This window comes from Protobothrops mucrosquamatus, unplaced genomic scaffold (assembly GCF_001527695.2).
Source record: "Protobothrops mucrosquamatus isolate PMUCROS unplaced genomic scaffold, P.Mucros_1.0 scaffold276, whole genome shotgun sequence".
Lineage (NCBI taxonomy): Eukaryota > Metazoa > Chordata > Lepidosauria > Squamata > Viperidae > Protobothrops > Protobothrops mucrosquamatus.
In genome coordinates, this window is record NW_015386620.1 from 1211711 (window position 1) to 1283799 (window position 72089).

The 72089-nt window shown below is 38.0% G+C and overlaps 4 protein-coding genes across 7 annotated transcripts; 1 reads left to right on the forward strand and 3 right to left on the reverse strand.

Moving 5' to 3' along the window:
• Nucleotides 1-3140: 3140 nt before the first annotated feature.
• On the reverse strand, nt 3141-4707 carry NHLRC1 (NHL repeat containing E3 ubiquitin protein ligase 1). Its single transcript, XM_015814706.2, has one exon. The coding sequence runs from the start codon at nt 4705-4707 to the stop codon at nt 3505-3507; it is 1203 nt and encodes a 400-aa protein (XP_015670192.1). The 3' UTR covers nt 3141-3504.
• Nucleotides 4708-9349: 4642 nt separating this feature from the next.
• On the reverse strand, nt 9350-22712 carry TPMT (thiopurine S-methyltransferase). The gene is made up of 9 exons (XM_015814695.1): nt 22599-22712; nt 19780-19962; nt 17661-17753; nt 15940-16072; nt 15183-15235; nt 13705-13779; nt 12270-12355; nt 11360-11404; nt 9350-9817 (listed from the first exon to the last, which is right to left on the reverse strand). The coding sequence occupies exons 2-9, from the start codon at nt 19917-19919 to the stop codon at nt 9696-9698; spliced, it is 747 nt and encodes a 248-aa protein (XP_015670181.1). The 5' UTR covers nt 19920-19962; nt 22599-22712; the 3' UTR covers nt 9350-9695.
• Nucleotides 22713-22836: 124 nt separating this feature from the next.
• Nucleotides 22837-47287, forward strand: KDM1B (lysine demethylase 1B). The gene is made up of 22 exons (XM_015814696.1): nt 22837-22870; nt 23633-23679; nt 25541-25634; nt 27296-27420; nt 29050-29139; nt 30884-30995; nt 31761-31877; nt 32581-32619; nt 33714-33918; nt 34141-34319; nt 35290-35466; nt 36116-36190; nt 36924-37061; nt 37973-38144; nt 39106-39233; nt 39889-40020; nt 40550-40624; nt 42361-42477; nt 43145-43270; nt 43612-43734; nt 44524-44676; nt 46479-47287. The coding sequence occupies exons 3-22, from the start codon at nt 25545-25547 to the stop codon at nt 46560-46562; spliced, it is 2457 nt and encodes an 818-aa protein (XP_015670182.1). The 5' UTR covers nt 22837-22870; nt 23633-23679; nt 25541-25544; the 3' UTR covers nt 46563-47287.
• Nucleotides 47288-51870: 4583 nt separating this feature from the next.
• DEK (DEK proto-oncogene) lies at nt 51871-70356 on the reverse strand. Of its 4 annotated transcripts, XM_015814697.1 has the most exons (11): nt 69540-69692; nt 66697-66830; nt 62111-62212; nt 61598-61707; nt 59430-59524; nt 58362-58482; nt 56749-56946; nt 55771-55906; nt 55029-55177; nt 53734-53802; nt 51871-53326 (listed from the first exon to the last, which is right to left on the reverse strand). In XM_015814697.1, exons 1-11 carry the CDS (start codon nt 69542-69544, stop codon nt 53315-53317), a joined length of 1131 nt encoding a protein of 376 aa, XP_015670183.1. In that variant the 5' UTR covers nt 69545-69692; the 3' UTR covers nt 51871-53314. The 4 variants fall into 4 exon arrangements, with proteins under 4 accessions (XP_015670183.1, XP_015670185.1, XP_029139742.1 ...); XM_015814699.1 differs by lacking the exon at nt 53734-53802; XM_029283909.1 differs by lacking the exons at nt 51871-53326; nt 69540-69692 and adding an exon at nt 70161-70356 and having other exon boundaries at nt 53722-53802.
• Between the last annotated feature and the right edge of the window lie 1733 nt (nt 70357-72089).

Here is a 72089-nt window from a genome sequence, read left to right on the forward strand (position 1 = left end):
AGGTTATAAATCCATCATAGTTACATCTTGCTTAATGATCATATTGCTTTGCAGTAGAGTTGGTGGTCCCAATTGTGATTGTTAAGTGAGGACTACCTGTAATTCCTTTGAGAAAATAACATTTTCCAGAGTTCTTCTATGTTCTCCTTTTGTGGCAAAAAAAAAACCCAAACCAAAACAAAACTAAAGGGGGTGTTGGTGTTGGTGTCAGAAGGGAAGGGAAAGGAAAGGAAGGGAAGGGAAGGAAAGGAAGGAAGGAGATAGGAAAAAGAGAAATAAAATAAGTAAAGGATGGCCTTGCCCATTTCGGTCTTCATTTTTACTCACAATCCAGAGATAACTGGACAGGAAAAGATTCTCCACTCTTATAGAGCATGCGGATGAAAAAGGAAACCCTTGCTGTAATGTTTATGTTAGGAATCTCCTTCCAAAAAGTATAACTTTTTTTTCCAATATGGGAAGGTAGGTGGGGGATATTGTGGCATACAATGGATATCTTAAGCTTTCTCTGTGTTTAAGATTTTTTTTTCTTACCTGCCTACAAATTTTTAAAAAGGGTTAATGTTTTTGGTTCCCCTCTGTTCTGGGGGATTCTGAAAGCCACCAATATAGGAATGCCTGCAAGTTGAATGTGATTCAGGGCTGCTCTTATTCCTGCTTATAGAAGAGATTTTTTGAAATGAAAGACTTCCTGGCAGAAATATGAAAATTAAACCTCATGACTTAAAATGAAAACAACATTCAAGAGATCCAACTCAATTTACTGGCACTACATCTCTTTTGGCCCAGAGCTATTAAATGAATCAAATGCTACTGTGATTATTTATAGGTTATTTTAAAAATAACCTTAATACTTGTTTTGTGGATGTGGGCAATATATATATACTGTATATACACTAATCCAAACTGTGTACAGTACAAACATTTCTTCTGCCTCTTGAAGTCAATTTGTTGACCTTTATTTTACTTTTCAGTGCATGGAACTAGTATTGAAAATACTTCTTAATCCTGTCAGTTTTGGAAGATACTGTAAAGCTTTACTTCTCTAAATGAACATGGAGATACTTTTCTGATGGTATCACGTCTGTGCTGATGTGAAACTTATTTTTTGCCAGAAGTAAGTGTAGGATACTTGACTGCCAACGTTTTCTCCAAAAACCAAGGGGGGAAAAAGTAAACGTTATTTTTATCCTAATTCCATTCCTATTCTAACTACAACATATCAGATGGTAAATTTTGTACAAATCATGGCAAGGATCCAGAATTAGCTTCCGATGAATCAAAATGTTTTCTTCTATTGGCAAAAGGATCCAAGATTTAACAGCAGTTTGCTCTGAGAATAGAGGATGGGGCCCAAATTGCAATAAGTCCTAATTTAGTGCTTCTTTATTCAAGGGAATGTCCCAGCCTTCCAGAGCATAAAGGAGAAGATGGAGAAATGACAAATATTGCCTTCCTTATTCTTCCACTCAGAAGACCTCTGGACGCAATTCAGTCATTTGACTCAGAATTATTTTTCCATGTGTGTTTCCAAGAATATGATGTTTTTATAGCCTCTCATGAGTTTTTCATATGCAACAATTTTAATTTACATAAGGATGCTAGGCAAAGTGTAAAATTCCACCAGATTAACCGATGAACAGTGCACTGCATTTTTTTAAACCCCCAAGAGTGGAAAATAATTTGCTAACACAGATTCTTTAAGTTCATCCCTGTTCTTGTTTAGAAAACAGCAACAACAGTATGTCTTGTGTTGTGAGGAATACATTTGCATTCCTCATGTTGTAAATTCTAGAATCCTAACAACACCAAGACTGAAAAAGCAGGAAGCAGCACCTGCTTAACCATGTGTAACTTTAAAAGCTAAGTAAGATTGGGTCAAGTTGATAATTGGATAGGAGATCACAGAGAATAATCTAGTTGCAGACTAGACTGGAAAACTGAAAAAAACTGAAAGAAAACAATGGCAAACTATTCCCCCATTTTCCATGGGTGCGTTAATGAAGTTAACTAGTTGATTTTGAAGGAAGTTTAAATCTAAGTCAAATATATGTTAGCTGCAACCATGTGTATTTTGGGCTTGTTTTTGTTTTTTAAAAAAGAGCATGTTTTTTGAGACTTTACCTTTTAAAGGAAAAGATGGTGGGGTAAAAATGCTTAAATTCCCCCTCCCACCCCCTGCCAAGTAAAAGTGGGTTTCCAGTGGGTTTCCAACTATATTTTATTCTTTGAAGCTAATTTTATGGATGTTTATTTGGATGAAAGCAACCATGGTAGATAATACTGAGCAGAAAAATAGCTCCAAGGTAAATTGCCAGAATTCCCTTGGTTTTTTGGGAGGGAAGGTTTCAATTTAAATTGAATTTATAGTTCTTAAGACACACTCTCTCTCTCTCTCTCTCTCTCACACACACACACACACACACACACTCACTCACTCACACACATAGTTAATACATTTAGATATATGTTACCTGCATACAAATGCATCAAAAATATCACTATTTATTATATGTTATGTATTTCATTCACACCCATTAAAGAAAGGAATACATGATGTAAAACGTAACTCTGTATATGTACAGTAGTTTATCCCTTACACTGATGAAATGGTTGATTTAAACTATATCTTTTCTTTGACAGATATTCTGTAGCTAGTACAGAATTATCTTAACACTTAACATTAATGCTTAATGTTCTCCACATGCAGGTTTGCACTGGTTTAACTAGCTGCAAGGTGTTTAAAATAAATTAATATAATGATATGGATGTGAGTCATCCTCATGCCTTGACTAGCTGTGAACATGTCACTCCAATACCCTGTTTTGTTCCATTCTAAATTACTTACATGATGACACTGCAAAGTATTTACTGAAACCAACTATTCCCAGAATAACTGACAAATATCATTTTCCCTGGTGTTTCTTGGGTCCGTCTTGGTTATAAACCAGCCTTTCTAAATTTACAAATTTAAATGAAATATCAACTTCCAGAATCCTCAGTCTCATTGGTTAGAAATAATGTGATTGGCATGCTCAACATAACCGGAGGGCATCAGGTTAGAAAAACGAACACAAATCAGAATGATTTAATAATGCAGAAAAGAAAAGAATCCTTTATTTTGTTTTAAGAAACCCTAAGTTTCTGGTGTAAAGAGATCAAATAGACTGGCTTTCTATCATCTATAACCCAAGAGAAACTCATCCTACCCAGAACCGAATACATACAGTTTCAAAGTAGGTCACATCTGGCTTCATATATTTTACTACAGTAATTCTACTAGGGATGGTCATTTGGCAGTGCACTTCTACTCAGAAATAAGTTAACATGACTTCCATTCAGGGAGGGAGATATAAAACTGTAGAGTTAAGTTTGTTTCAACCTGTTTGAACTAAAATCCACTACAGCTAAACCAGAGAACACTCAAACCCACCAGCTGGAGAATTAAGCATTTTGAATAATCTTCCTTGAAATTGTGAGCTGAGATCCCACCCAGACCACTGTTTAGCTGAGAGTATATATTTTTAAAGAATGATCGCCACCATCCAAAACAACTAGAGAATGGTCTGATATGAAAGTTAATGCTAAAGGGTAGGAAAGACCCTGAGTTATCAAAGGTTTACACATAGGGAATTCTTCAGGTTTTCCAAGAGAGAATACGGCTTGGTTATAAGCATCAGTTACTATTACTTGCCCTTCCCTGCTAAAGGTCACAGCACTGGCATGGACTTTGGAAGGGAAGACAAGATTCAGGCCAAAACTGTCCACCTGGCTGATTAGCTGCATGTCTCTGTTGAAGATTTTCAGCCTGGTATTGCCGTAGCAGGGCCCTTTGTCCATCAAATGTTCGATGACTGCGATGGCTCCAGAGACAGGCGAAACAGCCACTTTCCTTGGGTGACACAGGTTAGAGTACAGCTTTTTCACCCCCTTTAATTCTCCCTTTTTAAAGTCAGCCGACAAGCGGTACAGAGCACCTGCCTCCGAATCGGTCATGAGGATGTCATTTTGTGGCATCGTGTCCAGGCCCCACGGCAAGGAAAAGGACTCTGCGATGACCATCTTGCTCCTGCCATCACAATCGAACACTTTGACCGAACGGTCCCCGCTATCGGCGACCACAACGTGACCATCCAAAGTGACCGCGACGTCAGTTGGGTACCTGAGGTCATTTCCCGATTGCCCCTTTTCTCCAAACTGCTGTAGGCAGCTGCCACTGAAGCTAAACAGCTTAATTCTTTTCTTGCCATCATGGGCTACCGCTAAACAGCTCGAGCTCTGACACACGGCCAGCCCCGTGGGGTTGATCAGCGTTCCCCAGCCTCCGAAAGAAAGATGAAACGTGAAGACTTGAGATCCAGGGGCAGCCACAGCCTCCCTTCTCCCCACCGTCCTTCCTGCAACTGGAGTTTGATTGGCTGAAGGACTCAGGATTTCCATCAGGTGCAACAACGGCAAGCAGTCGCTGGTCTCTGAAGACTTGCAAGCCCTGCGACAGAAAGGGCACTCCAGCCTGAAATTCCGAGGGTGGGCCAGAGACATGACACACTCCAGGCACATCACATGCCCGCATGGTAAGTTCTTCGGTCGATGTTTTTTCTCCAGGCTGTATTTTTCAAAGCACACTTTGCATTCAAGCAGATTGTTCTCAGACTGATCTAGCAGCTCTGCCATGATTTCTGTTTGATCAGCAGCTTTGGCAGTCATTAGTACGAGTCTAAGAGGATTGATTGTTGTGCTGCTGAGGGTGGGGTGGGGGAGTGCCGTGCCATCTGGTCACATTGGTGTGGTCACAAGACCCTCTTACCTCAGACGCCTTTATGCAGATTGCTGGGATGGCTGCAGGCCACAATGCAAGCTTGCGTTGGTGTTTGGTGCCCTCTCGAGGAAATTCACAGAAGTTTTTTCCGGGAAGAACATCTGGATGCAAATAATTGATGCATGCTGTTTTTTTTTTTTTTATTAATTATAATGTGAGAGAAAGCAGATAGAGCTATGCACCAGAGTCACTGAAGGATGAATCCTAACAACTGAAATACACTCCATAGAAACATAACTTTCACAATTCATTCCAGTGAGTTTGGGGATGTAAAACTAGCAAGTCTGATTGTATTCACAACTCACATAAGACTAAAGTCCACTAAAATAAATAAAGCAAGGAAGGATGAAAGTTGATTTGGCAGTCTTGGCGTATTAGAACTAACAATATAAGTCATCTTTTTTTTAGTGACAATTGGGACTTGCAATTCAGTTGTTAAGCAAAAACGGTGCAGTACATGAAACTGTGACTATGCTTATGATCTTACTTCAATTTTATTTTTGCTTTACAGACCTGCAAAAGTTGTAAATGTGGGCATTGGTTGCAAAATTACTTTTTCATCATCATTGTACTGTAGCTGCAATTTGTCACTAAGTAAGGCAGTCACTAAGCAAGGACTACCTCTATTCATATTAGCTAAAAAGATTCTTCCCTTAAATGTATTACCTGTAAAGTACTTTGGTAGCTATTTTTTTTTTAAACTAATAAATAAAAATCTGAAAAGCCAGGTGGAAGCACTGATCTTGGCTGATCCCCAAAAAACATTAGTAACATAGGACAACCAGGAAATCCAAGAGCAGTAGCTTAGACTAGGAAATAAAAAATAAAATAAAAGAGATATTGGAAGAAAACAATGGCAAAGTAAGTCCCTGTGCTTTCAATAGCTTAATGTTCATTGTAGTTGTATGGTACCTATAGTGAGAAAAACAAAGTTCCACTTACCAAGATGCCTTATGTTACACAACTTATAAAAAGGGAAGTAGTTTTTTAAAAACAACTTGATTGGCCACCGATCAGATCAGTATCAAAAACAGAATTATAGAAAGTCATTGGGACAAGTTAGCTACCAAAGGAATTACAGCAAACATAAAGGAAATGTTGGCATGTAGAAGGTATTTTAGAATTAGCTGAAACTCTTCCTAAAGACGGCTAGCTCTTCCTAATGTTCATTCTGTGTTAGGAAGCAGTATACATTAAAGAGTAACATCTCTTTGTACCATCTCCCAAGGTCTTTCCCACATACCATTACTTAGAAAGACAGTCTGGTTCCAGGGTCTGGGTTCTGCAGAACCACCTTGATCTGAGAATAAGTGGGCTCAAATTTCCCTATATCAGTCAGCAATGTCAATTTTTCAACCAATTTTCTACCCTTCTAGCTATTTCTGTCTGCTGGATATCTGCTACATAGTCAATTCTGAATCATTATCCTGACCTATGATTAAATGCCATCATGTCCCCATGTAGTGAAGACTTCTAGAAAAAAAAATCTCAAAGACCGAGATCAGTGAAACTGCTGCTCTGGATTCCTTTATGTAACAGATCAGGTAGAAAGACAATTCAGTGAATGAATGTTATCAATATTCTGATATACAGAATAATTGGTTTAATAGTCTTCTTTTGTAAGGACACATTTACAATGCACCCATTGTGCCTTTTAGGGAGAGAGGAACAGGCTAGGAAGCAATAATCTCTCACTGCATTTTAGATTAAAACAGGCAACTATTTTTTTATTCTTGATGGCATAATATTGATTTTCCCATTCTGGTATTTCCAGTGGCTAATTCTAGAGGACAAGAAAGATTTGGCAATGTGCAGCTCAATTTACTATCCATTCAGCATGGCAGGTTGTTGTGGATGTAGTAGACTTACCACTGTAACAGAAGCTGCCATTGTGGTCGTCTCCTGTTACTTGGCTATATTCACCCCTAAGTTGCAATAGATCCCTGAATCTGACATTCCAAGATCTCTTATGGGGACCACATTGGGGCAGAACAGAGTACTATAACCCAGCACCCACCCCACCTTTTGGGCACCAGCGACCAGTTCCGTGGAGAAGATTTTTTCCGCAGATCGAAGGGGGGGGGGGTTTTACATGCTGCCTGCATGCTATGAACGGAGCTTCACTTGTTTGCCTGGCCTGGCGCTAGTCCACAGAATGGGGGTTGGGGACCCCTGCTATAACCAATTACCCGCTATGTATCCGATGACCCGATGTCATAATCAAAGATGCAATAATGATAAGACGGCAGTATATAAGCAAAACCTTTCCTTCTTCTCTGGGTGAAATCCATTCACGATACCTTAACACAAAACCGAGTCTCCATTCCTAATGGAAAAGATGGCAAAGGCCATAGCCGCAGCTAAGTAAGAAGCTGCCTACAGTAGATGCCCCATAAATTGACTAAAGAGGGAAGAACCCCAGCTGTGAAACATCTTCCCCATGCACAAGTGCCTATAACTGGCATGGGCTTATACTGCATTTGTTTTTAATTGAAGATCAGAACATCACTTCTGTGTATTTTTTGTCATTTCTCTATTATTGTTTCCTGAAATAAAGCAAGGGGAGCAAATGTTTCCTAACACTTAAGACTTCAGAGTAAAGATCATATTCATATCCAGTCTAGCAGCATTGTTTTTTAAAAAAAACCCTAACTTTATTATAAGGCATAAAGGTTTTGTGAACTCTACCCGACTTCATCAGATGTGCCAAACGTTTATGCCTTATAACAGTGGTGGCGAACAGAGGTGGCACTTCTCTGAGCTGCTGGTGGTGGGCTGCGGAGCCCCAGAGTGCGCTGGTTGAGGGGCCGGCAGGCTGTGGCTGCTGACAAGACACTGTCGGCCCCCATGCGCTTGCTGGCTTCTGTGTGCGGAGGCCGATGGTGTCGGGCAGCAGCTGCCCTGGCCCCTGCCTCGCCTTGCCCTGTGACAATGGCACCTCCGCCCTGCCTCACCTCACCCCGCAGGACGAGCCTCCTGCTCACCACCCTACCTGCCAGAGACCCCCTGGATCTCCCCCAACCCTGCCCGGCCCCCACAGGCGTCCCTCCCCACGAGCAACATCAAGGTGACCATGCCCACCTTGGCCACACCCACCCAGTCTGCCATGACCACAGCAACGCCCACCCAGTGGGCCACGCCCACCTGGCACTAAATAAGTGGGTTTTGGGTTGCAGTTTGGGCACTCGGGCTCTAAAAGGTTCGCCATCACTGCCTTATAATAAAGATCTGTTTTAAAAGGTACTGTGAGACTCTGATTTGAGGCTACCGTAGAGAATAGGTAGTCCTCTACTTAACGACAGTTGAGCCAAAATTTCCATTGCTAAGCAAGACAGTTAAGTGAGTTCTGCCCCATTTTACAACCTTTCTTGTCACAGTTGTTAAGTGAATCTGGCTTATATCTATCAGAAATATAAAGCAAAAAGGGAAGGCCATAACTGTATTTTCTATTCTACTGCAGTGGAGTCAGAAGTCACTGCTTTTTTTTTCCTTCTTCTTTTCATCTCACACTTCTTTCCCCTTTAATCCTTATTTCCATTTGTATTTTATATTTCAATAATATTTAAGAAAAACCCCAATGCTCACATTTGTTTTCTTCTTTGTATCTCGTATTTGAAAAGTATAAAAATATATACTTTTATATATTTATAAAAATATAAATTTTTTATATCGTGCTTTTCAGATTATAAACAGGTGAGCAGGTCTCATTTGCTGGAAATCTTTCATAAACTAATACTTTTCAAATAAACAATGGGTAAAAAAACAAAACCAAGCCTACATGTTAGCTGTGGACTGTACCCATCACAAATAGAATTGCCCATAAAGTATGACCCAGCTTCTGATATATTGTGCGCTCTTTTTCCAGACAGCTTGGTGTAACTGACAGGCTGATAGTAGCCAAGCAGGATGATATCAGCAGAAGTTACTGGAATTGAATGTCTCCTAAGCCTTGGCAATAATTTATTATTTATCTCTCCCTCACCCAGTTAGTGATTTCTTACCATGGGAAATGACTCATTCTCCTAAACAAGGTCAAACGTTTGGCATGCCTACCGCTGCTTGAAAATATATCAGCAATAGTACTGCCTGCAGGGAAAAAAAACCCCCAATCTGTAGGAACTGGTTAATAATTCAATCATTTTGACTTCTGGAATTTCATGTTGGCACATTCTCTTCCTGCCTCAGATTGCCTGGCTGTACTTGTTCCTCAAAGCAGATGCCAGCACAAAGCTGATCTTTGCTGATCCTTGCGTAAGAGATCACCAAGATCTCCCAATGGTGTTTGAAAAAAAAGAAAAATCTTGAAAAGCCACTGTGCGGAATCTCTTCCATATCCTTGTCACAAAAACTACACATACACAACCATGGAGTCATCCAATTTTAAGCTTGACTTGGGTGAGGTTTTTACCTTATACAGCCTTATATAGAAGTCTTTACCTCATATAAGAGAAAAACTGTGTGCCATACATCAGAGGGTGGACCAAATAGAAATACTACAAAAGGCAGCAAACACACAATGCAACAGAAGGCCTCCAGTAGACATTTTACTAAGCATCCTACAGCCAAGTAACCTTTTCCAGCAAAGTCAATATTGCATAATGTTATGTATTTATTTAGCTCAGGATAATGCTGATTATTAGGATGAACCCAATAGATAGGAAAAATGGGGAGAAAGCACAGGTCCTGATGTAACTCTTGGTATTCCATTTTAACAATGTAGGTTTATTTGCAAAGGCAAATTTCAAGAAAATTATTCTGAGAGATATTGATAATAGAAGAAAGTATCTCAAGAATGATTGATCCTCAGACCAGAAACATTATGGTGTCTGGCAACCAAGTGGTTCTCTCCTCATCCTCTGAGGGGAAGGTCTAGGAGTCATCTCGGTTCTTTCAATGTGACCAAGTATAAAACCTCCCATAAATAATCTAAACCCCACTTCTTATGTCGCTCTTCCAAACCATAGACTTTTTCAAGACATTGAATATCGCAGTCTTTTCCTGGAAGGAAAGAGAAAAAAACTTTCAATGGTTTTGACAACAATCATTACCCTTTGGGTTTTGTGCAAACTATTATTTCCCCTTCCTCTGTTACATATTATAAATGCCTTATATAGGAAAAAAGTGCTTATTTTTTAATATCTCTCAAAAATAGCATCCCTAAGTTTATACGCTGCTATGATAAAATCTGTTTTAATCACTTTAATGTACTCTTATCTGATGCTTTAATGGGGAGGTTGTTGATAGGTTTTGTAATATGGTGTATGATGGTCAAGCTATTTCCTCTGCATGCTTTTGAACTAAAAAAAAAAGACAATGAATGCAGCTAGGCAGCCATAGTAAATAATGGCGGAAGTAAGAATACAATTATGTGCATTTATACTGAGATGTTATTCTTGCAAAAAATTGAACCCAGAGGTAGCCTACCAACAAGGGACAGCCCCTCCATAAGTGGAATGCATTTTCCAATTAAAACAAGAGTATTGCACGAGAAATGAGAATTTAAAAACAATGCTGTGCTTCTCTTAACACTATGCATGCAAAAAACCTGGGCCAGTCTCTCAAAATTCATGCCACAACAAGGACTCGCCCAGTATTTTAACATACACACTAGTAGTAGGAGTTGCACCATCTCAATTAATCAGTGGAATTGCCTTCAGAAGTTGTGGGTGCTCCATCACTGTAGGTTTTTAAGAAGAGACTGGACAGCTACCTATTTGTCTGAAATGGTATAGGGTCTTCTGCCTGAACAGGGGGTTGGACTAGGAGATCTCCAAGGTCCCTTCCAACTCTGTTGTTCCGTTTTGTTCTAATCTCGTATGTACCATGTTTGCTGCCATACGCCCACTTCCAACTTCCCACGTGCTGTTCTCACAAAGCTTTGCTCAATATGTCATGAGGCATATTGTCATAAGGCTAGCAGAAATAAGAGGCATTCTTTATACAGCCTTCTGGAAGCACAAGGCCCTGGCAACAAGAATTCTTTCTACTGGCGTCACTCTAGATCCAACTAGCTTGAAGCAGTGCAGAGAAATGAGTCATTTCCATTGGCACAGCCCAGATAACAGGATACAAATTGAGGCAAAAAGAAAATGTCCCTGTCCTAGATCTGCAAAGTAGATTTTGTCCAAATTAGGAAAGGTGAACACAAAGGATGTTAGATTTATAGTATGACACTGGGATCTAAAAAGAGTCAGAATAAATCCAAGAATCTAGATTGAATTACTAGAACTCAGCATGGAAAGTAACCTTGAACTGGAAGGATATGGTATCCATTTGCTAGATGTTCAGATTCAAGTTTATTTTTTTTTTCTAGCGCAAAAATTTGGCAGAAATAGATTGAGGTCATTGATATTTATCCTCTGCATTTGGATGTAATAGCACCCCCTTCCCCAAGTACCATATTACAGTACTGGTTTGGGGGTCAGCTGACATGGCTCTGCTTCCTCTTAGTTTACAAAAATAAGCATTTTCTTTCCTGAAGAGGCAGGTGCCATGTAAAGTACATTTGGCAAAGGTTAAAGCTTCTTTTCGCTGACTCACCAAATAAACTTTTCACGTCTGAATCAGAAACATAGAACGGTGGACCTACAAAAGAAAAGATGGAAGTTAGAAATTCAGAAAGAAAACCCAGCCAAAGCCCTAAATGTTCCCTTTTAATAAATGAGAATTCAGGGATTTACTTAGTTTAATGTCAGTTCAGTCTGTATCAGTCCATTTATATTTCAAAAAATAGGTGAATGGCAATAGAAATGTGAGGGGAAAAAAGACAGTCACTTGAGAAACCTTATGCAATGGCTTTCTCTTGATATCTAAAACTGTACTCCAGTTTTAGTTCTGAACTGAATGTTATAAAAATTATGGCAGATTCCTAGAATACTGAATAGTAGATTTAAAAAACCTGATTTGCTATTGCCATACTCTAGAGCTGGGCTGTCAAATCCTATCGCATCATGGGCCGTATCGTGACATATCAGGACTTGTTTTGCCTTTGTGGGGCCGGGGTGGGTGTGGCCTGTGTGGGCCGCATCCGGCCCGTGGGCCGCATGTTTGACATGCCTGCCCTAGAGAGTCATGAATATTTTGATTATTCATTATATTATATTCTTATGCATTAATAATCTGGTCTGTTGTAATCATATCTTGCAGTAAATTGTATCTGTAAATAGATTTCTTAAAAATAAATTATCATGGTTGACTAGTTTAAAAGCTAAAGCCATGAAAAAGATGCATATCATTGAATAAATACCATAAAAGCATTGGAAAGTATTAGAAAGGAATTTAATTGATGTTCACTGAAGGACCCTATCTATTTAGACTTGCTGTGCCTGACCTCTAATCATGCCAGACCAATGCCATATTAATCTTAAGAGCTTACTTCCAGTTACAAAGGATGTAAATCATTGTAAGATTTTCCCAATATCCAGCTGAGGCTTTAGTCCCAATATCTTACCTTTGTGTTTCTTTACATCATACAACAAAGTAACTAGAAGACAGCGACACATGCTGTTCATTAGTGATAGTATCAACTGGACATAGCTAAAAGGAAAGGACAAGAAACACATACTGGGGAAAACTGATATTTTATTACAAAGAAGGAATAGAAAAAGTGGAACATGAGAAAAGTTGGATTCACATAACACGATAAGCTATGATTCTTAAACCTTTTAAAGTCACAATTGGGGTTGATGCAGACAGTTGTCTTGCTAATGATGCTAAAGCATAGCTGACTTTCTGCAAAGGTTTATTTCCTATAATTATGCTAAGCCAAAACTATGTTGCAGTGTTCACATGGAGTGTGAAATAACACAGCTGTTGCTGCTTCCTTTTCCTTTTCCTGAGAGTGTTCATTTTATCTCCACAACAATCCTGTGAGGTTAAGTTGTGGCACATTAATACATATTGTGGCACACTTAAGGCACATTAATTGCAACAACACACTGGATCTCACCAATATATACTGCTCAAAAAAATAAAGGGAACATTTTACCATGGAACTGAAGGGGTTTGCGTTCCCTTTATTTTTGTGAGCAGTATATATGTGTGTGTGTGTGTGTGTGTGTGTGTGTGTGTGTGTGTGTGTGTGTGTAGGGAAAAAGAAGCAGGGTGTTATTTAAATTTTCAGGTTCAGGCTTTATACTGGCTGGGTTTGTGTGCTATAACACAGCATGTTTTGTTTGGTTTTACATACACACAATATATATGTTTAAACCCCTGCTTATGTCATAGTTAGTAGATCCATGTGCAATGAAAGACAAGTAGCACTGTCCAGAGAAAGCACAGATCAGTTTGGATAAATCAATCAAAATCTCTAGAAGCAAGCAACATCATCCAAGGTAGTTAAGAATTAAATTCAAAAAGCCAAACACTCCAAAAGTCCAGATGTGAGCAATATGCAATATAGGGGCTAAAAGGATAAGGAAACAATTATGGAGAAAAGTGTCAAGGAACTGTAGAGAACTATTTTGGATACCAAGGTGTTCTGGTGTAAAATCAACCCTGAAGCAAACAGTTATATGCACCAGCAAAGTCTTGATGGGTCTCTCATCCATTGCACTAACTTGCTGCATTGCATCTCCTATTAGGGCAATGCTACACCAGGAGTTGTGAGAAGAGAAAGTACTGCTGTCAAGGGCTGTCATTCAAGCCTAACCACACCTTACAGCGTACTTGTGATTTAAATGTAATGACCGTGTCATGGCATGTATCCCTATAATTATTTCATCTAATTGTGCAAAAGTTACTCAGGAAAGGTATCCCCAGTACTAGAACGACTGAAACAAGTTAATCACTCAGGGAGAAAGAGCAATTTCCTTGGCACCCAAAGCCTCAACAAGCAACACTGTAGTTCCTGATATGAACATAAAATGCAGTTCCCAGTTACTGACCGTTCTCTCTCAGAAGGGTTAACAGCTACTAGAGAACCTCTGTCCCAAATCCCATCAAAATGACCAGTCACAGAGCTACAGGGAGAGAAAGGGGAAAAAATCACATCAAACTTAGTAAGTACTAATTTTAGTCATACCAGAAAAGCAATGTTGCATACAAAAAAAAACAAAAAAAAAACCCAACACACAGAAGACAATGGTTTTAAAATCCACTCGAGCAAGAAACAGCTTAAAGATACAGCTTTGATAGAGATGCAGAATGTTTTACAGAACTAGGGAGAATGTATTTTATTGCAATATGCTTAGTATGAGCCAAGGATCAGAAAATGAATTGATATAATTGCTTCAATTGCACATAATGCTAGGCTATAATATGATGTGTTCATTCTGACTTAGGATATTTTATGAACCAAAACACATCATGACAAATGCCATAGCACTTAGAGAACTCCAATTGTCATCCAGGAAGTCCTCACTAAGGTTTCTTACGAATTCCCAAACTCTGCTAAGATCACTAGATCTTATAAAATGTCAATATTCTTGCATGAGACCTTATGATACAAGGAATAAAATATCAGGCGATTTGATGAACTAGTGAGTTTGGGGCCATTTTAAAATATTTTAAAATCATTTCAGAGACCTGTGCAATTACACAATACGTGTAGTCCTCGACTTACAGCAGTTCATTTAGTGACCACTGAAAGTTACAACGGCACTGAAAAAAGTGACTTATGATTGTTTTTCACACTTACAACCACTGCAACATTCCCATGGCCATATGATCAAAATTCAGATGCTTTGGCAACTGACTCATATTTATGACGGTTGCAGTGTCCCCGGGTCATGTGATCACCTTTTGAGACTGTTTTACAAGCAAAGTCAACGGGGAAGCCGGATTCACTTAACAACCGTGTTACTACAGTAACTTAATAACTCAACTATGCAGTGATTCACTTAACAACTGTAGCAAGAAAAATTGTAAAATGGTGCAAAATTCACTTAACAAATGTTTCACTTAGCGACAAAAAGTTTGGGCTCAATTGTAGTCGTAAGTTGAGGGCTACCTGTATTACAGTATGTCACAATGCTGAATCCCTAAGATGATTGATCCCTGGTTTTGTATTATATATAATCTAGCCCATTTATCAAATATTAGCATGATGTGTGAGCTCAGCCGATGTCTATTTTCATGGCATGAAAAGCTCATTACCCATCATATACGTACCTGAGCCAGAGTAAGATTTCCCATAGATCAGGGGTAGGCAACCTTGGCTCTTTTATGACTCATGGACTTCAACTCCCAGAATTCCTGAGCCATGGCTGGCTCAGGAATTCTGATAGTTGAAGTCCACGAGTCATAAAAGAGCCAAGGTTGCCTACCCCTGCCATAGATGTTACCTATGGTGCATTACAGGTGGAGTTGAAAGCCATCAAATATGCTAAATGTGTGGAAAGACTCAGTATTAATTTCTTCTTACCTGGTCAAGTCATATAAACTGCAGCAATACAGAGAAATATTCAGAGATGTGCACTACAATGAAAAATAAATGAACTTTTTAAAAAAAAGATAAAGCAACAAAAAAGTAATTAACATTTTTATCATCTAAACATTCTATCTTTTTTATTATTAGTTGTATTTTCTTACTGGTAATGCTATACTGTTTCTATAGGCATAAAACAAAATTAAGCATTAAATAATTCAGCATGAACGTAATTAAAGCAATAACATGTTTTAATTTTCACTTAAGAGGAACTTTTAATATATATATAAATGTTTGTATGTAAATATTGTATATAATGCTTAAAAGCAGTGAAGTATCTAGCCTTGAACATGCCAAGTGTTTATTTACATTTCAGCTTAAATAAAGGAACTTCAAAAGGAGAAACAGGGATAAATTTTTCAGTTTTCATCAAGGAGTTCACGTCTATCATCAAGAAATTCTATACTTTCAATAATGATTACAGATTTTAATTTCACTTTCATTATTAATACCCTACTGCTCTGAAATACTTACTATACTACCTTTGGAATAATAAATATCATTATTTCATTAAATGTATTTTAATGATGCCCAGTCCTCATTGTGATTATTTTTTAATTCATGGTTTGCAAGGATCCATATTTTAAATCAATAAACCAGGGATATATCTCTCTTGGGCCACTGATAAACTTTTAGGCTTAGCTACACCAATAAACTACATTTCTACAAAGAAAATATAGGGTTCAATACATACTTTCAGTAATTTAGCTCCAGGGATTTCTAGAACTATTTCTTCTGAAAATGAAAGATTTTGTTCTGTGAAAAAGTCCTTCAATGCAATTTCACTAATTTCCACACCAACCACATGATGTCCCATGTCAGCTAACCTATACAGAACAATAAAATATGCCATGTTTACTCATATGTTATTGAGGTGATTTTTTTTTTTACAATAAAAGAAGATAGATCAAAGTCCTCTTGGTTTTAGTGGGCAACTGCACATTGTAACAATCAAAATGTTATCTGTAGAAAGTTGTATTTTTTAAAAAAGCAAATAAAACTTTGGACTGAAGAAACTGAAGCACAATGCAATGGAATGGTAAGAAGCAGCACTGAATGCTTTGTTCCACTTTGCTTCTCTAGTTTTTTTGTAAGACTTTTTAACTTGCTAAATATCATGGGGATTTCCCCCCCCCCCATTAAATTAAAAGCATAAAATGCTTTCCTCCCCTTTTTTTTTCCCAATAGTGATGTAATAAAATTGGAATATCAAGCTGTAGATGTGTGGAGGATTAGAGCATTTGCCTTAAATATAAAACTGGCCTACATTATTAACTTACATTTTAAAAGTTTATTTCCACATTGATTAAATTCACTCAGATGGTGGACCCTTGATAAACTGGGAACATTTGACAAAACACAGCATCATAAATTATCAGTGTACTGATGTAATGAATGAGATTCCTCTCTCCCCATTCTGTTCAAAACGAGACACAGCCCAAATTACATTAATTCCTTTCATGACTATCAAACAAATAAATGTAGAAAAATCATTTTGATACTGGCATGAATTAATGTTGTGAATAACATATCTCAATAAATTGATTACGTTATAAAGACATTTTAAATTGGATTTAAGATTAAATTATTTAAATCCTAATCCATATTCACAACCAGACAGCCTTCAGATGTTTTGGATTCCAGCTCCATGTGTTCCAGCTGGCCTATTAAGTTTGTGGATGATGGATGCTACAGCCCAAAGCTTTGGACAATGGCAGGTTGAAGAAAGCTGCCTCATTTTTTGGCTTGAGAAGAATGACTTAGTAAGATGCAGATTTTGAAATATAATGGTACCTTGATACTCATAATTAATTGGTTCCAGGAGGCACGATGAATACCAAAAACGAGGGGCACCAAACAAATTTTTTCCCCATAAGAAATAATGTAGTGAGTCACAAGGCAGCTGACACCAACAAGTTCTAGTTTGTGCATTGAGTACTAAATGAACGATGAGTACTGGGACAAAATTTTCATGTCAAAATGCACTGAGTGCCAAATTCGATGAGTTTCAAAGCAGTGGAGTACCAAGGTACCATAGTGCAGGGATTAAGTTTGCCTAGTGAAGGAGACTGGGAAAGATTGAGGGCAATAGAAGAAGGGAATGACAGAGAATGAGGTGGCAGGATGGAGGCACTGAAGCAGTATGTGTGAGCTTAAATGGACTGCAGAAGATGGTAGAGGACAGGAAGACCTGGAGGAACGTTGTCCATGGGGTCGCGATGGGTCAGACACGACTTCGCAACTAACAACAACAACAGTGAAGGAGAATATCACACAACTGAAAATACATGAAGGTCTCAGCAAAATTACCCAATCTCTCCCCCCCCCATGTTTTATTAGTTGTTATTTGTTTATACTCATGAAGTAGTATAACAAAATCTAGATAAAACTGAAATGATCTAATGATTCATTTACCATTTCATTTCAACAGCTTTCCCACAAAGTGGAAAAAATATTCTTAATTCCTTCCTGCCGTTGAGAAAAATATCCAGGTGTTTCTTCAGGAATCTGGAGGGGGGGGGGAAAGAAAAGAAAATGTTATTTTTTAAAAAGAATATAAAGTAACTGATCTTCACACTCAGCTTCTTATAGAATCGATTAATAATTTGGAAAACACCAATTTAAATACTGAGCTTTCTTTAGCATGGCCTGAAGGACTACATTAAGAAAAGCTAAGGACTCTTGCTGAAGGCAATCAAGCAAGGAAAGCTCTTGAAAACAAAAGTAAAGGCCGAATATAGAAAAAAAACCCAATTGCAATTGGTTAATTAGAAGAACAAGCAAATATATGGTCAATATTTGAAGGATATAGGAAAAAAATGATTAAAAAACCCACACAGAATTGGTTAAGATCAAGAGTCTTAAAGAAACTGAAGGCTTTATTTTACCAGCTCAAGAACAAGCTTTGCCAACTAATTGCATGAAGGGGAAAATTCAATATGTAACAAACAATGTCAGCTTTGTAGTAAAAAGTATGAATGAATTGACCATTTGATCAGTGGGCTGAAGCCAAGTTTTACAGACTATAAGCAGCATCGTGTTTGAGTTGCCAGAATTATTCATTGGAAACTTTTGCCAGAGGTATGGATTGGAATAAAATTATTGGGACCATCAAGTTCAGAAGGTTTGGAAAATGAGCAGGTTAACATCTTATGGGATTTTAAGATCCAAACAAACAGGCATTTTGTTCATAACAGCCTTGATATAACAGCTGTTGAAAAGAAGATAGTCTGGTTCATTGATGTTGCTATTCCGGACAATGCTAGGATTAAGGAAAAACAACTGGAAAAATTACAAAATATATCAGAACTTGCAGATCAAAGTTGAATGCTTAGGGCAAGGGTGTCAAACTCGCAACGTCACGTGACGTGTCGCGACGTGTCGTGACTTTTTTTCCATTGCCGGTAATGGGGTGAGCACAGTTTTGGCATGATGCATCTGGCCCATGGGCCGGCAGTTTGACACTCCTGGCTTAGGGGAAAAGAAATCCATTGTTATACCAATCATGATTGGAATCCTTGGAGAAATACCTAAAGGATTTCCTTGATATCTGGAAATACTGAATTTATCAGACCTGAACACATAAAAACCCTACCCTGCTTGGAACTGTCTATATTCTTAGATGCTACCTTAAGAATTCTTAGATTCTTGGTTAGTATTTGAATTATTTCCACCAATCTTAGATTGTGAATCTAACTATAGATTATTCATGTTAATAATAATAATAATAATAATAATATCTCTTTCTATAAGTGAATTAGAATTCATTCTATGATTCTGCAAAGCAAAATTAATTAACTCTCCTGAATTAATAGTCCTCAAAATATATTTCCATGGCTATGAGTGTAAATAAGTCTTTTGTGATACAGAGGGAGAGATGGAAAAAGGCAAAAAAAAAACCCTGCCCTAAAACACATTGTTATATGGTACTAGTACCTTATACCAAGGTGTTGCTCAGGAATGTCTGTAGACTCTTCCATACCATATACAGTGGTACTTTGGTATTCAACTGCTTTGAAATTCATTGAATTTGATACTCAATGCATTCTGACGTGAAAATCTTGTCCTGGTACTCATCATTTGTTGGGTACTCAAGCTAGAATTTGTTGGTGTTGGCTGCCTTGTGACCCACTATATTATTCCTTATGGGAAAAATTGTTTGGTATTCATAGTTGTTAGTACTCATTGCACCTCCCAAACCAATGAACGATGAGTACTGTGGTACCACTGTATAAAAATGTAATAAACAGAAGCGAACATGCTACAGTAAAATACAAGCTACAGTATCACTTTTATTTCAAGAATATCTCTGAGCCCAAAAGGGTTCAATAAAGGTAATTGGCGACTGCAGCTCAGTCAAAAGCAAAGGTGGTAAAGTATGAACAGGGATTTCAAAAGAGGTCATATGTCCCTTGGCAGCTATATTGTGAATGGGCCAGGCCGCTCTTAAGACATTTTGCAAAGTGGCAATGTTTTTTTTAAGTGACCATCAGGTTGAAACTGATGAGGACTCCTTGGCTAGCAGAATACTTACCGATGCTCTTCTTTATTATGAAATCCAATATTGTTTGTATCCCAACAGTTTAGCCATTCGTTTCCAGTCATCACTCGATCCCATTGTAACTTTGGATCATCACAATCTTCATTTCTAGAGGAGCTGGAGGGATTTTCCATGGTCTAGGCAACCTTTGTTCAGTATGAGATATTCAAAAACTATCTGTGAATTGTTAACATTCTTTTAAAAACCTTTGTCTACATTCATAAGATAATGGGTTTTGCATCCTCAAGCTAAAAATCATTTTTAAAATAACATTTTGTGACATACATAGAGACTGTTATTTGCAGAAATAGCTATTTAAAGAATTATATTTGGCTTTCCTCCTCATTCATTCCATAGCATAGATTCAATGATGTACAGGATTGCCGATTTCCTGAATGAATGAAAGTAATGTGTGTGAGAGAGGAAGGGAGGAAAGGGGAAAAAACAGCATGCTTTACGGTTATGTTAATGAATGTCTATGCAACAGGGAAAGGGCAGGATAACATTCTCTTGAGTTGCAATCATGTTAGAAAGACTTCAGCATCCCAAATGTGTTACAAAAAATGCTACCAAACCCACAACAAATTCTAGTATCCAAAATCTAAATTGATTCAAAATGTGATTGATTCTCCGTGCTCATTTTAATAGTGAAAGCTCCAAGTAATTCATTAACTCCTTCACAATTTCCTGATTTTTTTTAAAGTACATTTCCACCATACCTAATGCCCAATTTTCAATTTCAGTTTCCTACTTCCAATATATTAAAGATGTATTTTCCCAACCAACATTAAGGAGATTGATGTCAGCCACTATTTTCCTGGGTGTTTTTCTAATTTAACGTCCCAGCTGATGCAGGATTGTTCTTTTACAATATTCAGAAAGTTCAAATAGAACAATGTGGCGAAAGTTCACTGGGCTTGTTTCAAAACCTTGGCAGGCCTTCAATGGTTTTTGTCAGTGCTTTTTTTCTAAAAAAAAAAAAAAAAAAAAAAGGTGCCGGAACTCACAGACGTCATACAACCTGCCTTGCCTACCCTACAAGGTTCCATCCAAAAAAAGGTGCCGGAACTCTGTTCTGGGCATTCTATGACAAAAAAAGCCCTGTTTTTTGTAGAACAGAATATCTGAAAAACAGAATATCTGTGTGATTCTGTCCATTATTTAAAACATTTCTAGAGGTCTTTTTTCTTTAGTTTTGGAGAAGATGTTAAACTTCTTTTCAAATGCTACTTTTTTCAGCAAATTAAAATACTTTTTTCAGCAAATTAAAATATACCCTCTGATCTTCAGATTGTTGTTTTTCTGCTGTTAGATGTTTTATTGGTCCATTAACCATTTCTAAAAAGTTTTAAAACTGCAATCTGCATTTAAGTTATAATGTTACTACAGTTGAATCTCTTTCTACTCAAAAGTAAAACTGAGTGCTTAAAGTGAGTAAACTTGCAGTCTCCGGATTTAAATCAATTCAAGCCAGCATAAACTTACTTGAGTGGATCTGAATTCCTGAAGACTCCATTGAAACTTCGGTATAGTTTCTTAGCAAATTAGGGAAGTTGTTGCTATTGCTTTTCTCCAAGCCATTTTGTTATCCTACTTTTCTAAAATCTTTTGGTGATTGCCCATTCAAATACTCACCCTGTTGAACTTCGGCCAAGATCAATCAGATGCAGCCACACATTAAGATGAAAATACATCAGTTTTTAATTTCGATTGTGTACTGCATTGATTTTACTATTATCATACATTTTATATCAACTATCCCGGGTCCCAAAGGTACTTTTCCAAAAGGCAACTGGACTTTGTCTTTTTTCCTTAAAAATATTTCGTTTTTCATCCAAAAAGCTTCTTTGGTTCTTCAGTTCAGAACTTGGATGAGAAGCGAAACGCTTTCAAGGAAAAAAACCAAGAGAAGACCAGTTGCCTCTTTGAAAAGCACCATTACACAACCCTGACCAGGATGATTGAGAATCTCCATGTTCTATCCCAGGGGTCCCCAACACCCAGTCCGTGGACCAATACTGGGCTGCGGCATGCCAGCAACCGGTCCGCACAAACAAGCAAAGCCCCAGCACACAAAACCACGCACTCCGGTCCACGGAAAAATCTCTCTCCATGGAACTGGTCCCTGGTGCCCAAAAGCTTGGGGACCTCTGGTCTATCCTGAACACTATCCTGGTGTTCCTACAATGGGAAGAAACCAGGGCTATAAAGCTAAGCAGAAATAAATGGGCATTGCTGCTTGGTTGGGATTTGATGGTCTGCCCTCTGACTTCATTCTCCTAGTACAGTGGTTCTCAACCTGTGGGTCGGGACCCCATTTGGGGTCAATCGACCATTTCACGGGGGTCGCCAAGCAAGGCTGTCCGCCATTTTTTTTGCCCGCCATTTTTTCCCCCTTTTCCGGCGGGTGCCTTACCTCCCTTGGGCTGGGCCAGCTGGTGGTCGGCCTGCTCCGTCTCTGCCGCTTGCCAGCTACGCCTCGGCCGGCGCAGGGGGCGGAACCATGCATGCGCGGCGCTCCCAGGCAGGGAAAGTCCTCAACTTACGACCGGTTGGGTAGTCCTCGACTTACGACCGGTTTAGTCCTCAACTTACGACTGGTTTAGTCCTCGAGTTACGATCGGTTTAGTCCTCAACTTACGACCGGTTGGGGTCGCGGCATTAAAAAGGTTGAGAACCACTGTCCTAGTAACTCTGATGATGTTACCCAGTTTGGTAATGAAACGTCTGCAGGAAAACCACCAAGCTCAGAGAGCACCAAGAACCCCCTCCCTTGGACCCGAAACCTACAAAAACAACAGCAAACCAGCAACCTGTGCGAAGAGTAACGGCGGGGACGAGGCGGCAACAGGCGAAGCTCTCAACTCCCGGCTCCTGCGGAGGCGCAGCGGCTGGACTGCGCGCGGCTGTATTCCCGGGCTGCGCTCGCGCGCGCGCGCGCGCGCGCACGTGCGGAGAAGAGAGGAAGCGAGAGGCTTGCAACATTGTCTCCTCCCCTCGCCCAACACGCCCCGCGCTCAGGCCAGCGGAAGCAGCTGCGGTGGAGCTGGTGCTGGGTCGGCCAGCGGGGAAGGGCTGGCCGGGGGTAAGCGTGGGGCCGGGCGTCCGTTCCCTCTTGGGGTGGGGGGGTGGGGGGTAAACGTTAAGGTGGGCCTGGGGGTCTTTTGCCTTTCTTAGACCCGCGGTCTCTTCTCCCCCCCCCCGCCCCCACGCTGCATGCCCTCCGCCGAGGAATCCTCTTGTTGCAAAAAATGTGTGCTTGCGCGGATCGGGGACATTTGTGCAATAAAGGGTTACTTCTTGCTTTCTAGAGGCCGAATTTTGAAAGGGACGCCAGCCGGGGACTTAGCCCTGGAGAGTAATTTCAGTGCCGGGGCGCAGCGGTCTTTCTTGTTAACACCCCCTGCTCCCCCCTCCCCGCACACACACTGCATCTCGTCTCCGAGCCATGGGCAGAGCGCCTTTTCAGCAAAATGGGCAAGGTGGAATTAAATATATATATATATATATTAAGGCATTGTAGAGGTTTACATATATATATATATGTAAACCTCTACAAAGCTCGTCAGAGGGTAAGATTTCCAGGCAGGGTTTTTTGTCTCCTTGGAGACACTGAAGTGTTGAATTGAGGGGATTCTAAGAGGCGCTTCCCTTAGAATTTATCAAGGCAGATGATTGACTAAAAGCTTTTTTGTTCTGATCTGAAATGGATGTGGTATTTCTCCTCCTTGCAGAAAAGAGGAATTGAGAGGAGTGAGACTTCCACAGAGAAAGAGGATCCAGTGGTGTTTATGCCACTTTTTCGTTTGTGTTTACAATGCTTTGTTTCTCTTTTGTATTATTACAGATTGATTTGACTTACATCATCTGAAAGTTGGGTTCTTGGATTTCTAGGTAAACAGAAAGCTGCCCTTTGTTATTATGAAACTTCTGAGAACCGTAATTTTCTTCTTTCTCGTGCAGCTGCAACCCGTTTTCTTATTTACAACAGTTCATTTAGTGATCTTTTGAAATTACAATGGCATGGAACAAAAGTGACTTATGACCGTTTTTCACACTTATGACCCTTGCAGCATCTCCATGGTCATGTGATCAAAATTTAAATGCTTGGCAATTGAATCACGGTGTCCTGGGTCATGTGATACCCTTTTTGTGACCTTCTGACAAGCAAAGACAATGGGAAAGCCAGATTCAATTAACAGCCGTGTTACTAATTTAACAACTGCAGTGATTCACTTAACTATGGCAAGAAAGGTCATAAAATGGGGTATCACTGAACTGAACTGTTGGATAGAACCCAATGCTCCAGTCTGTTGAGATTCTTCTGAATCTTGACTTGTATCTTCCAAAGTATTGGGAATTCCCCCCAGCTTGGTGTTGTCTGTCCCCTTCTAATCCCCTTATGAAGATATTGAAGAGCAGTGGGCCCAAGACAGAACTTTGAGGAACCCCATTGCTTCCATTTCTCCTTTCTGAGGGTTATTTTATCAGCTTAGGTGTATCTCAGATTATCCTGATGGGAAGATCTGGATGAAAAGTTGCCATACCAGGATTTCTTCTTGCAATTGCTTGGGTGGAAGTATTTTCTCATCTAGGTCTAAAATAAACAACCACAAAGTAACATTAAAGTCACAACACAACACAATAAAAAGCCAAAAAAGCAGTAAAAAATATAAACAGATAAATAAACAGATGGCAACATTCATAATTCTGAGGCCTTCTTAAATAATTCTGCCTTTAATACATTCTAAACTAATAAAGCAGGGATTGGTTGGATTTTAGTGGGAAGGGGATCCAAAACACCATCCCAGAAGCAGAGAAGCAGTATCTGTGGGCTTCTGTTTTGGTTTACAAAAATAGGGAGCTACTAGAAGGATCTCCTGGGAATTACAGGTGGGGCAGATGAAAACAAATTCAGCAGAGGAACCTTTCAAATGTAGAGTTTACGCATTTTTCCAACAATTTTTAGATACGTTTTTGTGGATCCAACCTTACGTTGACCATAAAGGAGCTGCTTTCATTTTCTTCAAGAACCATTCTTTTTTTGCCAAGACCTTTACAAAACAACAGAGATTTCCTTCAGAATCTAGGCCCGTGATAGCGAACCTATGGCATGCGTGCCACAGGTGGCATGCAGAGCCTTCTCTGTGGGCACACACGCCATCACCCCAGTCCAGGCCTTCAGCTGGGTTTTATAAAACCTTTTCGCTTTAGGTCTCCGCCGCCATGTGCAAAAAAAATAAAAAAGGTTCAATCAATCAATTTCAACTTCTTGCTGGGGAAAAAAGATCTCGTAAAGTTGGAATTGATTGATTGAACTTTTCGGTCCCACCTAGTCTGCCATTACCACTGCAGCCACGCCCACCCAATTGGTCACAGCCACCCAATTGGCCACATCCACCCAATGGGCCACGCCCGCCCAGCACCCGACGATACATAAGTGGGTTTTGGGTTTCAGTTTGGGTTCTTGGTCTCTAAAAGGTTCGCCATCACTGATCCATGGATGTTAATTCTTTTGAGGGGTGGGAATGCGGAGCTTTGTTACGATTACTCCTTGTTTTGTATGCTGTGGTCCTATATATAAATTATTTAGTTTCCTACTTCCTAGTTCAGTTGACAGATCAATTTATTGGAATGGTACTCGTTAAGTAAGATCGAATATGGCCTTTTATCTACGGAGCACAGCAGGGCACTTCAAACTCTCCATTTAAGGAGACTGCTTAATATCCCTCCCCTCTCTTTTTAAACCCTTCAGTACCATGTCAGGTGGAAGAGTCCGAACGAAGAAAAAGGCCACAGCTTTAGATCAAGCACCTGACAACCTTCCATTGAGAAGTTCAGGGAGGCAGGTACTGTATGTCTTTCTAAATACATAAATGAAATGATAATCAGTTAAATCTTTATATTGAGCATACATTTGCATTTCCGATGCATCTTGCCCCCCCCCCCCTCTGTATTTGTCTATGTACCTGTTGCCTGGCTCTCCTGCTATTCAGCTGTTGGAAGAGTGAAGGCTTGTAGTAGATTCAGAACACTGAGTTCATAAGGTTGTACATTGCATGGATAGCAATGTATCCTTTGCTGCTGACCATTATCTCCCAAATAAACAGAGCGCAGAAGGCCAGGCAACAATTATGGATGGGGGGGGGGCAAGAGAAACTATTTCATCTCCACCCTTGCATTAGATATAATAAGATAGATAAGATAACCTTTATTGTCATTTTTTTTTACTGTGAGCACATTGGCACACATTAAAAATGAAATTCTGTTGCCTACTCTCAAAATTATATATCTACCCATACCCATACATAACACACATATATACTGTACACAGCAGTGTTTCTCAACCTTGACAATTTTAAGGCATGTGGACTTCAACTCCCAGAATTCCACAGCCAGCAATGCTGGCTGAGGAATTCTGGGAGTTGAAGTCCACATGCCTTAAAATTGTCAAGGTTGAGAAACACTGGTATACAGTATATATGCTATATGCATACCTATATATACCTATATATATACACACACACACACACACACACACACACATTAATTACTGTCCATTTTGAACACATAGCAGAAAGAGGAAATATTGGATTCTGTGGTGGCTTGAATGTTTGAACAGAGCTTAAGAACCTGAGACTCCTATTAAAAGTTATTTCTTCAAAGTGTGTCCGTGCATTGGAACGTAAGCATTTGAATCTTAGTGTCCCTGTTGTGTGATGCTTTTTAAAAATTAAGCTTCTTTTCAATTGGAATATTGAAGCAATTTACAGCATAAAAAGATATCTAGCCCTCATCCCCCATCATTAAAATAAATAACGTTATAATTGCAGACTGGGCTGTTTCCTATCTGGAATGCTGTCTATGGAGATTCTCAATCATCCATGTTGTGGTTGACCCAAAGATGCTTTTCAAAAGGCAACTGGACTTTCTTTCTTTTTTTCCCCTTTGAAAATATTTCACTTCTCATCCAAGAAACCAGTTCTGACTGAATGGTGGAGAACAGAAGGATTGATATGCTTTGCAGTCATCAGACTCCGAAGGGACATCTGGAATGCTGCTTTTTTGGGCTTGGCTCCTTTTCGCTCTAAGAACTAGTTATAATCTTTGGATTATTACGCTTTTTTATTATTATAATGGTGGAGAATAGAAGGATTTATATGCTTTGCAGTCATCAGACTCTGAAGGGACTTCTGGAATGCTGCTTTTTTGGGCTTGGCTCCTTTTCCCTCTAAGAACTAGTTATAATCTTTGGATTATTACGCTGCTCTTTATTATTGCTTTACTCAAAGTAAGACATGCTGTGCACACAACATTACCAAACCTTGACAGTTTTTTTTAAAAAATATTTCTTCTGTGCCCAGCTACTCATGCAGCATTTCCATACAAATACAGATGGTTGCAAATAGGGGTTCAGCAGAAATTCAGGCTATCGTCAGCATGTGCTGGAAAACAGACTGGGTGACCGCACAAGCATCTTTAGTCACAAAGTTCTCTATGTTCCTATCAGGTGAGGAAAAAGGCAGCAGAGGCAGCTGAGGAGGATGAAGAAATATCAGAGAAGAAATATCGGAAATGTGAAAAAGCGGGGTGTACTGCAACATGTCCGGTCTGCTTTGCTAGTGCTGCTGAAAGGTTTGGGTTTATTTTTTTAGTTTTATTTGTAAAATGTATTGGCCATCCATCTTACTGTGGGGTGACTTTGGGTGGCTTACTTTATTAAAAAAAAATGTACAAAACGTAGGCGATATAAATAAAATATTATAAAGATCCTAGTTACTGAGTCTTAACTGCAATGATGGGGAGGGAGGGAGGGAGTAGGATGAGAAGGGGGCAGTGTGAAGACTCTCCATTGGAGCTCCAATTCCCAGAACCAGGTTTTTAAGCTCTTGTGGCAGGTCAGGAGGTTTGGAGCTAACCTCACTCCAGGCAGCAAGATGTCCCACAGGGCAGGTGCAATGGCAGAGAAGGACTTTATCCTGGATCCTGCCAGCCAGAATACCCTGGCCGATGGGGCCCAGAGCACACCTCCTTTGCCGGCATGGGTGAGGCGGTTCAATCCCAGTGGGATGAGACGTTCTTTCAAGTAGCCTGAATCCCTGGGTGATTCTTTTTCCTCCTCCACTCCAACGCCCTCCACCCCTCCAGTCTTCTCTGGTCCTCCTATTTTCAGCGAGTGATCTTCAGTGTGATAAAACTTTATTTTGACTTTGCTTTGTTTATTCTCAATTGAGTAAGATTGGCCTCTCTTGTTTTCTTTGGGTTTCAGGAGGTTGGACTAGTTTTGCATATTCTCAACACGGGGATTTCCAACATTTTTAGTTTGGTTGCTGCTTGTAATGGAATGTGGGATAGACCTTGGGAGACAGGGCAAATAGATGCTACTTAGGCAAACAGGGAGATAAGAGACAACATAGCCTGTAGCTGGATAATGGGAAGGGCAAGACGCTCAGAAGGAACCCCCCCTAGTTTCTAAAGCTGCAAATGAGATGACAGGAGAATTGTATTTTCCGATTTGGAAGATTTTGTTCATGTAGCTTTATATTAAAGTAGAATTGGCTTATCTGGTTGTGCCTCCTGTCTCATCTATCTAGTAAGAGTGACACTGCCATCTTATAAACCCCCGGTGTTGAAATCTTGTGGTATTTTGCCAAGATAGCCAAGAAACCTTTGTTGATAAGATTTTATTGATCTTAGTTAGGACTTTTTAATTCAGGAATTTTCATTTTATTTTTCTATTCATTTTATTATTATATGCCAAGGAAAGCAAAAAAGAAAAGAAAGGGGGGGGGAAACAAAGCTTACCTGCCTTGTAACACTAAAACTAGACTGTAAAGTGTAGGTTATTATACTGCTATTGCCCAGAAATCAAATGGGAAAAGGGGGAAATAAAGCAAATAACATGCAGCAAATAACATGCAGTCCAAATTTCAAAGCAATCTATCATTTGTCATTCGTTACACAACAGTTTGACAAACATAGCTCTGTTTCTATATCTGACAAAATGTAAATGAGTTCTTCAAATCATTTTATAATTGATGATAAATGGGCATCCTTCCAGATTATAAGACAAGGATTACCTGTGCAGGAAATAGTTTCAAATCTGCCATACAGGTGTGCTATACAACTCCTGTTCATGACTTTTATTTCAAGTATGAATAGGTAGAAGTGCTTCATTGATGGTTAATGTAAAAAGCAATCTGAAACTGTAGAGCAAAGCATATCATTTTGGTAAACAGGGTTTTTAAATATTTTCTGTTTTAGATGTGCTAAAAATGGCTACACATCAAGGTGGTATCATCTGTCCTGCGGGGAACATTTCTGTAACGAATGTTTTGATCATTACTACAGAAGGTAATCTTATTTAAGAGTTTATACTCTGAAATGACTTCATTTAGTAGCACAAATCCTTTAGTCATTAGCAAGAAAATTGATAAGACTTACAACATAATCTCCTTGTGTACCACACCGAGCTTAGTGGAATCTATTCCGAGGTGAGCAAATCTTAGGATTGTTTATTATTCATAGTTCTGTGCTTTGCCCATTTGGTTTTGATTTTTTATAAAGAGATAACTGCTACATTTGTACAACGCTTAGATAGTTATATCAATCAAAACATGTTAATGATTGTGAACCAGATGTTTTGTTTCTTTCTAGAACCAGGTTGATAATATATTCAGGTCCAGATTTTGCCCACCCCTATTAAAAAAGAAAATGCATAAAATCTCAAAGAGAGCCATAACTACTATGAGAACATACCAATCTCCATCTTAAGAGTTTAGGAATTTAATGCAAGAATGTTAGCATTTTTTATCATGTGGGAATGTTAAATTCTTGGGCAATCTGCCACTTATCAGAAATTTTGGCTGTTTAGCAGGTACCGTTTCAGTGTGCCCTGGGCAACCTGAGCATCTTGTATTAGAAGATGCAATAGTAAGATATTAATAGATATTCTCTTTCAAAACTATGTCCAAAGCAGTCATAGTAAAACATATTTTAGAATTTGGTCCTTTTTGCCTCTCTGTTGCTAAGTATGTATTGAATACACATGGGAAGTGGGAGCAACTCCTGCTCCCAGCTTGCTCACAGGTGACTTTAATAGAGCTTAATTTCATTTGCAACCTTGCCCTATATAACAAATACTTGCAACTAGCACTTGTAAAGCAGGCATGTCAAACTCACGACATCATGTGACGTCGTGCGACATATCGCGACTTTCCCCCCATTGCCGGCAATGGGGGGCGCGGTTTCGGAGTGACGCATCTGGCCCGTGGGCCGGCAGTTTGACATGCCTGCCATAAAGTCTCTCCTTGAATTGGAAGAATTTGGAGATAATTGTCTGCTTTAAAGCCTGGCTGTGAAAGCAATATCAAGAATAAAAAAAAGTAGAGTTCCATAATAGATGTTTTCCATGGTGCTTCAGTTTGTATCACAGGAATCTTTCGTTCCCTTCCTTTCCCTTCCAAGCAGGTTAGGGTCATATGGACCCCAGTTACAGAGGAAAGAATCTGATCTACTAGGAAGCCCAGTTCTGCTGGCTGATGGTTAAAATTGGATACAACCCAAGATTTAGTTGCAAGAAACAAATCAAATAGTGGAATCATTGTGTAGATTTAGATAGGCATGATTGCAGGGGATATATTTCAAAGCCACCCCTGGATTAACTAACATAGTATTACCATGAAATATTTGTTAGTATACTTGTCTGCTTAGTTTTGCCTAAGCAAGTACAAATACCTGAGTGGCCTTGTTTGGGCTCACAAGCTAAGCAGGAGGCAGGCCTGGTTAATGTTTGGCTGAGAGACCCTCAATTATTGTCTAGAATGGAGAGTCAATTAAAAAAAAATGCCAGAAGGCAGCAATAGCAAAGTGTTTTTTGTATTACTACCAAGAAAATTAAATATATATTTCTGTGAACTCACCAGAAATTTGTCTTGATTTGGATTTTTTTTCCCTGCCTGCTTATGGGAAAACTCTACTGTCTACAGTCCTGTTATTTTAATGACTGTCTTTCCCCCCTTAATATTGTCCATTTAGATAAGCTACAAAAATCTTAGTCTGCTTATTCTTTATCATTTACTTTTTCTACTTTTGTTAGTCATAAAGATGGTTATGAAAAATACACCGCGTGGAAAAGGATCTGGACCAGTAATGGAAAAAGTGAACCCAGTCCTAAAGCTTTTATGGCTGATCAACAGCTTCCTTACTGGGTAACACTTTTGTTTATAATGATGTCTGTTTGTTCTCAATCTTGTTCAGAAAGATTTGTTTATAATCTTTCTGAAAAATAATCGGGCACATTTTCAATTTTCTTATTCCATGTGGTTGCAAGGTGTAAAGTAAAACTTGATGACATCTAATAAATTCTCAGTAACCCTTTCTGATACAAGTGCTATGCTGTAGATTTTGAGTTTTTATAGTGAAAAATCAAAATAGGTAACTCGTTAAATTAATTAGAACATATATTAGGGATTGGAATTAGAACATATATTAGGGATTGGATATGCACTGCCTGCTTACCTTTATTTGGTGTCACTGAAAATAATTCTAGAGTGTCTTAGAATTTAGCCATTGTAAAAAATAACATTCTGCAAAAAAAAAAAATGTTTAGAAAGATATGAGCTCCACATTGCCTTGATCTCTCAGAAGAAAGGTGAGCCACATGTATAATAAGATTATTTATGTCAACTTATCCCACTCAGTATTGCTTATACAAGCTTTAAGAGTTTCCAGCAGGGAATTTATTCAGCCCTTACTCAGGGCCTGACTCCAAGACCTCTTCATAAAAAGCATGAGATCTGCTCCTGGATATATTGTGCCTGCTTTTTATTGTTCTCTTGTTGAAGCCTCAAGTAGCTTCCAGCAATATTTCTGAAATAAATTGGCTAAATGTAATTCAGGTTATTTTGAACCTTCTGAACCAATTTCACTGCCTTTATTCATAATTCTTAAAATGTCATTTATTGACCCCGTAGGTTCAGTGTACAAAGGCGGAATGTGGGAAGTGGCGTCAGTTGACAAAGGAAATTCAACTTACCTCACAAATAGCCAAAGCATATCGCTGTGGCATGAAACTGAACAGTTCTACTAAGGTACCTTCAACATCCATTTGCACAGAATAGGCTTGGTTATTTCTACTTCTACCCATACTTGCTAACCATTCATACCAATTACTTTGCAGGAGCAGCTCATGTAGTTTGCACTGAAGTAGTAATTCCCAATTCTTTTTTGTAGCATCAGATTTCTTTTGAGGGTCTCTGGGAGATCAACAGTGTGTTACTTACAGGCACATGACTTATCTTTTAGAGGGTGTTCACAGATTAAATCAGAAATTAATTTAATTTTACAGAAGAAAAAACTGAGCGATTTTACTGTTCCTTTTGGAAATCTTGTAAATCTTGGGATGCCAAAGTCTTGTAAGTTTTTAACAACACTCACTATTAAGGCTATTGTAAGAAGTTGTTTTGGCACTTGTTCCAGGGACCATCTGTGGCACAGCAGTTGTTTTTTGAGCATAATTGTTGATCTATTTCTTGCTTGTCAAAGGCAAGTCTTTTCTCTTTAAAACTACTGTCCTTCAGAAGAAAATGCTTCCTGTGTCTTAGGGGGGAAAAACCCACCACATCCTTAGCTTTCAGTGTCAAATGCAATGTTGTGTGATGTTGGATACCAGCAATACCATTGCTTCAGTCATAGAACATTATCCACGTCTAGAAGCTGCTTCATTTACAGTACTGGTCAAAGGGAGCATTTTGTTCCAGCTGGAAAGACTCAGCCTACTTATATTTATTCCAGGTGGAAGGCTCAGACCAGTGCACCATGCCTGAGGATCTGGTAAGCAATGCCTGTGATATTAAAATTGATGGATTAATAGAAGTTGCAGGCTTAGCCATGAATACATGATGTGCTCAGACTATTTTAGAACTGATCACTTTTTGAGAATGCAGAGCTATTGAATAAAGTGATGTGGTTAGTATTTTTGTTCTATGTCTGCATGTTATTTTTGTTTTAGAAAGATCAAAGTGGAACACTTCTACCTTCCCAACAAAGTCTTAGCTCTTAATACTTTTCATATTGATGATGACCTATGTTAAGTAGCTCAACTAGTTCTAACCATCTTGAATGAATAATCTGTACACCTTAAGACATGTTTAGAGAGTTTCCTTGCACTGAGAGAATTGGCAGATGTATCTACGTATGTATGTATCTACGTATGTATGTATGTATGCATGCATGCATGCATGTTAATAGCTATGTATGAAAAGCTGGCATTGTATAGAATGTCTAGGAAACCTGTAGAATGTATGACATTTTTAGGAAAAGTATGAAATCTCTGCATTATTTTAATATATATATACTTTCCCTAGGCATTCTTTATAATACCTAGGCATTGTGCAGAATGACAAGATCTATTTAGGCAAAGTGTGAAAGGAGAGTCACGAAACTCTAACTTTAACTCTAACTCTAACCCTATATTGAAAAGATATATATGAGAATGAAAGAAGAAATGCAAAATAAAAAACAGGGCTTTCTTACTGGAAAAAAACGAGAGAGAAAGACCAGTATGGACATACTTGTTGCAACAAGGAATGGGATTTTAGTGGAAGTATTTTATATTTTGCCAGTTTGCCTTTTGGCATTGCATAGGATACCCAGGAAATGTGTGAAATAGTAAACATATCATATTTTGATATCCCACTTTTGGCATTCTATAGATTTCCTACCTAGGAAATTCTATAAAATACCTAACTTCATACATTGATGGTAACATACGTACATACAATTATATACACAAACATACATATCTGCGATTTATCTTCTAATATGAAGTTCAGTCAGGATTGAGAAGTAATACTGGGGCTGGGGAAGAAACTTGAGTTGTTGCGAAGATTTTTCTTCTTGACTTTTGCTCTAATGCTTCTTTCTAGAGAGTTGCTGAAGTTTCAGATCACTGGTGGTATTCCATGCTTATCCTTCCTCCCCTGTTGAAGGACAGTGTGGCTGCTCCATTACTGTCTGCATACTATCCAGACTGTGTGGGTATGAGTCCCTCTTGCACCAGTACTCACCGATCGGTTAGTGAATCCAGTGTGATAAAAATGGAGAACTTAAAGACTCCACCTTCCATAGCCGGTAAGCCAGAATTTCTTTTCTGTGCTCCCTTAAATACTCTGTATTTAGTATTGAATTATGACTGAGAGTAGGCATTGCCAGCTGTAGGTTCGAGCAGATTTATTTTCCCAGTGACCAGTCAACATTGCCAATGTGTGTTTTCCATTGCACTTGATCCTGTTTTTTTGACGCTATAGTTGTGAACTGGCTTTGCTGGATGATCGATTCTTTCTTGTGTTTCAGGGATGAACAAATACTTCCAGCCTTTCTATCAGCCCAACGAATGCGGTAAAGCCTTGTGTGTAAGGCCAGATGTCATGGAATTAGATGAACTCTATGAGTTTCCAGAATATTCCCGGGACCCCACCATGTACCTAGCGCTGCGAAATCTCATTCTGGCCTTGTGGTACACAAACTGCAAAGTACGTTTTATGCATTCTCAAAAGATTATCAAGTAATACCAGTTTAATATTTTGATAACTTAGTGGGACTGTGAAGCTTTTCTGTCCTGCCAGAACTCTCTCATGCCATCGTCTTCATAGTGATTGTTCGTGGGCTCTGAAACATCTTGTAAAGAAGACCAAGCTAATTCTTCTTTCTTTGTGCTTCATTCACTAGACTCAGAGGTTTTTATCTAAAGGTTTTTCACTTATTACTTTATTGATTTATTCATGAGGTTTATATGGTGGATGAGAAGCATATACGTTATTGCTTTAAAAAAGGAAAATACAGGAATGCAGAGGTACTCTTTTCTGAAACATGTGTTTTCCACTCATTTAATTCCGATAATCTCACTTTATAAACTCAGCAGGATAATTTCTTCACATGAAAGCTACACCACAACCTTTCCCAACCTGATTTCCTCCACATGTGTGGAAGCCATGATTCTTACAATTTCAAGTAATGCATTATATTTTCAAAACTTTGGAACACATCATGTCTGTAGTTGGTCTATCTCATGGCTTACGAACAGCAAGAAAGCTTTCAGTGTATCTCCAGATTAGGTTGGGCCAAAATTTTGATTCCTGGGGAAGGGAAATGAGGATTGTAAGAAGGGAAAAAATGGTGCTTTAAATCATGCACAATCTTAAGGAATTGATTTCATTTCTTGAAAACATCCAGAATCAGGCTAATTTTCCCTGCTTTATAGGTCACCCTTTCTGCTCCAAGAGTCAGAAAACATTGGTCCCATCTAGTTGGCGATGTCATTATTATGCAGCAAAACTGTTGAATGTGTCATAAGATTCTTAGTCATTATTTTTCAGAAGCATAGATGACTATAAGCCAATATTCTTTGGTTGCAAGACAGTTTGCTGCATGGGTTGAGTTGAATTTGCTTCATGACTCTTTTTTTTCTTGTTTGGGCCTTGGTTTTCTTTCCTAAATCTACAGGAACCTCTAACCCCTCAGAAATGTACTCATCACATAATTGTTCGAGGACTAGTACGCATTCGCTGTGTTCGGGAGACAGAAAGAATCCTTCATTTTATGACCAGGAAAGGTTTGATTAATACAGGAGTTTTATCAGTTAATCGAGACCAAGCCCTGCTTCCCAAAGACTACCACAATGTAAGTCTTTTAAGATTTAGTATATCGTTAAGTTGGTTACAGAATATTCTGTACAAAAACATCCTAATAAAGATTTTCAAAGTAAAAAAATACGTTTCTGGGATGTTCTTAGTTCGGGTAGTCCTCGGTTTAAAACCACAATGGAGCCCAACATTTCTTTTGCTAAGTGAGACAGTTAAGTGAGTTTTGCCCCATTTCATGACCTTTCTTTGCCACAGTTGTTAAGTGAATCACTGCAGTTGTTAAGTTAGTAACAACTAAGTGAATCTGGCTTCCCCATTGATTTTGCTTGTCAGAAGGTTGCAAAAGGTGATCACATGACCCTGGAATTTGCAACCGTCATAAATATGAATCAGTTTTCAAGTGTCTGAATTTTGATCAGGTGACCATGGAGATGCTGCAATGGTCATAAGTGTGGAAAAATGGGTCATAAGTCACTTTTACCAGTGCCATTGTAACTTCAAAAGGTCACTAAATGAACTGTTATAAGTTGAGGACTGCCTGTATTACTTCTCTAGTTGGCAATAGTTCTCTTCAATGTGAATATTATCTCTTATATTTTATACAACTTGTACGAAATCTTGTAAGGACTATTTGACTAGCTTTAGATAAATAGTATTTGTAACATTCCTGCTTTTCTTCCTTGCAGAAATCTGTAATAGTGGTTGGAGCTGGCCCAGCAGGTTTAGCAGCTGCAAGACAACTTCAAAATTTTGGAATTAAAGTAAGACCTGATCATATAAAGGAAGACATTGTAATACTGTTGTCTTCTGGTATAATTTTATTATATTCTAATCACTTGAACATGAACTTTTACGATCCAGAAAGTATTCTAGTGAATTACTCCATTGCACAGTGGGAATAGAGTTAGTATCTAGTTGCAGAGACTAAAGCATAAGATGACTTTGAAGTTATAGTGTGGTTTCATTATGTAACATAGAGTTTAGCCAGCATTTGGATATGACAGATTCAACTGTCTCCTTACAGTTTCCTTCTTTAAGAAGAATTTCATATGAGTATGTCTCTGCTTAACACTTCAAGAGCCTATGTTTAGCAATAGCACTTAGACTTATATACCGCTTCACAGTGCTTTACAGCCCTCTCTAAATGGTTTACAGAGTCAGCATATTACCCCCAACAATCTGGGTCCTCATTTTACTGACCTCGGAAGGATGAAGGGCTGAGTGAACCTTGAGCTGGTCAGAATCAAACTCCTGGCAGTCGGCAGAATTAGCCTGCAATACTGCATTCTAACCACTGCGCCACCATGGCCCACCTATTTAGGTCTCGCCTCACTTTTGTAATTATATCAAAAGCTTGCTAAACAATCCACATAATTAGATAATGCTCTTTTATCCTCTTGATGACTCTGGGGTGTTATACTAACTGCTGAAAAAAAAACCCATCGAGATTGAAGTATTTCTTACCACCTCCATTACCTTGTTTGTATATTACAGGTCCTTGTGCTTGAAGCAAAGGATAGAATTGGCGGACGAGTATGGGACGATAAGACTTTCAAGGGGATCATTGTGGGAAAAGGAGCTCAGATTGTGAATGGCTGTATCAACAATCCTATAGCACTAATGTGTGAGCAAGTGGGTTGCACTTTTGAAGATGACACATTGCAGATAACAAGCTTAGTATATATTGATCCCTGTAAATGTACATGTGATTTTGGATACATTTTACAAGGACCTTTGTGTTCCACTGAAGGGCTTGACCTGAAGGCATTCTAATTGTAGGTTTTTGGGGAAGTTTGGGAAATGTTTCTTTAGTTTTATCATATGGAAAAGAGCAAGGATTTGTCCGAAGGTTTGTACGGAGGAATAGGATATGAGGAGCTAAATACAATTCTTAAGAGCAAATAAATCATATTTTAACATTTTAGCTGGTGCTAGCAATAGCACTTAGACTTATATACAACTTAATAGTGTTTTACAGCCCTCTCTAAGCAGTTTACAGAGTCAGCATATTGCCCCCAACAATCTGGATCCTCATTTTAGTTGGAAGGTTGGAAGATTGGGTCAACCTTGAGCCGGTCAGGATCGAACTCCTGGCGGTGAGCTGAATCAGCCTGCAATATGGCATTCTAACCACTGCGACACCATGGTGCTTCTGCATCCAAAGTTTCTTCCTGCATCATGGATTTAAATTTATAATGTCACTCTTCCAGTAAACAACAGACCATTTTCAATTAATAACCCTTGTTATTTAGAATGCCTGTCCTTCATGACACATGGAACTAGGCTTATAAATATTTTATGCTAAATTAAATAATTGATTCAGAGAGTGGAAAACTCTCAAGATTTCAAAAGTTTCCTTAGTTTTTGTTTGCTACCTGTTTTGATACCAATCTGGTAACTTGTCTTTAAAACACTGATAAATATTTTGTTGCAATAGCTGTTGGTTGGGATTGTTGTGTATTAATAATACCAATGAATATTTGGTTGGCACTGAAGTTTGAATTACTCACATGCTTACACCTTTAACATTTCTTTTTCTAAAGTTGGGCATTAAAATGCACAAAATTGGAGAGAAGTGTGACTTGATCCAAGAAGGTGGAAGGATAACAGATCCTGCAATAGATAAGCGCATGGATTTTCATTTCAATTCTATCCTTGATGTTGTGGCAGATTGGAGAAAAGATAAAAGTCAACATCAAGATATTCCACTTGGAGGTAAGAAAGAATCATGAAAGAGTAAAAAAAGTGCAACAATGGCAGCAGAATATTGCATCCATAGATGTATTTGTGTGTTAGTTTGTCTAATGTATATGTTCACACAGTCACTGAATTGGGCCAGTTTGAATCCTAGCTAGATGTACCTGGTTTATTGAATTGGTTTATTGAATAAGGACAGTTTGCCAGGTTTATACAATGTACTAAGGGGGAAAAAGAGGAAAAAAACAAAATATTTGTAATGCCCAGAATACAAGCTTGGTCATGTGTTGCCAATGGTCTCTTCTTCAAACTTATTTTATTCATCATTTGCGTGTGTGAACAGCTGAAACTCAACCAATCCAGTTGTTAATAGGTTTCATTGAATTATTGCATTGCTAGGAAGATATACAACATTTAAAAGTGTAGAGTGCACCTTTATACGCGATCTGGGAGAATTGTAACAAGCAAGGCTTTTTTTGTCATAGAATGCCCAGAACGGAGTTCCGGCACCTTTTTTGGATGGAACCTTGTAGGGTAGGCAAGGCGGGTTGTATAACATGTGTGAGTTCCGGCACCTTTTTTTTCTTCAAAAAAAGCATTAACAAGTATCTTGAACTTGAAAATAAGCAAGGTTTTGTATTTATTAGGTTTGCTATGGCCTTATATTGACCAGATTAATACATGAGTGACAGTTGTCGCTGTCAGTGACCTCTCCATCTGCATGTAAAATGCTACTATAAAGTGGTCACTAGATAAAAGCAAAGATTTTTTAATTCTGGTATAAATGTCAGATTAGTGAATTTAACTCTTACTGAAATGTCTGCAATTTAAGTGTTCAAATTTATTACATTATGCCTGTAAAGTATGTATGTGTGTATGGATTTTATTTAAGTACATGTGCTAAATAGGTGCTGAAATGATGGGAAGCTGAGGTAAATGAATACTTTTACTAACTATTGAACTGTTAAAATATTTGCAGATAAAATTCAGGAAATCTATAAAGTTTTTATTCAGGAATCCGGTATCCAGTTCAATGAACTAGAGGAAAAAGTGCTCCAGTTCCATGTTAGCAATTTAGAATATGCCTGTGGCAGTAACCTCCATGAAGTGAGTGGAAATAATTTTCTTACAATGACAAAACAATATGGTTAAAATATGCATTGCCAATTGTCTTAACAATGAATCCAGATCCCTATTTTCTTATTAAGCAGACATGCTCCAAATTATAAATGTCTCCTGGCTTTAATTAATATGGGACTGATTCTAACTGAACAGTCTGAAAGAAAATTATAAAATGATTGGATGGGGCAAGTTAATGAACTAGCCACCCAGAGCTTAGTAGGCAGTAGAATCCATTTTGCATGACTACAAAATTCTGGCAGGTGAAAGTTTCATCCCTTGCAAAAAAGGGATAAAACTGCCCTTCATTGGCTACATATAAGTTACTTGGGACCCGCTGTGGGTGAAAAAGTTAAAAATGCTTTAGAGAACAGTACTGCTTGTTGGAAGGTATTTTTTTAAATCTCATGCTCAGATAAAGCTGGAAGAAGGTAACTCACTTGCAGTGTTAAATGTGCTAAGTCCTAGGCTTGCAAGAAGGGATGATATAGCTGCAGCCTGGCACAATTAGCCTTTCACATATAGGATAGTCAGGAGAATGAGGAGATTTCTTTATGTACGTGGGAAAACGAAATATGCTAGTCTGTTTCACCTTCCAAAGAGTTGAGTTGCAACTGAATGAAGAATTGTCTTTGCCACATAGGTTTCTGCACGGTCTTGGGATCATAATGAATTTTTTGCTCAGTTTGCTGGTGATCACACCTTATTGAATTCAGGATACTCAGCTATAATTGAAAAATTAGCCGAAGGCCTGGATATTCGGTTAAATGTTCCAGTAAGTATCAAAACCTGGAAGAATCGTTTTTCTTGCTTTGTCAAAGAGTATTTCATCTCACTGGTTTGAATTGTATATACACAAACTACTTGAACTTTCCAAACTGCTTGTATGGATGCTCAATTTAATATACATTTTGGAAGAAATATAAATAGGTCTTCATAGAGCCTATTTTAAATGTACACTAGACCTTTTGATAGTCTACTGCAGTGATGGCAAACCTATAATGTGTATCAAAGGTGACACACCATGATGTTTTGGGTGGGAAGTCAGTGTTCATCAACACTCTACAACTATTCTCGAAAACACACCCCATTCTTGGAATTGTCGAGGTTGCGGAGGCTGTGTAAGAATGATTGAGTGTCCGTGCAGCCTCTGAATAGTCCAGAAATTGCACGGGAGGGCCTTGCTTTCTCAAGGCCTCTGGAAATCGTTTAAGAATGGGGCATGTTTTGTGGGGTTTTCAGAGGTTGCCGAGGAGTTTTGATGCTGTATAAATATTTTACAATTTCCCTTTCATTCTTAAAAGGTCTGTAGTATTGATTACTCAGGAGAAGAGGTAAAAGTGACCACAACGGATAGAACTCTGTGGACAGCAAAAAAGGTGATCTCTCATTTTTTGGGGTTGAAGTCTAGAACAAACTGACTGGCCCATGTTTTTCAGCATTGGAGAACACTTTTATTTTGTTATTACTGTACTTTTGCCTTTGACAGCTGAAGATGGCATGTTTGATGTCATGAGATTTTCATACTGGGTGGAGATGACAGTTTTGATTCATTCCCTCCTGGGTGGAGGAGCAGGGAAGTTATATGCAATTGATGAATGTTCTTTAATCTTTTTTTAGAGCAAATATTGTGTGATCTGTGCTTTTGAGAAATGTTTTGTCAAGAAACAAAATATGCACTACAGTTCTTAAATATCTATTGTATTTCAAAATCCTGCAACTTGCCCTCACAAATATAAAGTGCCAAAACCCAGACTGGTAGGCCAACCCATTCGATGGCACTCTCCCTTTTATTTTCATGACTCTTAATTTGTTAACCGAATCCTGCATCCTCTTTCTAATCTTTGTGTGGCATTTAGAAACATCTCTTGGGATTGTGAAGTAGTGTTAGGGCGTTTGAGATTGTGCAGTTTCAGATATGGGAAATGCATGGCCTCAGTGGCACTGAGAAGCTCTCAGGTGTTCTGCCTTGGTCATCCATTAACTGAGTCTCTTTCAAAGCAGTTCTGCTCAGTTACTTCCAAATTAAAAGACTTTAGCATTAAGAATATAGGATAGCTTTCCCTAGTCTAGTGTGATGTCTGTGGACTTCAATTTCCAGTGAGCAAACTGTTGCAATCTAAGTACCAAAATCTGTGGATGCAAAGGTTAGGGAAGATCACAGGGCAATAGGAGACATTGCATGAAAATTACACAGAGAATAATTTAGAAGTAAATAATATCAATTTGACTTCCTCTTTTGGATCTGTTTTGGGTTCTGCTCTTATCAGTAGAGGGAAGATTGAATGTTATTTGGTTTTGGGGAGGGAAAGGCAGTTGAAATGCTTGCTTGTGTCCTTGAATTACTAGGAGTTGAAAGAGGGAAAAACAAACATTTCCTTGATGGATTGTGTCTCTGAATTGTTCTAAAAGAGGAAGAGAGTATTTATGGTCTTAGATAGGTGGTTTCCTACTTAACATCTTTTTCTGCATTGTTATGGCATTGTTCCTTTCTGGATTTGATCAAATTTATTGCTGGAAAAAAGTCACTGAAAGTTTTTCTTTAAAGTAGTTTTTTTTAAAGTTGGCTAAATGATTTTTTCCTGTGTTTTATTTCCCCTTTTAAACTGAGAAACAAATCTATTGAATATACTGAGTTAAATTATTTTAATGTAATGTAGGGATAGATTAATTGGTTTACGTCTAGTCAGTTTCAGTTTCACATGTATTTCCTTACAAATCCTTCTGTGCCCTTTCCTCAGTCCTGCAAATTAAAAACAAAAACCAAAGCAGCTATTTTAAAGAATATTGTTAACAAATTTCAACTCCTACTTGAATTATAAAATTGTATCTTTCTAGATTTTTAATCAAATATGTTGCTTAAACTGGACTTTTTAATTTTTATACTGAAAATTTTGAGATAGAATAATGTATAACTACCACAAGGATTCATTAGTAGCCAATTACACTATTAATTTAAAACATGGAAAAAAACATTTCAAGATATGAAATTCTGAGTATTTATTATATTATTATTTGCACATTAGCCCAGCAAAGTGTAAATTAGAAAATTTGGAAATATGGGATCCTTTAGCATTCTATTATAATATAATTAGGGCTATTTTTCTCTCAAAAGGTTCTAGTTGCTGTACCTTTAACTATTCTTCAAAAACCAGCAATTCAGTTCAAACCTGCTTTATCAGATAGAAAAATGAAAGCTATCAACAGTTTAGGAGCTGGAGTCATTGAGAAGGTAAGAGTTCGTTTTTTGTTATAAAAAGTAGAATACAAAGAGCAAATATTTGCAGGGAATGTTTTCCAATAGAAATATGTAGAGGCCAGTGAAGGTTTTCCAAGTCTATGCTGTAGAGAAATTATTATTTGAATACTGATATAGGTCTTTATACATGTATTAATATTTCTGGCAAAGGGTCCTAAAACTAATCTTGAGTTCCTGTGGCCTCCATCTTACCTTTCTTTGAAGTTATGCACTTTACGTGATCTGGCTGGACAAGCTTATTCCAGCAAAAATGGATCCCACATGTATATATTCATAATAATAAACCCAGAGTAGGAGGATACCCCTTTATTTTTCAAAATCAGTCTTATCTTGAGATTTTTTGACATTATTAGTTTGGTATAAGTTGGAGCTAAGCTAAGATTAATTCACTTCTCTATATACATTCCTAAAACGTATAAGATACTCAGTTGTTAAATATGTACTGTTCAAACTATATTTATTTAGTGATGTTAGTTTGGTTGAGAGAAAAACCTTTAAAAATAATGGCTTGATCCTATGCCCTATCATGGGAACTATGTTTACAGAAAGAGAGGGATTTTACTCCCTCCTGCTATATATTAAACTTATATAGGATGACAACCCAAGTGAACAAAAAAGTAAATACTGCTTTTTTGTTTAGATTGCACTACAGTTTCCTTACAGATTCTGGGAGAGCAAAATTCAAGGAGCTGATTACTTTGGCCATATTCCACCTAATTCAAACAAACGTGGACTCTTCAGTGTTTTCTATGACGTGGACCCACAGGTATCCAGTATCTTCCTATTCTTCAGATTTGGAAAAAAAGATTATGTTAAGAGTTACCTTTCCCCTCTGTTTTAATGTAAATTGACATTTTTCTAATATAAAATCTCACTACTTTACAGTACATTTGATGCCAAGAACATTTGACAATTTTGACTTTTATTATCTAAAATGAATGTGTTTGTGGCAAGACAAGATTTTTTTAAAATGGTACTACAATTATTCTGCACTGGCACGTGTTTTAAGTAGTTCAGTTTTATGGGCTGGCCAGCATTCATTTAGAAGTTGCTAAAGGGAGCACCAGTAGAGGAAACAATAGATGATCCTTCCTTTCTCGTTTTCAGCGTAAATGCAGTGTTCTAATGTCTGTAATTACTGGAGATGCTGTGGGAACAATAAGGAATTTAGATGACAAGGAAGTACTGCAACAGTGCATGACCGTGCTTCGGGAATTGTTTAAGGAACAGGTTGGTTTCTTTCTCGGACACAACAACATCCATTTCATACAGATGGAAAGCAGAGACTTCCCAGGACTTTTTTTTTTTTTTTTTTAAATTAGGGATGAATGGATTTATCATATGATCTGTTATTTTCTAAATGTTTGGTGTTAAATTTATTTTGTCCCACTTCTACACAGCTTCACAGTTAAAATGTTGTGTATATTTTTAGCATACTGGGGCAAAGAGCATTTCACCTAATGCACATATTTTGTCATTTTAGCATAATAAAATATAATATATATATTTTTTCTGATGTCTTAGGGCAGCAAGTGTACCATATCCAAATGGTCTTTTTGCTCTGCTTCTGAACTTTGCAATCTTTCTTCCTCATGTCATGCACCTCTACATCAGGCTATCGATCTATTTATTTCAAAATTGTCTGCACCAACTGGAAATAGTATTTAGACATTAGTCTGTATTAGCTATCTGGAGAAACTGGAAACTTAATTTGAGATGTTGTGCCTAGCACTATCATGGATGCTTAAGAAACTGAAATTTGCAGGAAATGACTGAAGGAGTGAGTGAGTGAGTGAGTGAGTGAGTGAGTGACTGAATTCACTATGTTATAATTAAGAATCACCTCAGAGCACATGATTAATGAAGTCTGCTTTGTTTAGTTATTCACAGGACAATTGTGCATTTTTATGTTTTAACAAGATGTTTAAACATTGAATATATGCTTTAAACAAGTGTCCAGATTTGGACACCAATGGTTTCATTTTATTACTATTAATTTAGCTTATCTTTGTAATTCAGGAAGTGCCAGATCCGGTCAAATATTTCATTACAAGATGGAGCAAAGACCCTTGGATCCAAATGGCATATAGTTTTGTAAAGACAAGGGGCAGCGGTGAAGCATATGATATACTTGCTGAAGACATACAGGGAAAACTCTTCTTTGCTGGAGAGGTGAAATCTCAATTACGTACATTTTTAAAAAATACAGCCTCGTTCAAATCAGAACTAAGTTTGAAAAGACTAAAAACATATTCATGCTTTGAATAGGCATTGCAGGTAGTGGAAGGATTTCTGAATTTATTATAGGTAGTCCTTGGACAATTGGGACTGGAATTACTGTTGCTCAGCGATGCAGTCATAAAAGTGCAATGTCTAGAAGAGCCTTTTCTGCTGTGGCCCCCACCTTTTGCAACATCTTGCTCCCTGAGGTGAGATCAACCGCCACTCTTCTGGTCTTCCAGAAGGGTCTTCAAACCTGGCTCTAGTTGACAGGGCCCCCAAAAGGTACACTCTAGGCTGCAGATTGTTGTTGCAGCGACAAAGATATCACCTCTGCACTGCTTGGGTCCCTGGTTTTTAGTCTGTATTTAACTCCTATTTTAAATGGTTTTTTGTATTCATATTTTTGTTGTACCGTAAGACAACCAGAGTTGGTTGGATAGTGAGATGGGCAGCATATAAATGTAATAAATAAAATGTCATGTGACTGCATTGCTTAGTGACAGCAATCTCAGGCAGAACCAGTTGTAACCGGAAGATATAGGAAGAGGTTGGAGCATGTGGATGCTGCAGGATTGGGGAGCCTGGGGGGAGACCATATGGGAGTCATGGGAGGCCATGGCAGAGCCTGGAAGGGCCAGTAGAGGCCATGAGTGTATGGGTGCAAGTGCTGTGGGTAGGAGAAGAAACTGGAGTGATTTGTAACCCGCCTTCCCCATCAAGTTCGTTTGTGGAAGGATTGCAAATGGTGATCATGTGACCATGGCTTTCTGCAGTGTCATGCTTTGAGCTGGACACCCAAGTGCTTGGCCCACAGTTGTCTGATTGCAGGGATGCTGAGATGGCCGGCATGAAAACCAGTGATATGTCCATTTTTTCCAGTATTGCAGTAACTTTGAATAATCATTGAACAAATGGACATAAGCTGAAGATTACCTGTAATAGTCTAAGCCAGTGGTTCTCAACCTGTGGGTCGGGACCCCATTTGGGGTCGATCAACCATTTCACGGGGGTCACCAAGCAAGGCTGTCCGCCATTTTTTTTCCCTTTTCTGGTGGGTGCCTTACCTCCCTTGAGCTGGGCCAGCTGGTGGTCGGCCTGCTCCGTCTCTGCCACTTGCCAGCTACGCCTCGGCCGGCGCAGGGGGCAGAACCACGCATGCGCGGTGCTCCCGGGTAGGGAAAGTCCTCGACTTACGACCGGTTGGGTCCTCGACTTACGACCGGTTGGGTCCTCGACTTACGACCGGTTTAGTCCTCGACTTATGACCGGTTTAGTCCTCGACTTACAACCGGTTGGGGTTGCGGCATTAAAAAAGTTGAGAACCACTGGTCTAAGCCATGGGTATCTATTTATGTTTGCCATAAAGTCCTTCTTTAATGTATTTCCTTCAGGGATGAACTTCCTTGTTACCTCCCTGATTATTTTCAGGAGGTTGAAGGCTTTTTTGATTACTTTGCTCTTAGAGATTTTTGTTTTTAAAGATTTGTAACACCTTCTACAGCATATTTGTAGTTCCCCCCAATTGTTTAGTTGAAATGTTGTAGATCTACTTTTAGAGTTTTCTGCTTGATTTCTGCTTTGATAAACAAGTTACATAAATTTCTATAAAACATCTCTAGTTGTAGATTAAGTGGATCTTTTGTAAGGAAAACCTTTTCTTTGGGGATGGCATATTGTGTATTTTAAGAATTCTGTGGTTAATTATATTTCCCTCAAAATATATATTCTGAAACTTTTTTTGTTTTAAACAGGCCACAAATCGGCACTTTCCGCAAACAGTTACAGGAGCCTACTTGAGCGGGGTTCGAGAAGCAAGCAAAATATCAGCATTTTGAATACTAGAGTTTACATTTTAAAACAAATTTTAACTCCACATGGTGCTCAAATTTGTGAAAACAAAAGACGGTTTTAAGCTACTTCATTGTTTATGCCTTGAAGATGCACTTCAGTTTTATCAGAAAAGCTTGTAACAGTATCATTGCTTCTGAGCATTGCTGGCAGCTAGACAAGCTTATTCATCCCTTATTTTTTCACCTGTATTAGGAAAGGTAGAACTGTAATAAACCTTAAATAGTGGTAGATGGACTGTCAAGTAGCTCATAAGTTGAATGTTTCTTCAAACGGATAGTAGGTTTCTCCAATCAAGTCTAGGGTGGGAAAAAAAACCTCTTAAGAAATGGTTATAAATATAAACATGGAGGCCTTTGGTACCATTCAGTTATATATTATGCATAAACAATCATAACATTTATTATTGACCTGCAAAACATGACATAAAAACAACTGTGTGAAGCTTAGTATTTGCTGATCATGTAAATGGACTAACAAAAATATGTGGACATTTCCTTTCTGTCCAGTTACAGTTTAGATAATCAGAACTCTAATTAAGGAAGTGTAATGGAAATAGGCAACTCTGACAACTTTTTTTGGCTTAAAATTGGAGTTTTTGAAAAGTTAAATGATGTGACATCTCCCAGAAGAAAACAAATTTAAGATGATGTAATAACATATTATGTTGTACAGTGACAATTTCAGCATAAATTGCCAACATAAATATCTGTTATTTTTCAAAAACATCCTGTAAACGTATTTAAAAAATATTTTCTAAATATATAATGGAAAGGCTTGCCTCCTGGAATTGTGACTGTTCCATTGCTGGATATTTTCAAGAAAAGATTACTCAATCATTCGTCCAAGGTGATATAAGGACTCCTGCCATGGGCAGGGGGTTGGACTAGAACAGGGCTTTTCAACCGGTGGTACGAGTACCACCTGTGGTACATTGGCACGTGGCAGGTGGTACGTGGCCCTGCCCAGCCCAGTGGGAGAGGGAGCAAGCCAAAGCGGCGCATCACAGGACTTGCCGTGAGGGAGTCTTCAGGAACTGCAGGGCTGCTGGGCGAGGCAAATGCCCCAGGATCAGCACTTCTGGCACACCCGGAAGAGAAAGGAGGAGGAGGGGTGGAGACAGGAAGGGATATAAAAGGTGGCAGTTTGGGCGGGAGAGGGAGAGAAAAAAAAGGCGCAGTCTTGGGAGGAGGAAGAGTCAGCTGGAGCTGCACTGAAGAGAAAAGGAGGAGGAAGAGGAGCAAGAGAGGAGAGGACAAAAAACAGGCAGGGCACGCACACAGGTGGCAGCGAAAAACAGGTAAGAAATGCAGCTGGGGAAGGGTCACGGCATGAGAATCCACGTTACCTGCGCCATGCCACTCAGCCCTGCCCCCAGCCTGCCCAATTTCGGCAGGTAGCGGCGCGCTCCTCACTGCGTGAAGAGGCTGGGCCAGCCTTCCTCTCTCCCTCCCTTCCCTCTTTGTCCCTTCCCTCCCTCCGTGCCCAGGAAGGGACAAGGGGAGGGGGACAGGCTGCCAGTGCCAATGGCTTGAAAGGCCACTGTAAATTGCTAGACAAGAGCCACACAGCGTTAAGAGCAGAGTGGCGGGAAGATATTTGTAATGAGGGAGAAAAACAGGCACCCCTGAAGGAGATCAGCAAATGGTCCTCGCCCTCTTCACACACTTGTGGACTCCGGGGGAGGGGATGCTGTGAGAATCCACGTTACCTGCGCTACGCCGCCCAGACCCCAGCCTGGTTTCGGCAGGCAGCCGCGCGGTCTTCTCACTGCATGGAGCGGCCTGGTGAGGTGAACCGGCGACATACTGAACCTGCCTGTGGGGGTGAAAGGGAAGCGCTGAGAATGCAGTCAGCCTGCATGGCAAAAGTCACCTGGGACAGGCGCCAGGCGCATGCGCTTGCCTCTGCCTGTGCGCACACAGGCAGGTTCATGTCGCCGGTTCACCTTGGCAGGCCGCTCCATGCGGTGAGACCACTGCGCAGCTGCCTGCCAAAACCAGGCTGGGGTCTGGGCGGCATAATGCAGGTAACGTGGACTCTCATGCCGCTCGCGGTGTCCCCTCCCCCGGAGTCCACAGGTGTGTGAAGAGGGCGAGGACCATTTGCTGATCTCCTTCAGGGGTGCCTGTTTTTCTCCCTCATTACAAATATCTTCCCGCCACTCTGCTCTTAATGCTGTGTGGCTCTTGTCCAGCAATTTACAGTGGCCTTTCAAGCCATTGGCACTGGCAGCCTGTCCCCCTCCCCTTGTCCCTTCCTGGGCACGGAGGGAGGGAAGGAAGGTAGGTAGGAAGGAAAGGACAGGACAATGAGGGAGGAAGCGAAGGGACAATGGGAGGGAGAGAAGGCGCCTACCCCAGTCCCAACCCCCTCCACCAGAGACCCATGGATCCCCCCCAGCCCCGCCCACCCCCCACAGGCGCCCCACAACCTGAGTGATGAGCTGGCCACACCCCCCCGGCCATTGACTTGGCTTGTCAAAAAGTTGCAAAAGGTGATCACATGACCCTGGGACACTGACTGTCGTTAAGTATGAATCAGTTGCCAAGCATCCAAATGTAAATCACATGACCCTGGGGATGCTGCAGCTGTCATGAGTGTGAAAAATGGTCATAAGTCACTTTTTTCAGTGCTGTTGTAACTTTGAACAGTCACTAAGCAAATTTTTGTAAGTCGAGGACTACCTGTACTTTATCATTTTTTTCGGGTTTTTTTTGGGGGGTGGTGTCAAATTTTTGACACCTTGCTAGGCGACGGGTGGTACTCGGATATTGCCTTATCCTAAAAGTGGTACAATGGGTGAAAAGGTTGAAAAGCCCTGGACTAGAAGACCTTCAGGAGCCTTTCTAACCCTGTGATTCTATGAAGATCTGAAGAATAACTGGATTTATACAGTAGAATTGGAAAATAATTACTGTTTTAAAATAGCAACAATTTTAATATTGTATATTTTACTAAATTAAATAGCCAGACTATAATAATGAAAACATGTATATAAAGAAAAACAAAATAAACATAATTTGTGGAATTTTTTTCTCATCTAAAATGCTCAGATTGTATGAATGTTTATCTAAAGCAGTTTGTTTTGTTTACCTAAACTTATTTTCTTTAGTACTTATTAATCCTTTTATGTGAAATTTTTAACAAATAACAAATTGTATTAGGCAATAAGGGAAACATGTCTTAAACCCAGATGATATAATATGGAGTATTTACATACTGAGGAATAGGCATCTGTAAGTATTTTATCATCATCAATGTGGAAATTCTACTTTAAATATTGAATCACTTTATAAATTGCTTTTACAATAAAGATCAGATATGAACATTATTTTTTGACATTTATTTAAATGAGCTAAAATGTTCAGGAAAAAATCCCAAAGATTTTAATTGTGATGTTTATTTTGAAACTTGCTCATTTACTTACATATAGCAACTTATGTCTTGTAAAACACTTTGAAGTATTTACTATTGATCATGATATGTAATGTAAAGTGACTTAATAGCAATACAGTAACTGAAAAAATGCTCATCTGTTTATAATACAGGTAGTGTTTGACTTACAACAGGGGTCTTCAAACTCGTCCCTTTTATGACTCGTGGACTTGAACTCCCTGGCTGAGGAATTCTGGGAGTTGAAGTCCATGAGTCATAAAAGGGACGAGTTTGAAGACCTCTGACTTACAACCACAATTGTATCCAAAATTTCTGTTGCTAAGCAAGACATTTGTTAAGTAAGTTTTGCCCCATTTTATGAACTTTCTTGCCAGCTGTTAAGTGACTCACTGAAGTTAATGATATGGTTAAGGGAATCTTGTTTCCCCATTGACCTTGCTTGTTAGGCGGTTGCAAAAGGGATCACATGACCCCAGGACACTGCAATCGTCATAAATACATGCCAGTTGCCAATCGTCTGAATTTTGGTCACGTGACCGTGGGGATGGTGCAGCATTCATTAGTGTGGAAAAAAGTAATAAGTCACTTTTTTCAATCCTGTTGTAATTTTGAATGGTCACCAAATGAATGGTTGCAAGTTAAGGATTACCTGTACAGTCTATGTATATAACACATGTGACTTTGTACCTCTTCTCCGCTTAGGCTGTTTTGAAAAAAGAAATAATACAAGAAGTCGGTCAGCTTCTTAGGTATTTAAAGAAAAAAATGCCTGCAATAATTCATAAAAATAGAAGACTAAAGACTAGGGAGAGCTTGAAAAGAGTTGGATATAGTGGTACTTAGGCATACTGGCATAACCATAAGGGTAGGGTAGCTTTCATTTGTTTTTTTATTTAAGTATAATTTACTTGCAACTCCAAACTGAGCATTTATAATTGTTTACTGACCAAACAGACAAAGTAGGATTTTTGTTTTCCTTAGAATGACATACTTAAAAGCCAAGATTATAAATCAATTTGAAGTCCTGATTTTGATTAATCCTATATATTATACATGGGGTCTATTTGCATAACTAGTTTGTTTAAAAAAACGTATGTCAGCATTGTTAATATATACAGGTAAAAGCTACCAACAAGTAAAGGACATAACTGAGAAATAGAATAAGAGTCTAATGCAGTGGTGGCGAACCTATGGCACGTGTGCCAGAGGTGGCACTCAGAGCCCTCTCTATGGGCACTTGCGCCATGCCCCGGAGATGGCAACCGTCCCTCTTCAACCAGCCGCCCGCTAATTCGCCAAGGTCCCACATGGCTGGATGCATCCCAGCACCCATGCACTCACTGGCCTCTGTGTGCAGGGGCTTATGGTGTCAGGCAGCCGCCGCCCCGGCCCCTGCCTCACCTTGCCCTGTGACAATGGCACCCCCGCCCTGCCTTGCCTCACCCCGTAGGACGAGCCTCTTGCCCACACCACCTGCCAGAGACCCCCTGGATCTCCCCCAACCCTGCCCGGCCCCCACAGGCGTCCCTCCCCACGAGCAACATCGAGGTAATCACGGCCACCTTGACCACACCCACCCAATCTGCCATGACCACCACAGCCACGCCCACCCAGTGGGCCATGCCCACCTGGCACCCGACGATAAATAAATGGGTTTTGGGTTGCAGTTTGGGCACTCGGTCTCTAAAAGGTTCGCCATCACTGGTCTAATGAGTTCCTGTGGCAGTTCACGGTTCCTTAGAAATATTTGGAGAATTAATCATTACATTTTTTATTCTTTACAATAATTATTGCTTAGGAAAATGTATACTCATACAAAAGTAAGGTTTCTTGAAATTTTGCTTCATTTAACATAAACAAGGAATAGTTTGTTTGGACACACACAAGCACCTTTGATTCTGTATCAAGTTTTACTGTACATGTATTAAAATATCAGTGTACATTTTCCTTAAAGACATTTATTGAATAAAAAACTGTTACACTCAGCTTAATAAAAATGACTGCATGCAAAGAAAGTGGTAAAAATGATAGAGGTCAATCAATTAACAATATTTTGGAATATAGATCTATGATTCCCTAACTACATATTAGTATATTATTTAAAACCTGCAATCATTTTAATCAATACAGTCATGGAGAAATTAGTTATACTTGATTTCACTTTATGACACATTTATTTGGCATTTGCTAGAACTTTTAACACATGATCATCTGACTCGTTAAAGGATTTTTGTGAACAGGTACTTCATTCCGGAATGGAATAAAAATTTCATGAACAATTATTTGTAAAATTGAGATTTTAATTTAGGAGTATCATACTAAGCAGGAGCCACTTAAATTTAATGTATTTAAGTATGCATACTCTCAATTACAGATTCTGAGAGTTCAAAATAAGGATGCAGTTTTGCAAGAATACTAAACTGTTTAACTGACACCAGATAAATGGTCAATATTCTACTCTGAAATATTAAAAGGGAGATTTTTATTACTACCCACCTTGGAAAAAACATTTTAGAAATCAAAATCATTTTTTTATGAATTAACAATATAGGATATTGCATTAAGTCTTTAGAGGTATAATCCTCTGCACTCAGTTAAAGACTGAAAAATGAGTGAAAATTAAATTTCTTCCAAAAACAAATGTGTTATCTTTTGTATGGTGATTATATTTACTTCCTACTTAATCACAACTTGATTCATAAACACTGATACTGGTCATAAATCATTTAAAACACATTTTTCTTTCTTAACTTGGTTTTAAGCAAAGAAATCTGAAGCTTATATACAAAAGCTTTTAAAAGTACAAAAATAATATCTATTTGTGATTGATCATGCTTTACAATTTTCAGCTGTATACACATGCAAGAGAGTAAAACAGCAGCACTCCTAGTCAGGGCATGTGACCAGCTCCTGATAGAAAATGGGGGTGTATTCAAAATAAATGCCCAATGCTGCAGTATTTAACAGTCTCTGCATGTGTATGCATTAATACAACAGCTTTCATATTGTTCTCTTAAAAAAATCTCTACATTTTACACTAAGACTTACAATAGCTATATGACTACTTTTACAAAGAAATATCATAATGTACAAAGTAAAAGTAGGGGACATGTATTATCATGCAAAATTTAGGAATTATATTAAACTCATTTTTTAAAAAGTTGGTAAATCCCATCAACACTCAGAACATTAAGCCAATAGTCATCTCCGACTAATACTAATACCAAAAGAGCAAAACAAAAATCAGAACAAAAATAATGAAGTTTACATTTTGCTGGTATTTGTAAAATATTTAAATCCAGGAGAACAAGACTGTAGCCTTCATTTTCTTCCCATTAGATCATGAAATGAGCTAAAAAGAAAAGAAAATATTTCATCTTCTATATAAATTCATCTTTCCATGAACACTTTGCTCAGGCTGAAATTTTAACATCTTACTTTAGAGAAAGTTCCCAGAAAATCAACAGGATTTTCAAGTAAATATTAACATTTTTGCTATATTATTATATATCTATAGCATAAGATTAATAAGTGATTAAACAAACATTAAAGCAAGATTACCAAGATGCAATTAAGCACAGAGATAAATAAAAGTTGGGTCTGGTTTCAGTAACTGAGTTTGACAGTTAAACGTTTACCACTCAGTTTTTAAGATTTCTAAAATTTAAATAAATTTATTTACAAAGCCTATCTCAGTGAAGTAAGGCATATATTAGAATTGAAATCTAACATATGATATCTCATTGATCAAGTATTTACCTCTTTCACTGTCTTTTTGATGAATTCTTTTCTGTCAGATAAGTCATAACTGGGATAGTTTTTATATACCTGTAATGATCAATTTAGAATAAGTGTAATCAGTAAAATGGAATGAACCTACTTATGATGGGAAAAGAGGAGGATTTTCTTTTAAGAACTATTTCCTTCAGTATTTTCCTTATTAAGCTATTTGCACTAAGGAAATTACACAATAAGAAGTATTCATGTTCCCAACTATTATATAATATATAATAATAATAAAGTTGGAAGGGACCTTGAAGGACTAGATGACCTTCAAGGTCCCTTCCAACTTTACTACTACTACTACTACAAAACTGAGGAAAACTAGTACTGACTTGCACTCCATTCTACAGTTAATCTTTTCCAGCTCTCATCTTCACATATGGAAAAGAGAAAACTAAGCTAAATATTTACCCTGAAGGTTTACTCTTGTTTGGTTTGATAAAGACATTTAAGAATAGATTAATGTTCCCTATAACTTGGAAAGGCAGGGCTCATATGACCTAGATATTTATCTTTTAAATGCTGTGCTGCTGGACTCCTTATGCTTCTGTCCTATAGCTGATCCTGAGATAGCACAAACCAAAGGAGTCCATCAAACAAAAAGGAGCAGGTATGTGTGTGTTAACACATGACATTGTTGCCAGAAATTGGGCCAATTACTCCTGTGTCCAATCTAACACAGAAGCTAACTGCTGCAGAGGCAGAATAAAGGAAGATTTCTGTGTATATTGCTTGAGATCTCATTAAAAATAGATTTATTTATTTATATTAAAAAAAACCTCAACATATATTACAGAAGAGCTATGAAAGAGAAAATATACAAATCAATACTGAAAGTGTCAAATTAGGACTGGAAGGCTCATATTTAGAATTCTGTTCCATTATGATTCTCATTAGTGACCATGGGCCTATCAGTATATCTCACCACAGAACCCTACTTTTTTCTATACAATTCATGTGTTGTTGATGGCCAAGTAGGCAAAACACAAGTACAGGCCTTTTTATCATGCATGCTGCATTCTCTTTTGTACTATATACTATATTTTCTTTTATGCAGGGTAGTCTGTAATATGTAATAAAGTTTGGTTGACTAATTATATTTCAGCACCTCACTGGGCTGATTTCAAGCATTAAAGGGAGGGCAAGGAAGAAGGAGACTTTATATCCCTGCTGCAAAGGCAAAACTACAGAAATATATGGATCTTTATTCTTAATCCTGAAGTCTAAATACATACAGTAAATAGTATACAAAATAAATGTCAAATGTATACCTCTTTACAAATTTGTTTCATAGTAACTTCCTCCAAATTTGCATCAGCAAGTAGTTTCTTCACAGTTTCTTTCAATTCTTCATTTGTGGGTGGCTTTTTCAATTTTTTAATTAAAGGCTCGTCATCTGAACTATTCTCAGATTCACTTTCTAAATGAAAAATATTTTGTTAAAATGCAGATAACTTTTTTCTTCCCACCAGTCAAATTTAATTTTGAATGAAATTGCAAATTAGTTCATATTAAGGAAAACTTTACGTACTGGGATTTTTCAACGAGAAACAATCAAACAGTAAAAGATATCTTTAGATTTCTTTTCTCCTGTCTCATACCCTCCAACTTTACTATTTCTCAACCAGTCATCTCTGGGTTCTTTTCACCCACTATACTGTAGATGGGAAAGGATATTCAAGATCATGTTTGATCTCTAATATGGTTGATTCCTCTGAAAAACAATTCCTCCTAACCTGATAGGAACAAATTCAAAATTGCTCTAGTTTCCATCCAATAGCTATAAACCATGTGATTGAAGATGTTTAATAAAAACCAAGTTCAGTATTTCCAATTGGCCTACCAGGACATTTCCTTTTGGTCCCAACAACCAAAATGAACATTAAAAGCCATGAAATAGTACAAAATATTTTGAGAAATTAAAGTGGCCTTGCTCCTCAAAAAATATACATAATTTGAAATTAGTTTTTTGTCAGCTTATAATAACTTAGATTTTATGAATGGTGGACTTACCTTTTTTGGAAGAATTTTGACTCTTCTTGGTTGTACTGCTATCTGCTTTCTTAACATTAGCATTTTTTGAACCCTTTTTGCTTTTTGAAGCTACTTTTTGTTTGGGTTTTTCTTTCTTTGTTGTTTTTTTAGGTCGCTGTGAAGTAGGTAGAAAGCATAGTAAAATTTAGTTCAATATCAGTTTTAAATATGCTGAACTAATGCAAATTTAATGCTAAAGAAATAAAATAAAAATGTAACCCATTTAAACTCTCTCTATATGCTTTACCTGTCCAATATCTGTGGCTTGTTAAAACAGGCGTTTCTATTTTTTTTTAGTATGCAAAAAGATACATTATAGAACAGTGATGGCGAACCTTTTAGAGACCGAGTGCCCAAACTGCAACCCAAAACCCACTTATTTATCGCAAAGTGCCAGGGCTGCATTAGCATTGTGGGGGCGTCAGGGGAGGTGTGGGGGCCTGGCCCACTGGGTGGGCGTGGCTGCAGTGGTCACGGCAGACTGGGTGAGCGTGGCCAGGGCCAGTCCCTCGCCATCTCCAGGGCGTCCCCTTGGGGCCGCCGCTTGCTCGCTCACTTCCTGCCCCGACACTTCCAAATGCCACGTGCTCACTACTCTGGCGAACTCTGCTGGGACAACGGTGCGCGTGCCCACAGAGAGGGCTCTGAGTGCCGCCTCTGGCACGCGTGCCATAGGTTCGCCACCACTGTTATAGAACAAGCAGAGTTGTACCTAGACATCTGATACATAGATAATTTTGTCCTTAAAATAACAATGTTATAACATTATAAACTGCCATTTATAACTGCCATTATTCAGCAATTCTTTTAAGAATCATTTATAATATTAATATATCTTAAATGCGATAAATTTAAGGTATTTTGGGACTATCTGTAACTAACTGATCCCTTGCTGTTGCCATTTAACTTAATTTACAGATGAGAGTATAATTCTTCTTTAGCACATATTATTTGTACCAAGGTTTTTTCCTCTTCTTCACTTTCTTTATCTTCCTCAGATGATTCATCTTTCCTTTTCTTTTCATCATCCTCACTACTAGATTCATCTGTCAGGATTTCAGGACATTTGGTGCGTTTGGCTTTCCGTGCTGTTCCAGAGCTACTACGTTCTTTTTTACCGCCTTTTTTGGATGTTCTCTTGGATTTTGGCAATGGCTATTAAATATTGAAAATGAAGTAATTTTAAAAAAACCAACCAAAGTAGTTTCATAATCTATACATACCATAGGAAATACTGCAACTTAACTAACTTTGATGATTGTTCCTATTTTAGAATTTTTTGAGGGGAAAATAGTTTTATAGGATTATAGGTTTACTTTAAGTGAATCAACATTTTATGACTTTCTGAATTGTTTTGTGTTAACTTTAGTTTTCAATACATTTTATTTATTTTATGTTTTCATAGTTTTATTATCCTCAACTTATTTTTGCTTTTGTCTGTTAACCTCCTAATTCATTTTGTATGGAAAGTCATGCTATAAATCAGATAATAAATATATATTTTTTAAAAAAAGAACTGAGTAAGAATTTAGCCCCCATTCAGAGTAAATATTGAATGTTACATATCAGTGACCGTTTTGATACATTTTTGGGAAGTGCTCTGTAAGTGGGCAGTAACTCCAAGAAAGTTGGTTCCACAGAAATTCAGCAGAAGATTCTAAAAAGCAGAGTTTAAGGGTTTTTATTCCCTGCTTGAAGAGGATTATTTCTTTACAATTTGCATTCAGTCATTGGTCTCATGGATTCTGGGGATCTGAGACACTGACTTTCTATTATCTATATTTCTATTATCTATAGAGATTAGGAAAGATTGAAGAGGTAAGGAGAATACAGTTTTATAAAATTAATATTACAGAAAAAATCTTAAAAATACTTTATGAACTATAGTTTTGTTCTAATTGGCTACTTCAATTCACATCTATTTTCTGTTTTTTAAAAAGGGAAAAAATAAAGAAATAACCTAATAATTTGAAAAATAAGCCCCACTAAAATGTTTTATTTTCAAGGCATGTTAGTGCAACTCTAAGATCTTCACATGCCCTCAATATTTATATGACTTTCCACTCATGCACTACTATAGCTTATCAGTTTGTTGCATCTGCTTTCAGAAAATGCGACCCTACAAATATATCTAAAATAAACAGTCATTGAAAAGGTTGCAAATCATATACTTCTATTGTTAATAGAATCATGAAGACATAATCAACCCATTCAAATAAGCATTTGTAGATGCAGGGCAACTCTTGAAAGTAACAATTTTTAGTAACCTTACTGAGGCTAAAAAGGCATTTGATTTGTTGTTGAAAGTTACTATAGATAAACTTTAGTATCAATCTCAAATATCTCACCCGTATAATTGTGTCCTAAGCCATGGCACATGGGTATGCATATAATAAATAAAGCATTAGTGTAATTTTGTGCTAACAGCAAGGCTCAGGAGAAACAGCTGTAAAAAACCAAGCACAACATCCTATCTTTTTTGTTATAGGGAGCAATATTAATATCTTCAAATTATGTCTTAAGCCCCATTTTAGATTAGATTAAAACAATGATTTATGAATAGCTCTCACCTTGCCTGAAGGTTTTGGATGCATTAGGAAATTTAAAATTCTTGCTAGCAGTTCACTGTTAACTCCTGATCTTTCCAAATCAAGAACTTCACATATGCTTTTTAGCATTGCATTTCTGTATCTGTAAAGAAACACACTTTATTAAACATGTTTTAAAAGTATTTACTAAATATGTAAAACAAATAGACAATGTATTAAATATAGGTAATATAAAAATGTGGGATATATATATATATATGTGTGTGTGTGTGTGTGTGTGTGTGTGTTTGTGTGCATGCACAAGCACAAGTACATGCTTATGCACTATACACACACGCATACAAAATCCTTGGTAGTCCAATATATTTAAAATGCAGAAAGGCCTCCAAGCCCTTTCAAACTTTAATCAACACTCCTAGGTTAATATGTTTTATGCTTCTCTTTTAGCCCCCATACAACATATCCAAATCACTCACATGAATCAAGTATTCTTAAAATTAGTGAAAATGCAAATATTAACAATTGTTCTGTTACATGCTCTATACATGAAGTAAAATTGCACAAAAAGTTCTCTTAAACATAAATACCAATACAACTTGAAAACTATGGAAGACCCTACAGTTAATACAAATAACTAGAGAAAACATTAAAATTTGACAGTAGAGGACCATTAATATTTCTTCCAAAATAAAAGTTGGTCTTTCAGCAAATCCTTAAATATGAATATGATTATATTGCTAAATTCCTAAGCTAAAATTTCCAAAGCAACAAAGGCAACTAATATATTGACTGGATTGCATTTTAAATGTACAGATGTAAAAACCTATTCTCAAAGCTACACTGCTGTAAACACTATCAGCAACAATGTAATGTTTTAGTATAATTTAAGGTAATGATTAAGTTTTGTTTATTTTTTTAAACATAAGCTATGTTAGAGAATAATGTCAAATTATATTACATTATATTCACAGATATGATTTGAAATATTTGTACAGGGACGTTACTAATTGAATTTTGTTCTGGGAATGCACATTTGGCTCCAAATATTTTGAACATTGATTATATTGCTTAAACATGTTAAAGTCTCACTTTTTCAGCATTTCTTCCTTTTTCTTGTATTGATCACTTCCTTTTTCAAATGGAAAGCCACTGAACTGTCCTACATTCTTTTTCAATGAAGCAACCTAAAAAAGAATACAGTCGGTCAGTATAAAATAATATTGCAATGTTCTTTATTTTATCTAATTGTCAAAATATCGAAGTACAAATGTATAGCCTTAAAATCAGACAGTAAAACTGTCATGTCAGCTTTGACTAAGTTCTAAATATATAACAATGAAACTATAGATAGTCCTTGATATACAATCATAATGGATTCTGCCCATTAAGAGGAGCTAATTCTGGCTGCACAAGACCAAGCCTTAAGAAGAAATGCACACAAAGAGACAGAACTGAAAAAAGCAACAGATAGCAAACGCTGCCTCTGCAAAGAAGCTGAAGAAATGGTGAGCCACCCAGTTAGTTGTTGCAAAATCGCACAGACTGAACTACAAATGATATGACAAAGTAGCAACAATGATGCATTGGAAGATCTCCAAGAAATACCAAGAATTGTTAGGACCATAAAAGAAACAATGTAATAGAAAATAAAAAAGTTAAACTGCTCTTAAGAAGTTAAAGTGCTCTGGCAGACAAGCATCTACCACATAACCATTGTTGATAAGAAAGACAAAAATGTCTGGATAATGCACATGGCATGCCTGGTCACAGTAGAATAGGAGAGAAAGAACTGGAGAAAATAACAGAATACAAACATCTGCAAATAGAAATAACATGACTGTGGCAAAAGAAAGCAAATATAGTAACAGAATAGGCACCTTGGGGGCAGTACCAAAAATCTGGATCACTTGAACAGAGCAGCATCAGCATTGACAAAATCACCACCAGCCAATTGCAAAAGGCAGAACAGCTTATATCTTGTCACAATACCTTTAACCTTTAATATCATCAAATAACATCTGCCTATCCTTGGGAAGGAGTTGATAGGTGGACAAAAACATCTGGCTGTGTGACGAACCGTAATAATAAAAAACATTTGGGATTTGTTACAAAAACTGAATTGAACTTTGACCCAGCACTAGCAGATCCCATATTTATCAACATGACAAACAGAAAAATATTTTTATAAATAGAAAAATATCTATTTGAAAGCCTAGAGATAAGGATTCAAGGAAACCTGTAGCCAATTTTACATTGCCAATAGGTATGAACACTTACTTTTCTTGAATAGCAATTTCTTTTGCAATTATTATTTGTTTTGGAAATGAAAGAAAACTGAGATCAAATACAGATGGTCCTCGACTTATCACAATGAAGCCCACAATTTCAGTCATAAGTTATTGCCGTCATAGGTTGAAGCACACATAATTGGAGCTAATTTTATGACCATTTTTACAATGATTGTAAAGCTGGTAACTGCAGTCATTAAGCAAATCATGTGGTCATTAAGAGAATCCAGCACATCCAGTGGGATTTTTTTTTGTGCCATTTTCTGCTGGAAAATATTGAAAATCACGGTCACACAACTGGACAACTCTGCAACCAGTCATGTATGTGAGCCAGTTGCAAAGCACCCAAAATGTGATCAAAATAAACATGGGGGTGTGGGTGCAGCAGTTATAACTTTGAGAATGGGTCGTAAGTAGCTTTTTTGAAGTCCATCATAACTTTAAATGGTTGTTGAGTGACCTATTGAAAGTCAAGGATTACTGGTAACCAAAAGATAAACAATGTAATTCTAAGAAGCATAAATAAAATATGTGTCTCACCAGAAAGAGGCTCACCTGGTATTTACCCGGACTAGGGCCTTTATGGTAATGCCTCCAATACTCTTGGAATTCCCTCCACTTAATCTGCCTTTACTGTGGTGTCTGAGGAATTTACTTTTATAGCTTAGCATTTCCCCTATAGAAGACTTGTTTTCAATCTGCTTTTAAGACTGATGCCATGTTTTTATGAGCCAATTTCTAATAGTTTTAACTATTTATGGTTTTGTTATTTTGTTTACATTGTTTATTATGTTTTCAATTTTGGATGTGACTGGACTTTACTGGGTTATATTGCAAATTGGTATAGACTTCCACTGATAACATGCAGCATATAAATGTGCTCAATCTAGGAAATGGTGTGATTTCATATAATCATCATATATAAACTTAAAACAGTATAAATGAAAAGCATGTTATCAGATTTCTTACTGTGCCTGGTCTGTTGTAAAGAAGTTTGTGCAAATTTCGAAGTTCATCAGTTTTCTTCTTGCTTAAAAAGTATTGTATTCTTTCGATTTCACAAAGTTTTTGACCCTTTCCTGAAAAAGCAAACATGTTATAATAATCAAAGTTACACTTTTTAGCCAATAGGTTATTTGCTTTAACCAAAGCCCATCACCATATAAAGGATAAAGAATAGTTAAAATTCAACAACCAAGGCTCCTAAGTTTACTAAAAACAATCAATGAAGTTATCTTGTATGCTGACAAGCAATAAAACCTTGTAATAATATTTGGGAACAGTCTCTTAAAAGTTTATCAGGATTTATCGCAATACTGCTTCAAAATAAACATTAAAAATGTCCCAAATATCTAAACATAGGATAGTTTAGAAAATTACAAGTGTGATCTTCCATACTATATACACAAAGGTTTTCTCTTTAATTAATACTTGTTTGACTTCAAACAAAGAAAAGCATAATATGCAAAATAAATAGCTTGCCTGGTGTAATTGTAAAAGGTTCCTTCTGTAATGAAGACACCTGCATTGTCAATCTTTCTACTTTCTTCTTCTCTCGCTTTCCTTCAACAATGAGGCTCTTTTCTGAAAGACAATTGATACTTTCATGAAGTCAGGAAAGTGGTTGAAATTACTGCACACAATAGACAAAAATAAAGTAATATGTGGGCTTAAGAGTATATGTGTCACTTGAAAAAGCATTCGTACTGGCAAATTAAGAGTCAGATGTACTGAAGCTCAAATAATTTAGCAACTGATTCACCGAATAGAATAGAACAGAACAGAATGTCCTATAGTGCCATCCCAAGGGGAGGAGTTGAAACAGTTTATATTCAGAATGTGAGAAGTCTGTAGATATCTTCTCAGCCCTCCTGACCTGTGCAATATACAGGTCTTCTATGGAAGATAGTCCGCTTGCAATTGTTCTTTCTGCAGTCCTAACTATCCTTTGGAGTCTGTACCTGTCCTGTTTGGTTGCTGTACGAAACCAGAGTTATAGAAGTACAAATGACTCAAGAACTCCTCTGTAAAACTGTACCAACTGCTACTGGGGCAGTCTGAACCTCCTGAACTGATGCAGGAAGAACATTCTTTGTTGTGCCTTTTTAATTAGGGTTCCAATGTTAGGGATCCATTTCAAGTCCTGGGAGATTATAGAACCCCAAAATTTGAAAGTCTCTATTTCTGATACTGTGCTACTGAATATAGTAAGAGATGGTAGAATAGGGCTCCTCCTAAAATCCATTTTCATCTCTACAGTTTTAAGTGTGTTCAACTCCAGATTGTTCTGGCTGCACCACACGGCCAGTTGTTCAACCTCCTTTTATATCTTGTATCGTCTGCAAACTTCAGTACTTTAACAGAGGGATTCCTAGAGATGCAGTCATTGGTATATAGAGAAGAGCAATAGAGAGAGCACACAGCCCTGAGGGGCTCCTGTGCTAATTGCCCAAGTACTAGATGTAATTTTCCCTAGCTTCACCTGTTGCTTCCTATTTGTCAAAAAGCTAATAATCCATTTACAAGTATGGACAAGCACAGTGAGCTGAATCAGTTTAGAGTAAATTTTTTTGGGAATGATGGTATTGACTGCCAAGCTGAAGTCTACAAAAAGGACCTCTGCACAGGTCCTAGGAGATTCAATATGTTGCAAGATGTAGTGTAATGCCATATTGACAGCATCATCTATCATCCTATTTGCTCAGTAGGCAAACTGCAAGGGGTCTAACAGTGGATCCATGATGACTTTCAGGTGGGCCAGCACTAACCTCTCAAAGATCTTCATAACTACAGATGCCAGAACAATCGTCCTAAAGTCATTCAGCTCCCTGCTGGAGGATTTCTTAGGAAATGGGATAATGGTAGAGAGTTTGAAGCAAGAAAGGACATAACACAGTTCCAATGATTTATTAAAGATCAGGGTGAAGATGGGGGTCAGTTATTCAGCACAAGCTTTCAAACAAGGAGTTACTCGGTTTGGGCCTGGAGTTTTTCTGATCTTTTGTCTATGAAATAGATCTCACACATCTTTTTCTAAGATCACCAGAAGTAGGGGACCCAGAGGGATGGAGATAGGTGTAGGAAATTTGGCTACTGTTGGTGTATATAAGGTGGGGAAGGTAGTGGTAGATGACAGTGATCTCCTTTCAAACCTACAGTAGAACACATTCAGTTGATGATTCAGTGGAATTTTATGTGTTATCTCCTATCAAGTACTTTCAATACACTTTGAAATTTAAGGATCATGAAAATACAGCATAATTTATGATGTTATGTTAACCAAGTAACAGGTCCTCTGTTTATTTGTTTGCATTCTACACCATAGAATGAATCCAGTGAGTATGATGAATCTCATGTCAACCAGAGAACCATGCTATAAATAAATGAAAATCAACACATTTCCCTGCATGACTCAATATTGGCATTATACACATAGAAAATAATTATTGTAGTTTAACATCAAATGCTGATTTCCATATGTTCTGATGCTTGAAAATGATAAAGCATAGGTTAAAAATACTGTCTCTTATTGCAAAGTTTGGAACTAAAAGTATAACTTAAAGAAGGAAACCTAAAAAAGTTAAACTGGGGATGCTAATGAAAATATCGAGAGGCATTTAAAACTAATTTTATTATATTTGCATAACTAACAATATACAAAAAAAAAATAAAATCCAGGCCCTGGAAGTGAATAAATTTCAGCTGGAACAATTCTATAGGGGTAAAACTCTCTACTTTGTCTTAATATTTGTATATTTTTTTCTATACCTCAAGTATATTTACCGGTATACTGTACTTTCTTCACTGCTGCCTGCAAATTAGGAAGTGCATTGTTTGTTTTTTGGGGACCAAAAGATTTTGCAGATAGATGCAATCACAACATATGAATCTTTAATCCCAAATAGACTAGCAGGTATTTAATAAACACTACACACAAATATGAAATACTATATGTTCAAAAGCTTTTTTAGATAGCGGAAGACATAAAGCAAATAGCAACAAAACATTTTCTCTATATATTATAGATAGCTATGCTTCATTTCTCTTAAGCATGAGTGAATATAATTAATAGAAATATTTTAAATTAAATCACTGGAAATGAAAATATTACCTCCCAACATGTTATCAAATATTGCTTGACATTCAACTAAGCGTTTACACAAATAGTTCAAATAAAAGAACTAAACTTATTAGAGACTTAATGCAAAGCTCAAACTTTTTGGTGCCATGACCTGCTAAATTAAATACATTTGTGTGACAAGTCCTTTCCATAAATAGAAATGTCATAACAAAGTGACATGGTTCATGCTATGCCTGCATAAGCCCAGACAATGGGAGCCCTGTCAAAGTATAGTCTGACAATTTTATTCAGGGAGAGTGGAGTTGTATACATTCATTTATTATTTACAGGTAGCTTAGAATCATTCATTTGGTGACTGTTTGATGTTACAACAAAACTAAAAAAAGTGACTTATGACCAGTTTTCACAACATCTCCATGGTTATGTGATAAAATTTAGGCACTTTAGGAAACGGCATGCATTTCAGAAACGGCATGCATTTCTGATGGTTGCATTGTCCTGGGGTCATGTGATCACCATCTATGACCTTCCCAAGCCAGATTTGTTGCGACCACATGATTCACTTAACAACTGCAGTGATTTATTTAACAACTGAGTCAAAAAAGGTAGTAAAATAGGGCATGACTCATTTAACCACTGCCTTGCTTAGCAACGGAAAAATTGGGCTCAATTGTGATTGAAAGTCAAGGATTACCTGTAGTATGGTGTAGCCAATATAGGCTACTTCTTTTGTCTATTTCAGGAGGAATCTTTTTGGTGCTTAATCCCAGAAGCCCCTTTGGAGGAATCTAAGTCAGCAGGACAACTTCCTCCACTAGCTTAGCCATCAGTCCCACACAGGCAAGCAATCTTAAGGCAGAAATCAGAGCCAGACCTTGTGCCTGACCTGAGATCAGTGACTTGGTAAATCTTGCATAGGTGCATTGGCACCGATAGTATAGAACTTTCATCAGCACATTTCTTCAAAGATAGTCTGTCTTCACTCCTGGGCAGTATAAACACTGGGCATGCCAGTACCTGTTGAAGTAGGATAGTAACTTAGCAACAGGAAAGGCCTATGGGAAACAGCTTTTTTTTCTTGGTCCTATGGCAGATCTACAAGCACCAACAGTGAAACGAGACTGCTTGTACCAGGAGTGTATCTTTGTTCCTCTTATGTAAGCAGAAATGATATTCTGATATCTTTCACATTGGGAAGTGCATTCCCTTTCAGGCAAATCTGGTGAGGTTTATGAGACTTACTGTTACTGTTTCTTTCCTCTATTCCCTGTCTGAAAGTAGCAATTCTCTTTGTGCAAGATTGGCTTGTAAATAAATACAAGTAGTTCTTGACTTACAACAGTTCATTTAGTGACCGTTCAAAGTTACAACGGCACTGAAAAAAGTGACTTATGACCATTTTTCACACTTATGACCATTGCAGCATCCTCATGGTCACGTGATTTACATTTGGATGCTTGACAACTGATTCATATTTATGATGATCTTTTGCGACTTTCTGACAAGCAAAGTCAATGGGAAAGCCAGATTCACTTAACAACCGTGTTAACTAATTTAAAACTGCAGTGATTCACTTAACAAATTTGGCAAGTAAGGTCGTAAAATGGGGCAAAACTCACTTTAAAAATTTCTCACTTAGCAAGTTGTAAGTAAGTTGTTGTCACTCGTAAGTTGAGGACTACCTGTAGCTTTATCAATGCCAAACCATGCTTCCACTCAGCCTCGACAAAGTGACAGTTTCTTTGAAGAATGAGCATGATCCCCCACCTTTTAATGTGACTACTGAGGGTCACATCTTACAATTTGAAGTTCCCCATCTTAATGTACAATGAACAGAAAGTAAACATAAAAGATTTCTTCACTGTTCTCTACAAGCTACAATAAACTGCATTCTGGGGAGTTTCTACCTGAAAGTGACAAGGAGCCAGAAGAGGACAGAATCTGAAAATAGTTTGCTGTCTATACAGCAGTTTGTATTTCAGTTTACCTTTTTCCTCTTCTTCTTCTTCCTCCTCTTCATCGTCCTCACTATTTTCAGCTTTGTTTTCAGTTCGTGGTTCTCTTTTTTCTGTTTGTTCAGTAGAAAGTAAATCACCTTTTTCAGACATATCTGCTTTTTTTCTGCACAGAAGATATAGGGGAAAATATCAGCTTAGTATGAAGCACTTTATTACTACTACTAGCACTGAGATTTTTAACACACAGCAGCAGTGTTGCACCTTCTAGCACAAAGGTTCATACAATGTGCATAGTCATAATTAGTTTATTTTTGGCTTAGAATAACATGTGAGTCTACTCATTACCATTTAATGTTATATACTTATTAGGTCACTTATATTTGTTCCACAAACAATGATTAAAATGTCCTGCTTTACCATTATGTAAGCTGTTACTGTCTTTCAAATTTTCTTACAGCACAAGAAGCAGTTCCTAAGACTAGATAGGGATTTGTTATATAACCTATTAAATACAGCCCCAAATCTCATGTGAATATTTTGCTGTAAATTCAACATTATTAGCTATATGATTTATCTACAAGATAAACATGCGGATAAAGACAAACTACTGGTAAATAAAACAAATGTATAATCTATTGAATAGTTTTATGACATCAAAGGTAAAATGCAACATGTATTTCCAGGATGAAATGGGTAAAAGAAAATATAATACATTATTATTATATATTAAATTTATTTGTTCCCCATCTCACAGGTATGCTAAAAGCAATCAATTTTTATCTTTACTATTGGTATCTTATATTACTTTATTGTTTGCGTTTATATGTACACTGAGAGCTTATGCACTGGAGACAAATTCCTTGTGTGTCCAATCATCTGGCCAATAAAAAATATTGAGTTGAATTGAAATACATTGATCTTTACATGATACCCTGATTTATTCAATATAATTCTTAGCTGAACTGCTTTGTCTATAAACTTAGCAATTCTGCTAACAATGTATACGTTAGAACCTAAGAGGAAATAGGACCATGTGCGATTCAGGTCTCAATGGGCAGTCCTTTCATGTATGGATTTTAAACATCTAAGCTTAAAAGGGGCATGTAGTTGACAAACAAACAACATATGATATCTTGATATGTTCAATGGCTAGGGCACTGCATGCATATATTCTCACATATGGGAAGATGGAAGCACCCAAATTTGCCCGGAATCCAAAAACTTAAATCTTGCTCTAGAGTAAGCTGTTCTGCAAATTATGTAAAATATATTCGGTGTTAAATACACTAAAGAATAGAAAGATGCATTCAAAATAATGCTTTATAGAATACAATTTCAAATTATTATATCCTGATTCTAGAGATTTCCAGTTACTTAAGTAGAATTGGATAATATGACTCCCACACACAAAAGGAAATTAATCAAAATTGTCTTAGAAAACTATTACTAAAACTATTATTTACTTCCAGAAAATTAAGTTCGGAAATTTTTGCTTTCTGAAGCAAGTCAAAACTGTTTTGTAGTGCAGCTTTGCACATAATTCTGAACCAGATAAGACCTTTGTCTCTCGTCTATAAAAAAAAAAAAGGCAATGGATCACTCAATATATTATTCAACACATATTTTAAATTGGTATTTGAGGTATATCTGCTTGGTAAGTTTTATACAGGGGCAGACAGAATTCCAAATAAACACTTATACTGAATTTAGTCAATTCTTGGCTAATATGTGTAGAATCGGTATCAAAAAAATTCAGATGTATAGATAGCAACCAAGATAGACTTAAAATCCTTGTTCATTTTGACCAAGTCACTATTATACATAAGAACATAATAAAGATCAAATTAGACCATAATCAACTGAATATATATGGGCACCAAGCAAGAAAACTAGAGTAGAGTCCTCCAAGTGCATTTACCAAAAACTGATAGTCAAGTTGGATACTGCTTTACAATGATGAGAGCCTTATGTTGTATTTCTCCTTTTAAAATTGTCTAAGTTAGTGAAGCTTTGCATTAAATAATGTAGTTTATTTACAATATTCAGAACTTTTGAGAAGTGAAATATAAGTTATATAGCTTTGGAAACCAAGCTGCTTAAATAAGGATATGGGAGTGTTCCTTGTAATGCTAAATAATAAACTTCAATATGTCATTCTGTGTCTGATTTTCACATTCTGTGTCTGATTTTCATTCTTCACCTGAATTGGCAATTCTTGCTAAATTTGCAGATATAAACAGACTATTTTAAGGGGCCACTTCATGCAATTATGGAGCAAGCGTGCAACAGATGAATTTGTACAACATGCTTACCAACTGAATTACTTAATGGAAATAACCAATCATCTGGTCTTGTGTAATACTCCATACCATACCATAAAGTAACCATACCCAGTACATTTTTCACAGAATGTCAGACTAAAATACAACTGGTTGTTTTTTGATGCAGTATTGATACTTGCAGATTGTCAGCTCATAGAAACAAAACATATTTTTCCAATAACACCAAAAAGGAATTTAACTCTTTCTGAATTGCATTGTACTTTTCAGCTAGCTTCAATGCGTTAACTTTTAGCAGCTAGCTATTTGGAAACAAATTCACTGATAGTTGGGAGATGGATAATACCTGCAGGGAGTATCATCACGGTGAGATACGCTGCAAATAAATGTAGTAGTAGTAATAATAATAATAATAATAATAATAATAATAATAATAATAATAATAATAATAATAATAATAATAATAATAATAATAATAACCACCAAGAGGCTACCAGTGGGAAATCAAAACACACCCATCTTCCCCTCAGAACTGCAAACCCCAATAACTTGTGAAAGTCAGTTTTTTTTTTCTTTTTCTCACCCCAACCTACCTCATGGGGTTGCTGTTGTGGAGAAAATAGGAGATAAGAGTATTAAGTCTGCTCGCCTGAGTTTTAAAGCAGAAGGAGATTGCAGGTAAGGAATTACACGGACGTGAAGAAGAGGAAGAGCATCGAAGCCAAGGAATTACACGAAGGAAGAGGAGGAGAATAATAACAACAACAACACAATATTGCGGCCGAGGAATTACACGGAAGTTTCCACGGCGTCCCCAAGTGGCGAACGGATCAGGAAGGTGCCTTCCTCTACCGAGATCTATTCCATTTTAGTACCACTGCTTGCTTAAAGACCACATAGGCTCCGGTAGCCTCGGAAGTCAGAGCACAGAGCCCCGGGCAGCTGGCGAGCACTCTTGACAGAAAACAGGATTCCGGCGGGAAACAGTTCGAGCCGCGGAAAACGTCAGGCCTCGCGCCGGCCGGAATTGGAAGTCCACTCTGAAGGGAGTAGGGAAGAAAAGGCGCTGAGGGACTCTCCCTTTTCCTGACGGTTCTATGGGGCACCGCGGTAGGGTCCCGGCCGGGCTTCGGACACTAGCACCGTCCCTCCGGTCGGGCCTGTCACAAGAATCTTCTTTTTGGCCGTTATCCCGACAACACCGAAACACCCACCTCGTCGCCGACGGACACCTCTAAGAAAACGGGCCCAGCAAGGGACGGAGACGGCCCCGGACGGCGACAAAGCGAAACGCTTCGGGAGGCACGACGGAAGAGGAGTTTGTGTGTGTGTGTGGGGGGCTGATATTGGCGTTACTCGCTTCCTCGCCGAAAATCAACAACGTTTCAAAATGGCGGGTTGTCAAAGGGGAAGAAGGAAGCGGGAAAGCGCCGGCCAATAGATGCTCAAGAGGTAGTCCGAATGAGGCGGGGTTAGAAAATGATGGGCAGGAGCGTTGAGAACGAGTCAAGAGACGTTAATTTCGAGGAGAGCATGCGGAGCATGCGCAGAATCGGAACGCTGCCTGACAGAGAAGGCGGAGCTCTGCGAGAACACCTGCAATTGCCCGCGTGCTTTGTTTTTGTTTCTCAGTTGCAAGGTGGAAGTTGCATTCCCTTCCAAATCCAGAGAATGAAGGAGGGCTGAGCTCCTTTCTGAGAGCTCAGCTTTTTCCCCCCCTTTAAACTCAGTGGGGGAGTATGTGATTTGTTTAGTGACTTGTAGGAGCGAGCGAGAGAGAGAGATTTCATTATTCAATTTTTGTGCATAGAGTAATCTTGCTGCAGATACCACACTTAAGTAACGATTTCTCATAATTCTTGTTCAATGTTCATAAAACCCAACAGAAACAATTCTGGCTTCATCGTAGTATTAATTTGCTATATTAATTTTTATCCCAGAGCTGTAATTGCACTCAACAACGAACTAAAGGGCCACCATCAGTGAACTGTTGGACAGCATTACTTGGTCTGTTGTGTGGATGTTGGGTGGTTTTAGGGGTGGGAATTGTGGTGGGGGGGAGTGTGTTTGGGGATTATGTGTGTGGGACTTGGTTTTTGGGTGTCAAGTAAATTTCGTTGTATATGTATACTATGTACACACATACAATGACAATATAATAAACTAAACTAATTAGGATTTGTACCTCTTTGCTTTTTCACAGGTCCGCCATGCAGGACAGAAGATCCTCTTTTTATTTTTACCCTTTCAACATTGGTTTGGTATTCCTTTATATAATTTTCTCAGCTTGATTGGTGTCCGATGATATATCATTTTATTAAAAAAATATTTTAAATTGTGACATCGTGCAAATTGAACACTAGTTTCACACATTTTTCCCATATACCTATATTTATAAGCAAAATTTGAAGTCCAGTTATCATGCGGTCCATTTCACCGTGGACTTTTTAAACACTTTATCCTCTATTTCAAGGTCTTGACTCTCTTCTATGTGATCCCTCTTGTGTTTGAAGAGAGCTATCCTTCCCCCACTCTTTAACTGAGGCTGAACATGTTCAGTTCCCTCAACCTTTCATTGGGCTATTAGGTTTCCAGACCCTTCGGAACAGTTTCACAGTATATCATTCCATGAATTGTGCTTAGTTATACAGATCTTCCATACTTACTGGAAGTAATTAGAACTAGGAACTTTGTTGTTAAATATGAAGTCGTAAGTTGAAAAGCCATGTGATTGTTGCTCTGCCACAGCAGTTCAGCCAATCCCAGTTGCTGTCATTAAGAAAGGACCCTGCAGGTTGCTTAGCAAGGATCTTACCTGCCGATGACTTCCAATCTATCAACTTTCCCCACTGACTTTGCTTGTGGGAAGCTGGCAGGGAAAATCACAAATTGTAATCACAGGACAAGTGGGGTGCTATAACGTCATAATCATGATCTGTGTGATGAGCATCTGGTTTGTGATCTTGTGACAAAGGGAGCTGTGCCATCCGTAAGTATAAGGTCCAATAAAACTGCCACTCGTTCAGTATTATTGTAAGTTTAATTGGTCACCAAATGAGTGTTCGTTAAATGAGGACCACTTATAATGACCGAAAGAGGCATTGGATTAATTTTTGACATTGGTTTAGTGCAGGGGTAGGCAA

Bases quoted from the DNA above. Each gene is read 5' to 3' on its own strand.
- NHLRC1 (XM_015814706.2), bottom strand. From the start codon at position 4,707: ATGACTGCCAAAGCTGCTGATCAAACAGAAATCATGGCAGAGCTGCTA.
- TPMT (XM_015814695.1), bottom strand. From the start codon at position 19,919: ATGGAAAATCCCTCCAGCTCCTCTAGAAATGAAGATTGTGATGATCCA. The intron at 11,405-12,269 runs GTAAGATATTGG...TTTCTTTTGTAG, and splicing joins TGATGTAAAGAAACACAAAG to GTCCACCGTTCTATGTTTCT. The intron at 9,818-11,359 runs GTGAGTCAGCGA...CTTTCCTTCCAG, and splicing joins AGACGTGAAAAGTTTATTTG to GAAAAGACTGCGATATTCAA.
- KDM1B (XM_015814696.1), top strand. From the start codon at position 25,545: ATGTCAGGTGGAAGAGTCCGAACGAAGAAAAAGGCCACAGCTTTAGAT. The intron at 25,635-27,295 runs GTACTGTATGTC...TGTTCCTATCAG, and splicing joins TGAGAAGTTCAGGGAGGCAG to GTGAGGAAAAAGGCAGCAGA. The intron at 35,467-36,115 runs GTAAGTCTTTTA...TCTTCCTTGCAG, and splicing joins TTCCCAAAGACTACCACAAT to AAATCTGTAATAGTGGTTGG.
- DEK (XM_015814697.1), bottom strand. The intron at 56,947-58,361 runs GTGAGAGCTATT...AATATTTAATAG, and splicing joins ATCCAAAACCTTCAGGCAAG to CCATTGCCAAAATCCAAGAG. The intron at 53,803-55,028 runs GTATACATTTGA...TGATCATTACAG, and splicing joins TGAAACAAATTTGTAAAGAG to GTATATAAAAACTATCCCAG.